General features: G+C 34.3%; 1 protein-coding gene and 2 long non-coding RNA genes across 3 annotated transcripts; all 3 read right to left on the bottom strand.

Annotated features, from left to right (window-relative positions):
• Nucleotides 1-41,593: 41,593 nt before the first annotated feature.
• LOC123302922 lies at nt 41,594-46,839 on the bottom strand. Its single transcript, XM_044886016.1, has 2 exons — nt 42,808-46,839; nt 41,594-41,875 (listed from the first exon to the last, which is right to left on the bottom strand). Exons 1-2 carry the CDS (start codon nt 46,837-46,839, stop codon nt 41,594-41,596), a joined length of 4,314 nt encoding a protein of 1,437 aa, XP_044741951.1.
• Nucleotides 46,840-50,528: 3,689 nt separating this feature from the next.
• On the bottom strand, nt 50,529-51,153 carry LOC123302432. The gene is made up of 2 exons (XR_006535513.1): nt 50,974-51,153; nt 50,529-50,570 (listed from the first exon to the last, which is right to left on the bottom strand). It is a non-coding gene; the product is annotated as an uncharacterized LOC123302432 (long non-coding RNA).
• A 2,070-nt stretch (nt 51,154-53,223) lies between these two features.
• LOC123302431 lies at nt 53,224-53,987 on the bottom strand. Its single transcript, XR_006535512.1, has 2 exons — nt 53,669-53,987; nt 53,224-53,265 (listed from the first exon to the last, which is right to left on the bottom strand). It is a non-coding gene; the product is annotated as an uncharacterized LOC123302431 (long non-coding RNA).
• Nucleotides 53,988-68,005: the final 14,018 nt, after the last annotated feature.

Here is a 68,005-nt window from a genome sequence, read left to right as displayed (position 1 = left end):
AGGTCCTTGAGGATTTTTTCCCACTGTTCGTTGATCCTGCTTTTAATATTTGTCCTAATAAGTTTGTTAAGTTTATTAATGTCTTCCTTGATATATGGCAGGTTTCGCTTTTGATAGAGCTTCCTCATACTATTTCTGTCTAGGAGGTACCTGTTATTCTTTATCATAACCCGCTTACTGTGGAGATTTTTAGCATCTGTTATTGCTCGTGTAAGCACCTCTACTTCGTATTCGACCTCTTGCGCAGTTTTAATTTTGTTGTTTATTTTGATTTTGGCGTTCAGAGTATTTCTGAACTCTGCCCAATTGGTCGTTTTGTACGAGGTAAAGTGCTTTTGTAGATTTTCTTTATGTTGGTAAGTTATGTTAAACAGTACCGGGTTATGATCAGATGGTAGCTCCGGAACGGAAACCGGGTCAGTAAGGTTCGACATATTTTTGTTGATCACAAGATCAATGAAGGTGGGGGTCATGCTATTTGAAGGATAGTGAGTGGGGTCCACAGTATTTTTGATGACAATATCGTTGTCAATGGCGAATTTGTAGAGTGTTCGTCCGTTAGTGTTCGTAATGTGATTGTTCCAGGTTGGGTGCCGGGAGTTTAAATCACCAACTACTAACACTTTATTTCCTACCCTAAAGAGCGTTTCCAGGTCTTTTGTTGTAAATTTATTACTCGGAGGGTTGTACACTGCAATTATGTTTAAGTTATTTTGCAACTGAATGCTAATAACTTCAAATGATACAGGGTCTTTAATTTTGGTTCTTTGGAACGGAATGCTGTTTTTGATTATTATGGCTACACCTCCACCATTGGCTGTGCGGTCTTCACGTATGACCGTGAAGTCTTTAATCTTGATTTTTATTTTTTCAGTGAGTTTTGTTTCATTTATTAACATTAGGTCTAATTTTTTCTCAAGAATGAAGGATCTTCGCCAAGGTTTTGGTGTAGGCCATTTGCGTTCCAAGTACCACATTTTATGGTTGGCATTGGGTGCTACTGAAGTATTTTTTACAAAAGTTATTAAAAGTTATGAACTTTTCGAGTTTATTTTTGCATTGTCTTAAGTGATAGTTCAGTTCTTTTACGTATGCAAACATCCGATCTACATTTATTAATTTGTTTAATTCATCAAACTCACTTACCAGTTTAAACATACCGTCAGCAGCTTGTGTGTGTTGTTGTGTATTAGTGACGTTGTTTGTTAGAGAAGTGTGCTCACCATGAGCGTAGCCCTGGTGTACTTCAGCGTTCTGCATTATGTTTGTTGGTTTTAAAAGGTTGTCCCTAGACCAGGCATTTGTGGCTGGTAGGGGAGCTGCAATGAACTTTTGAGTTTTGTTGCGTAGTGGTACGGCCTGAGATTGTTTCCTTCTTTCAATTTGTTCTATTTTTGCCCTATAAACTGGGCAGTCTGTTGAATTTGCTGTGTGGTTTTCTTTGCAGTTTGCACACTTAATTAATTTTTGATTTTCATCATTTTTTTCGGTGATGGTGCATTCTCTGCTCCAATGTGGACCTGCGCATTTCAAGCAGGTGGGCCTTGCGCGACAGTTACTCGTGGCATGCGACCATTCCTGGCAACGGTGACATTGGATAATTCTCTTGGCGTTGTGATGACGTTCCCAAGAGATTCTTGTATTGTACACATAGCGCACATTTTGCACAATGTGTTTTAATGTTGCTTTTTGGTCCATTATTACTAGAAACAATGTCCTACGGGTGTTTTTCTTTTTATAAACGTTGATGATACGTATGTCGTGTCTAGTTTCGATGTCGTGTTGCGTGATGCTTCTCTTCTTTTCCAGTGAAAGTATGAAACTCCTTACCGCTGTCATCCAGGGCGGTAAGGTACTTTTTGTATTCTGTATTATCATGTATAAAAAGATTTGTTTTCTTTGGTGTGTATTTTATATGGAACCCTTTCTTAATTCCTTAGTTAAGCTCCTGTATGAAGTCTTTATGACTTGTAAGAATTCCGTGTATTACTATCGGTGGAGGTTTCGATTTTTGGCGTTATTGTTGTTTTGGATAGTCACTTCATCATCCTCGTCATGGTCGTATTCGTCTTTGCCGCCTGGGTGTTTGTCCAGAGGGGCAAATCTATTTTTGGTTTGAACTTGTTCTATGTCTTTCGTAAAGTTGGTTTTAATAGTCACTTCACTTTTGTCGGTACTAGGTCCGGCCACTGCACTGCCACAGTCACTCATTGTTTTTGTAGTATCACTGCGCGTGTCGTTGCCTTCATTTGCCGTTTCAGGGTTTTGTTCTTGTTGTTGAGTGTTTTTTAAGTCCTCCAATTGGACTTTCAGTAGTTTGCTTGTGACTGGCGAGCGACCAGGTCGCCCTCTCTTTTTACCCGTTTCAGTACGCTCACTAATTTTGTACACTATTATTTAGAATATTTCAATTGAAAATAAATGCAATAGTATTGTTTGTTTAAGTATTGGTTTATTATTTTATGCGTTAGAGTATATTTATTTAAGTTGTAATAATTTAAATAATAATACGTCTATTCAGCACAGCTAATAGACTAAGAATGGACGAGAACCACTGAACCAGTGTTTTTAACATAGTATGGTCGTTGACAATTTTTTATATGATTTTGTAATGAGTGAGATATATAATGTATGTTTATAAGTAAATGAGAGGGACAGTATATATGTAGTTTTTGTTGTTCTAAAGTGAAATGACTGAGTGAATTTGTGTTTAGTTAATAGAAGAAAGGAGATTGTATCTGTAATGAATATATATACATTATTTAGTCCAGGTGCCAAAGGTAGTTGAGTATGCAAAATGTGAGGACCGGCAACTATGTTCAAATTCTTTTACCTGAGACCCTAAACAATAGAAAGTCACATGTTGCCGGCAGCTGTACTGGTCCCTTTCCCTTTCCCCACTCTTCTCTCGGCTCGGCACGTTGCTGAGTCATAGCACTTGAAATAGTCAGTAGAAAAGAATTCGTAGCCCATAACGGATTATTTTTACGTATCTAAGTAATATTATTTAAGTTGAGTGTTTTATTAGTGTGTTTTATTTAAATAAAAGGGCGGACAATGTCAGTACAAGTGATAAACGTTAAAAAGCGAAAACTAAACGAATTGTCGTGTTTTTTTTGTGATAAAACGGGTGATTTAGTGAAAAATCCAAAATCACAAACGTTTATCAGTATTCAAAGAGCCGCAGATCGCAGAAAAGATGACATTAGTAAGAAAATAGAAAGTGATACAGACTTTATTGCACACAATTGTTCCTGGCATCGAGCTTGTATTGCAAGTTATATTAGTGAAGAGAAAATAAGGCGTCGAGAATTAACATTACTAAAGCAGGAGAATGCCTCTATTTCCATTTCCTCTACAGCAAATGTTTCAGGTAGCCAATGTGTTCGTCGGTCATCAAGAAGTGAATTAAAACTTGATACAATTCAGAAATGTTTAATTTGTGGTAAACAAACAAGAAATAAGAACAAAACTCTTCTTTTATGTTCTGAAATTTCAGCAGCGGAACAAATTTTAAATACTGCTCAAAAAAGCAAGATGATGTTTTCACTAAAATTAGCATTTGCGAACATCCAGCTGATTTATTTGCAATGGAAGTGAGGTATCATAAACATTGTTATCGTGATTATCTGCGGCAATCAAGAAATTCTGAAAATCCAGCAGGCAGACCTTAAAGTAAAATACCACGTGAATTATGGAGGCATTTGAAAAGCTAATTGATGAAATGAAAGAGCAAAAAACATCTCACTCTTTTGAAGTGTCATTCTTGGCCAAGCGACTAGCTGAACTCACTAAAATAGAAGCTGCAATTGTAGAAAATCGCGTTATGAAATCATTGCTCATTGATAAGTATGGTCAAAATGTTTTATTTTCATATCCGAGTGATAGATCAAAATCATCATTGGTGTTTATGGGCAATATACCACTGGATGAAGTCATTGAACGTATTCGTACCGTAAATTCAACAAACTACACTGTTCAAGTAGCTAAACAACTTCGAAAAGAAATACTAAATACCAAAGTAATACCAGATGGTTATTTATGTGATGAAATTTTAATTGAACAGTTTTTACAAAAAGGTCAATTATCGAATAATTGGAAAATGTTTATGCAAGCATTGTTCAGTTCAAAGAATAACAAATTAATTGAGAATTATAATCGACGAGCGTTATCAGTGTTTTATGATATGTATTTCACGATTACAAAGAAACAGACTCCAAAGCATATAGCTTTAGCTCAATCTATACATCATTTGACTCGATCGAAACAATTAATCGTTATATTGAATAAATGTGGACATTGCATTAGTTACAAAGCATTAAAAAACCTCGATGACGAAGTAACAACGTCAATTGTGTGTGAAGATATGGACAAGAAATTGCTTATTCCTAAAAATATAGTTCGAGATTCATCGTTATTTCTTCATGGAGCTATTGATAACAATGATTTCAACGAAGAAACATTAAGTGGGAAAGGCTCGACCCATGTTACAGCTGTGGTGATATATCAAGAAAAAAGGCCCACTGACAATGAAGTTAATTTAATTAAAATGAAACCTACAGCAGAGCTGAACGAGTTGGATTTAAAATTTTTAAACTGTCAAGAAATTCTTCATTTTCAAGAAAATATGCAGCCTTCAATACCGGATTATAAGGACAGTAGTTGCTTATTAAATAATAGTCAAAACAATTTACAATTTGATAATTTGCTCTGGGTCTTGTGTAGACTGCAATATAGTCTATCAAAAAATAATTTCTGCCGCTCATCTACGAATTCGGTACCAGGATGGACTCCATTTCAACAAATACTATCGTCTGAAACCGCACCTGCTTCTACTGTTGGATTTAGTCCGATTATACCTCAGCCACCGACTTCCAAAGACGTTGTGTATACTGTTATGAAAAATTATGTCAACGTAAGTCTTGCACTCGGTAAAAAAATAGCAGTACTCTCGTGTGACATGGCTATATATCTTATCGCTAAAAATATTCAACTAACAAATAAAGAATTTGACAATTTGGTATTGAGAATTGGATCGTTTCATTTGCAAAAAAATTTTTTGCGGTGCTTGGGCCAATATGTAGAAGAGAGTGGACTTGATGGTATTCTTATTGAAACCGATATTTATGGTGTGAATACTTTGGCAACAATTCTGAAAGGTACTCATAACAGAGGTATTAGAGCACATAAGCTCTTGTACGAAGCCTTAAGAAGCATACAAATTGCCGAATTTATAGAATCCATGAATTATTCTCAAGATTTTTTGCAACAGCTAAATATTTGTCTTCATGAGATAAGAGAAAGTACAGTAGATAAAGATCATTCTGGCGTAATAAAAAAATATGATCAATACAAAACAATAATTACAGATTTTTTAATTAATTTTTCAAATTTTTTGCGCACCATGAGCACTGAAAATCAAATATTTAAATATTTAAACAACTACTGCGAAATGGTAGAAATTTTGTTAAATTCAGTTATGGCTGATAGAAATAATAATTACGAATTACATTTGTTAACTACTAGACAAATGTTACCGTACTTTTTCTCCATGAATCACACGAACTACTATTCGTGAAGTCACTCTTTATTTACAAGAAATGATAAAACTACCTTTAGAAGTTGTATATAATATGAAGAGAGGAATGGTGTCCGTCAAACGAACGGAAGGTAAATTTAATGCAGTAAACCCCGACTTAGCATTAGAACAGTCTCAAAACCGATCTTCAGCAGTTACTGGAGGATTGATTGGCATTACTAAAAATGAAGAAGCGATGCAGAGATGGCTGCTTCTTTATCCGTTTAAAAACAGTATTCACGAGGCTTTTTCTTCATATCTTGAAATACAAGCAGACTCTACAAGTGACATCAATTATCATAATGAATGGACGCAATCCAGGATCAATAAAGACGAAAAAGATATTCAAAATATAATAAAGTATATTATTGCCTGCAACCCTTATAATGATAACGCGAATTGCGCGCTTCGAAATATTTACACTGGTGAACTTGCTGAAGAATCTTCTGTGCAATGTTTGCTAAATATACAGGAAAATGGAGAGGTTCTGTTAAGAACGTATGAAAATGAGCGATTCGTACTCAAAAGCAAAAAGTTATCCGATCCTATTAAAAAACATAAATTTAGCAATTTCGTAACTCCTTCAGAAAAACAAAACAAGAGTACTTCTAATAAAAAGTTGCAAGATGCAACAGATAAAAGTCTCATCCAAAAAACATTTTTGTTGGCTAATCAACGTGGATTTGCAGCAAAAATTTTAGCATCTTTCGAAATTTTGAATTACTGCAACTACCTTTTTGACGCTGAAGGGTTTTACAGGAAATCTCCAAAATCACAACTCGCCCTTGAAATTGAAAACAATTATAAGTGTGGTACTAACACGCGGCAGGATATTTTAAATCTACCTATTTCAAAAATTTACATTGTTGATAGTATGGCACTTGTTCATCGAATCCAATTAAAAAATTTCAGCACATTTGGCGATTTTGCTAAGGCTTTTTTCAATAGAATACAGAATCTTTTTTCGCAGCCAAATGTAAAACGAGTTGATATTGTATTTGACAGATATGATGATATTTCAATAAAATACTTAGAATCAACGTTACGGAGTAAAGGTCAAATGATGAAAAATTTCATAATTTCAAATGAGCACACCAAAATTCCAGCTAATTGTAATAATTTCTTTTCAAGCACTGAAAATAAGTTACAACTTGTTCAATTTCTATGTACTACTGCCCCTAGATATGCACAAGTAAATGAAGATTGCGAGTTATATATTTGTGGAGGATTTGAAGATCCAACAAAATGTTTGAAACTACAAGGTTCTTCATTTTTTGAAGTACCTGACTTGAATTCTAACCATTTAGAAGCGGATTCACGGATGTTTGGTCATATATTTCACGCAGTGAAAATCAAACTTGGCCATATCATAATCATTAGCGCTGATACAGATGTTTTCACTTTCGGAATTTACTTCTGGAACAAGCTTGCACGTCTAGGCTGTTTAGGTCTATGGTTCGACGGTTCCTATAAGAAAAAATTCATTTCAGGATGTCATCTGGCTACTCAATCTCTTGGAGAAAATATTTGTGATATTTTGCCAGCATTACACGCTTTGAGTGGTTGCGATTCGACTAGCAGATTGGGCTCGAAAAAAAATGCTTTAAACGCTGCATCGTTGGATTTTGTACAAGAATCTCTAAAGCATTTGGGAAATCCATACCTAAGTATCGAACAGCTAAAAGAATTGGAAAAAATTTGCATCTATCTTTTTTCAAAAAAAAACTCAACGGCTGATGAACTTCGGTATAAATTAATTTCCAAAAACATTGGTTTCGGCTTAAATCTATTAAAAGTTATTTGCACATCAGATGCTCTACATTTACATCTATTAAGAGCTTCAGCACAAACATATGTATGGGTGAATGCTGACCAAACTCTACTACGGCCTATTGATTACACCTTCTTAGGCTACGAAAGGAAAGACGGTAAATTATACCCACGACGAATGACTAAGCAACCACTGTGACTAAGCAACAATAATTTTTAACATTCCGGCAACCACTGCCGGAATTGTTGATTCAACCCTGTAAATGTACATCCAATTGTAAAACAATGGCTTGCTCTTGTAAAAAATTACATATTGCTTGTATTTCGTTATGCAAATGCATAAATAACGATTGTCAAAATAAAAAAGATTGATTATAATATTTTTTTTATGATATGTTCAAATTTGCTTTTTTGTATTCAATAATTTTTTTAAACAATAATTTTTGTTTTCATTGTTAATTTTTCTGTTCTTTTTCCACTTGACTAGCTATAAGTATCTTTAATCATTAAAAAAAATTGATATTGCCACTAAAATAGTTATTATAATGATACCAAAGCATGTGTTCAGTCCATTTACTTGATGTCTAAGGGGGTGGGGTGTAAAAAAAAATTTTACCAATACACCTCCTGGCAACATTCAAAATGATAATTTGCATGCTTTTCTGAGTTCAAAACCATACACCGAATGCGGTCCTCACATTTTTCACACTCAACTCCATCCAGCGCCCGGTCTAATTGGCTACTTGATGTTATTATAAATTATTTCTCCTCAAAAATTAAAAAATACTTTTCAGAAGAAAGGGTAATAAATTTAACTAAAATATTTAAAATACCGTGGCGGGCTCTGGGCGGACAAAGTTTACTTTGTTTTGTGCATTTCACCCTTAAATAGAGACGTTTCTTTTTCCTTATTATTATTATTATTATTCTATTAGATCTCTTCGCGAATCAGTCGTAAAGATAAAGTGCTTCAGTTAACATTTATAATTTTTCTTAGGTTATAGTGTTGATTTTTATACTTTTAAAATGACCGAAGGTGTTAAAACCTACGCAGTAGTTGAGTTTGATGAGGTAATAAATAATAAAAAAGTGGTACGTCAATCAATTAATTTATTTATAATTTTATTATAATCTCGAGGTAATATCTTGTAATTAACCTTTTAATTGATATCAAAATCGAAATTAATATTTTAGAAATTTTAAATACTACAACTCAATTTTTTTTTCACCACTGTTATTGAATTTCAGTCCAACAATCAAAGTAATTCTGCTCAGTGTTGTAATTTAAAATAACATCACCAATTGTTGTTTCAGAGGATTTCGCTCCAGGATTACGCCGATTAAAAAAATCCTTAAAGACAACCGATGTGAATCAAAAACCGATAACACTTCTATGCCTGTGCTATTAAGTTCTGCGAATGTCTCTCGGTTGTTATCTCAACAACAGCCTTTGAATAAAGACAAAAATACTCGAGGCCACACTGAATCAAGCAATGGTTTAAATTTCTTATCGGAACGCGTAGAAGTTAAGGGTAATCCTCCCAACCACAATTTGGAAGCCAAGAACAACGAGGAAGCTGTGATTGATGATTGTACAACGGAACCTAAAGGTATTTCTTATTATTTCCTGAATAAGATGTTATGTGATATAATTAAAATATGATATATTTACTTATTATCTGAAAATATTGTTGATTTTTGATTTTGAAAAGTAATATTACAATGATTATTTATTGTATAATTTCTAGGTATCACAAACTACGATGATCTTGCCAAATATTTGCAAAATGTTATTTGCACTGAAATGGCCAAAGTTAAAAAAAGCGTCAATTATACAATTGGACAACAAGTTAAAAAAATTTTAGAAGTTGTCCAGCAGTCAGGAGATGCGCCAAGTGAACAAAAAGCTTGGACTGTCATTGGTGCCGACTTGCCATACGGAGACAGTGCAGCATTTGTTGCCTTCGATGATTATTAGCTATTAATTGCAAAAATAAATTAAATATTATTTTCGAATGAATTACATCTTACTAAACAAAGTATTAATTATTTATAGACCGAAATATTTCAAATGGTTTCGGCTGGATGTACAAAATATGAAGATGATGTTTATAAAATAATAGAAAAAATGGTAAAAAAGGAGTTCAACTGAAATATAGCGGGTGTGGACGAAAAGTAAAAGGTGTCGGGGAAAAAAGTTTCAAGGAAACAGAAACTTACCAAATTATGGAAAGTAAGTTAATGCGTACTTATGATTATTTCAATATGAAATGTACGTATTAATTATTATTATTATTATTATTATTATTAATGTTCCAGAATTTTTATTGGCGAAATATCAAAAATCAAATGAAAAAATCGGGGTGATAACAGCAGTGAGTAACTATTTGTCCGGAGCAAAAGACAGGGAAGGTGGACGTGCTCAGCGCAATAAATAGAAATAATTATTTTATTTGAAACTTAAGTTAAAGTATGAGAAATAATTAATTTTTAATGATAAATAAATAATTTTTAATAATTTAATTAAATATATGCGTGTAATAAAAAAAGAGTTTCTGCTAATATGTGTGTACCATTATTAATCCCATTGTTTATTTAATAGGCAATATTTAGAATTTAATTTTGGGCCAGTACTGGCAATCAAGGATGGCCCAGTCCGGGCAATCGAGCCTGGCCAATTCCAGGAAATAATATTTTATAGTAATTTAGGTACTTTTATAATTTGAAAAATTAAGTACGTATTCCAACTTAAAATTTAAATATATATCCATGTTTTCGTCTTCATATTAGAAATATTTAATTAAATGGAATTATTAATGTTATTACAAAAAAATGTCTCATTCTAATAATAAACAAATGATCTCATGTTAATTGTATGAATTTGTTGAAAAAAATGACAGCTTTGAAAACAACAAAAAATAAATCTACTTTAACGATGTTCCAGCATGGTATTTGCAGTTTCTATGTTAAAGCAATGGTACAAGTTTTTTTTCGACAGAATTTAACGAAAAATTAAATTTAAGAATTTAATAATGCTTACTATTAATTCCCAAAGTTTCAGAAATTTTGACCGTTTAAAATGGGAAATAATTATGCCAACGTCCCAATTTCGATCAATTTACGTCAAAATTAATATCTCGAAAGTGAAAATTAATTTCTAAATTTTTTTTTTAGAATTGTATTGTATAAACATTTTTTTCTACTTTTTCTTTAATATATAATAATATCATAAAAAATAGTTGGAGAGACCGGACATTTTACATGCTTTAAATGGGACATGACCCTCAAAATCGCGAACTTTGTCTTTAAATATCTCGCGATCTAAACGGTCAAAAATTATGAAATTTTAGGAATTCATAAATAAAGCTATTATAAACCCGAGAAAAAAAATTCGGCCAAATCTGTCGAAAAGTGATTTCATGCTGGTACTACCTTAATTTTGAATTGTCTTATCAAATGACTAAATAATTATTTTTTGTAAATCAAAGTATAACCTCTTACTATCTATAGTGTCTCAATTATGAACTCCCCATTAGTATAGTTATTTTATTTCTAAACACTGTTAATAACCACGAAACCACGAATTTAGATAATGTATAGCAATTTTTGAGGTTTTCATAAAGGAAAAATTCTAAAATTTCATTTGAAGTTAAAACTAACCAACTCATTGGTTTCAAATTAATATATTGATCTATAAATATATTACTATTTGAATTCAATAATTAAATTGTACAAATAATTACATTGCTTTATGTGTTTCGTGTAAAATGAGTTGATAAAAACTTCAAAGATTCGTTATTCTTATCGATTTTAGCGAGTTCATGATGGAGTCTTCCACGTCATTAATATTCTGTGATAGAAATTATAACATCATTCAATTTATTATTGATATTATTAAGTACATAAGTTAAGTTTGAGTTAAGTTCCTATAAAGTAAACTTGGGTCAGTTTTGGTAATTTTGCTTGGGCCAATTTAAAAAATTAAGCGTGAGCAGTCTTGTAAATAATGCATGGCCCAGCCCTGCCAACCAGGCATGGGCCAAGCTTAAAACTTAACTATGGCCCAGCCCTGCCAACCAGGCATGGGCCAGACTTAAAACGTAGCTATGGAACAGCCTTGCCAACCAGTCGGGGTAACCAGTCTTAAATTAGAATTATCATTCCAGACTTTACCCAAGTCTGGACCAAGTCTGGATTACAAGTCTGGCCCAGAGTTCTGCATAGTTGGACCAAGCCTGGGCCCGCCGTACTTTCCTACATGGGTGGTTAAAATTTGGTTAAAAATTTCTTTTCATACTTTAGTTGTATATATTTCAATTTTTTTAATTGTTGTCTATTAAAATATTATTTTTTTTAAATCAATACTTTAAAAAGTTGTTGCATAGATTTGTTGCATTAAGATATTATATCGAATTTTTAAATTTGTAGCTAGCTGGCCTTTCTTATTGTTTGAATCTGTTACCGTTATTTAGTGTATAAAGTAATGTTTTTGTATAAAATTTCAATTATTTGATAATGATCGTACTAGTTAAAAATATTTTCAAAAGATTTATTAAGTTATATAAAATTCACATAAATTTTAAAATAATATTTGATAATTTATGTTTATTCCTTGTATATTACAAATATTTTATTAAAATTTTGAATTTCAATTTGAATTTTCTTTATTTTGTGGAAGTTTAAGAGTCTCTCGGGTATCAAAATCGTTTCAAGAACACCATGTGTTTTGAAGTTTTCACTATCTTTAATTAATTTTTATTAAGATTTTAGTGCAATAAAAGATTTCCTTTTAGTAAAATTAATTTTAAACTTAATATCACATTTAGAATCATCTTAAAATTTTACAAATTATTTTAGATTATAATAGGTGATTCTTGTGTTTATAGCTGTGAAAACGAAAGGGTCTTCCTTAATTTAATTATGATTATGGAAATTAAATACCTAGTCCCTAACACTGTCCCATTTCCGCATGCCATAATTTCAATGCCAGATACAAGTGAAAATTTATTTTATAACCTAGCCTACGCGCTATAAAATAAAAAGTACAAAAAGTGGAAAAAGTTTGCACAACACATTCGAAGAGAAGTAGTAAATTTTATTGGGCAAAAGTGGGATATAATTAATTTTATTATTCGTAACCGCAAAGGAAAAATGTACAAATAGCGTGAAGACTACATGCTGGAAATGGGCAAAAAAAAGACATTAAACCGCTTGCGAAATTCGGGCTGCTGTAAAAATATGTAAATGTCAAGTAGAATTGTATAGATGTGAAAACGCACATCCGTATGAAATATATGGAAATAATCCAGACCTGTTATTACGGTGTTTAGTACGGTAAAGTCTAATGGCCCACATTATGATATCTGTGAACCGTTATATAATAAGGAATTAACTGGAAATCTGAAGGAACAATTTAAAAAAAAATACATTCAAATTATAAAATATACAAGGGAAGATATTCAAGAAACAGACGCAGATGAAGATGAATTAAGGAGGGCAAACAAAAGAAAAGCAAAAGAAAAGAAAAATACGAATTCACAAGGTAACAGCAATATCCTAAGCTTCACAATACAAAGTGGGAATTCTGAAAATGATCATAATTGCGAATCACTTTATCAATACAAAGATAATTTAACTTTTGTATCTATGAAAGTGCATCCAGAGGACAATAGGTACATTGAAAACATTCAGATTTTAGACGAAAATACAGAAGAACTAAATACAAATATATACTATCAACAGAAAAAGAGCAACAAGAGCCAATATAAATTTTCCAATGATATCATAAATTTAAAAGTAGAAGATAGATATATTTCACATATCAAGATTAATATACCTAGAGATGGAAGCTGCTTGTTTCATTCGATTTCTTGCAGCATTTATGGAGAAAAGAATATTTAAACTATACCCAAATTGTACGTAAAGACGTTGTACGATATATTGCAGATAACTGGGATGAATATCAAAACTTTACGTGTAATCAAAATGGTAATCCTTATTCAAACAACCAAGAATATGTTCAAGAAATGTTAAAACATGGTACTTATGGTTCACTTATCGAGGTTAAAATCGCTGCTTTGTTTTATAAACGGCACATCGAAGTTTATTTGAACGAAGACAACGTACAATCATTTGGAGAAAAAAACAAACCCTCTTACAATAATATATTTTTCGGGAGAAAATATTTTGTCTGGCCATTTGACGTTTGCGAGCCTTGTGACTAAAACTGAAATGATACAGAAAATGAAAACGGATTGAACGAAACCAATCAATTAAGAAACAGTAAATTAAGTCAACTGGAAATTTCCAAGAATATTATAAATTTAATGGTAGAAGATAAATACGTCCCACATACAAAAATTATTATGCACTTTAATGGAAATTGCTCGTTTAACGTCATTTCATATATACTTTATGGAAAAACAAAGTTTTTAGAATACACTCAAATCATCCGTAATAATGTTGTAGAATATATTTCAGATAACTGCGATGAATTCAATTTTGCAACGTGTAATGAATATGGCAATCCTTATAAAACCAAAGAAGAATACGCCACAGCTATGTCTTAAGCAGGGACATTTGGTTCAATTATCGAAATTAAAATAGCTGCTTTGATTTATCACCGTCGAAAAGTTTATTGGACCCAGAACCAAGTGTATCAATTTGGAAAAAACACCAACCCTCTTATACGGATTTATTTTTCGGGAGAAAATCCTCTGTTCGACCATTTCGATGTTTTCGAACCACTAAACTGTAACAGTAGTTTAAGTAACGAAGATTATACAATAGAAACTAATGAAGTTGAATTAGAAAAAAATTAAGGTGGTCGACCAAAGAAAAATAAACGTGGTGGACCATTATCAAGAAAATCTTTAAACGAATTACGTGTTGATGCCGATCGACGATATCGTATGAAAAAATCTTAATAGAAAAGTTAGTTGAAAAGCTGTTTAGGTTTATACAAATAAAACTATGTATATTAATAAAAAATCAATGTAATATTATCGGTTAAATAAATTTTATGCAAAAACCGAAAAAATAATTAACGAATTAACGAAAATTATTGGCGATAGAGTTGAAGCTGAGAGAATTATTAAGTGGACCCTTGTAAACCGCAGAAATTTAATAGGCCATTACATAAAAACTTATGAATATTTAAAAAAAAAATCTTGTAGTAGGCAAGGGCGTATTTACGGGGGAGGGGGTAATAGGGGTAACTACCCCCCCCCCAGAAATCAGGAAACAAAAACGAAAATCGGGTCTCAAATAAAATTTGAAGTTTGACAAAAACAATGGAATAGATGAATCTTAAAGAGAAAACAAAATCAAATCTTCGGCAGTAGTTAGTTCCCAGAGTCATAATTCAATTATTGTATCGAAAATCAGATTTAAATATCCTTCCAAGTCTGTTACGAGAATTCCGACTTTCCCATTCCGCGCATTTATTTTCCAAAATTCAGAGAACTTGGTATACCGGAAGCAAGTTTTTTTGACTCAAAAACGTTTTCTCACAAAATTCTTTAGTCATAAAATTTGTCTTAGTTCTCGTTATGAAATATCTGTTTTGGTGCAGGAAATCAAATAAAACAGGTTTATTCTGGACCATTCTAGAGAAAATGGAATTTTAGATTCGTAAATATCGTTGGATCTTGCGGAAAATGTTAGATTTATTTCAATCAATTATTTTTTAACAATAAGAATTATACATTTATTTGAATCTCCGTTTTAAAATGGGAATTTATCACCGAAATTTGAAGAGAACGAACTTTTTGTTTACACTTAACCTTACAGGAGGTTCTACTTTACCGTCGTATTGTGTTATAACCAGGGTAACGGTCAGACAAAACGACCGCGCACGATGGAAACCGACATCGGCCGAAGCTCAACGGAGCGGGGTTCTGCATTACCTAGACACTAGTGTAAAGTAGAGGCAACCTTCATTCCTTTACAAACTTTTCCAGTTGTCGCGTTGTTTATTTCACCACTTCGTTATTGACGCTACGATCTTACTGCGTTTGGTTGCACCGTTGTACCTCGTGCTTTTGGTGTTCTTTTAAGTAAGTACATTTTAAATATTTTAACATATCCTTTTAATATGCATGAATTAATTGTTCATATCTATGTACACATTTTCTCCTTCAGATATGAGTAAACGGCCAAAACAAAACACGCTTGACGCTTTTTTAAAGCGACAGAAGACCGAAGCAAGCAATGGCATCACAATGAAGGCCGAGAAGAAGAGTGAGGACGCTGTACCGGATGTTCAGCCAAGACCATGCAGCAGCTCGAGTACTTCAAGCTCTCTTATCATTTCTTCGAGTGAGAAAAAAGCAGAGAATTCTGTTGTTCCACTTGATTCTGATGACATCGGGTTTTACCTGACAAGAGGCGGTAATTTTTCAGACTTTCAAAAATACCATATTTTGCAACATACCTTTAGACCGAATGCGAAATTTCAGTTTCTATACTCCCTTCATAAGAAAAATAACAAAGAAATTAAATGCTACTTAAATGCCAAACATTTTGAATCATTTGCTTGGTTAACTTATTCGATGTCGTTGCAAGGATTGTTATGTAAATATTGTGCAATATTTGTAAAATATGGAGGAATTAACAATATCCCATTAAAAAAATTAGTTTCTGAGCCACTTAATAGGTATTCAAAATTGTACGGTAAGGACGGCCATTTAACATGTCATGAACAAAATATGTATCACCAAAAAGCTATTTTGTTAGCACAGAACTTTAATGAGTTATACAACCACCCTAATTTGCAAGTTATTAATTTATTAGATTCGAAAAGGAAAAATCAAATCGAGCAGAATAGATTAAAATTGAAGCACATTATTCAATGTATTATATTTCTGGCACGCCAAAATATTCCGCTCCGTGGCCACAGAGTAGAACGTGCAATGAACCAACCATCTGAAGGAACCAACGAAGGAAGGAAATCTCAGAGAATTAATCCGATTCCAAATTGAAAGTGGAAACAAAGAACTAAAAGAGCATTTTGAAGCTCCGGGTCTTAGAAATAAATATGTTAGCAGTGTAATTCAAAATGATTTGATTAAGTGTTGTGGGGATGAAATATTAACAACTATTGTAAATAGAGTAAAAATGGCCAAATATTACAGTATTATTTTCGATGAGACAACTGATATTATGCATATATCACAAATGTCTCTGGTGATCCGCTACGTGAATACACAGGGACAAGTTTTTGAAGACTTCCTTGGATTTATTGATTGTCACGAAAATTACCAAGACGTTGACGTTAATGAGGAAACAACACTTACAGGGGCTGTATTAGCGGAAACAGTTGAATCATACCTAAATTCCTTGAATTTAGATTTTGAAAACTGTGTGGGCATAGGTACAGATACTTGCAGCGTCATGATGTCCGAACAAAAAGGAGCTGTGTCAAATTTACAAAAGAAATTGAAAAACGCTATTAAATGTCCATGTTATAACCATACCCTTTATTTGTCCCTTTCTAAATCCATCAAAATTCAATTTATTAGCAACGCAACGGGAAACACGGTGGGCTGAAAGACACGATTCCGTTTTAAAATTTAAACAATATTTTCTAATAATTATTGAGTCCTTACAAATTGTTTCGAATTGGAAGGACATAGATTCTTCTGCCAAAGCTAACTCATTACTTAACTCCCTTTTAAAAACTGAATTTCTCTTTTCCCTCCATTGCTTATCATATGTTTTAAGTTATACATTTGGTTTGAGCAGAATTTTACAAAAAAAATTTATAGATGTCCAATCTGCCGAACAGCTGATAAATGATATACTGAAAGTTTTAAAATCAAAAAGAGAGACATGTGATGCATCCTTTGTCCCAATTTATCAGGAAGTAAAAGAGATTCACGAATCTCTTGATATCCCCTTTGCTATGCCTCGCATTTCTTCAAAACAAGTTAACCGCCCCAATTATTCAGTTTCAGATCCAGAGCAATTTTATAAAATTTCAATATTCATCCCCCTTCTAGAAAACATAGCCGAAGATCTTTCCTTTAGATTTGATAAGTTACTATTTAATGCAATTTAAATAAATAATTTGGTGCCGAAACATGTAGATGACTTAGATGAATTCAAGATTAATATAATGAAAAATAAAATGATCTCGTTTTTAAGCCCATTCCTTTCAATAAAAGATAATGTTTCAGAAAGCATTGCTTCAGAAATAGATTTGTGGATTCAGCATTGGAGAGATTTGTTGAAAAAAGATTTGCCAGACAATGTTATAAGCACTTATGCAAAATGCGATGCAGATATTTTTCCGCACATCAAACTAGCGCTCCACATAGTTTCTACAATGCCTGTAAGTTTTGCGTCTTCAGAACGTAGCTTCTCAACACTTAAAATAATAAAAAATTGGCTGAGAGCAACAATGGGCCAAGAAAGAATTTCAAGTTTAGCTCTTTTATACATACACCGAAATGTTGAAATTAATATTGATTCGGTAATTAATAAGTTTGCTACTGAAAAAAAAAGAAAATTATATTTTATCTGTTGAAATAATTATTTTATATTTGTGATATTATGTATCATTCTTACGTATTATGTAGTATTTTATTAAATTACAAAAAAAAAATTACGTTTATGTTACTTTATTATTAATAATTTTTAATAACCATTATGTTCCTTAAAACCCTAAAGTTTATTTTTGTAAAGTGTTTTTATTTTACATACAGATTTAAAATTACAAATAATAAAGTGTTATTAAAAAAGTGTTTGTTTTAATTTTTTTCCTTTAACTCTCTCTTACAGTTACAAGGCGACCTCTTGAAGTTATTACCCCCCCCCCTAAGAAAATGTCATAAAGACGCCACTGGTAGTAGGTCTTGAAAAATATCGTTACTTAAGAGCTTACTCAAATACATTCACAAAATTTCAATCGTTACTTGGCCAAAGTTTACATCGTTCTACACAAGAACCATATTGTGCAGAAACATCTTATAAACCATTAGAGCATGATAAAACGATCATTTCAACGATGGTGGAAAAGCTTCTCTTCTATATCATTTTCCACAGGACAACATAAATATTATTGAAGAGAATAAATGCTGCTGCAATTCAAACACTTGTTTACTTACTGAAAATTAATTAAAAATATTAAAATCGAGATTTATGGATATGTCAAATTGGTGTTCCCAAACAATACTCAATTTTATATAAGAAAACGAAGAATCACTTGTCAATAATATTGTCTTCTTTGTGTTCTTAAAATGCGAACATTGGTTCGACAGTTATATGAAATGAAAGCCAATTATAATATAATCCGTATAGTGCTTTAGACATTGTTAATGAAGACAAACTTTCAGTGTTCGGGAACCCGGAAAAATTCCAAATAAATAAGCAGATATGCTTAGTAGACTTTGATGATATAACATCTGACATGAACTTACCAGAGGTCGAAATTATCAAGACATGTAATAATTCATTGAGTGATATGAAGAAAAAATGTCTCGACACACCTAAAAATGAATGTATATCTTGTCAAAAATTACTTTGCTTAGCTCAATTGAGAAAATTATCTTCACTTCGTAAACCTATAGAAAGTAATGTCTGGGAACACTTAAAACGATTTATGGAAAAAAAAAATTAAATGTAGTAATTTTATTTGTCAATTATCATATATATAGGACAGCAGTGCGTTAACCGTAGAATATTTAATGGAAAATCGAAAGTCGAAAATTGAAAGTGCAAAGTATGATGTTTGTGAAATGTGTTTGTTTTTGCTGTGACTATATATACACGACGTAAAATTGCCCTTTTTCACACCCTTCAATTTCCAAGCATTAACGCGTTAAAAAAAGGCCACGCCCCAGAATTTTGTCACTGACTGATATAAATTCACAGCAAAACTGAAAAATGTTATAAAGATGCGGTTTTCGTTGAAATAGATAAGAGAAAAATCCTACCCCAGAAAAAATACCAAATTTCAAAAATTTTCAATGGGAAATTTCTCTAATTAAAGGTGCATTTTTATCCCATTTAAAAACCCATGTTAGAATATAAACCAATCAGATGGCTAGTTTTTCTCCATATATACTTTGTATGGAAAAAGTAAAATACGCTTAGTTGTTATTTGTTATTTATATACTTTTAGTTATTTGTTATTTATACACTTTTCATTAAGTTTTGATTAAATTTCAATAAATATTAAATAAATGATTAAAAATAATTATATATTTCAGTATTTCTAACTGAAAATGTTATAAAAATTAAATCTAATATTTCGAATCACGAAGACCAGGTCTTATTCAAAGTACCATGTAGAAAACATATTAAAATTATTTTATCACATTCATTAGAAAAATTCTAATTTGCCTTTATAGCAAAAACCGTAAGACATAGAACAAATGTTTAAATGTAATGTAAGAAATGTTCCTTGCATAAAATTAAACAACTCTTGCATGAAAAATTTTTTTGTCAAGGTAATTATTTTCCCGTGAAGAGCAAATAAGGTAAAGTATAAGGTAAGAGATAGAACAAAAGTTAAAATGTAAAAAATGTTCCTTACATAAAAATAAACAACTTGGATTTGAAACATTTTTTCGAAAAAGAAATCGTTTTCCTTCGAGAAAGTAAATAACCAGTTCTGTTCTTTCCGTTTATGCATTGCATTTATAACGGCAAAATATTTGTGTCCTTAAATTTAAAAAAACTTTAAATGTAATCGCACAAAAAGTTTTAAACGATTTTGATCAAATCACATGTAGCGTTCACATGTACTGTGTACAACTGCAACAATGGAAACTTGTAATAATGAAAGTGTCGTTGAGCAGAATAATGCTGAACAAATTGTTCAGCAAAATAATGTTCACAATCGACTCTAATGGAGGAACCGGTAGTACAGGAGTTTTTAAAATTAATGATCCAAAGTAAGTAAAATTCTGAAAAAGTTTTATTAAATAATTTGGTGTTCGAGGAGGTCGGGCTGGTTGTGGTCGTGGTCGTGGAGGTTGGAAATCGTGGAAATGGCGTCGGAGTGGATGGCGGCATTTTGCGTTCCGAGGGGGGGTATGTATGTAATCGACTATAATGGAGGAACCGGTAGTACAGGAGTTTTTAAAATTAATGATCCAAAGTAAGTAAAATTCTGAAAAAGTTTTATTAAATAATTTGGTGTTCGAGGAGGTCGGGCTGGTTGTGGTCGTGGTCGTGGAGGTTGGAAATCGTGGAAATGGCGTCGGAGTGGATGGCGGCATTTTGCGTTCCGAGGGGGGGGGTATGTTTCAATTCATTGAAATATATTGTATATATAAGGCCTTTTAAAAGAGGCCGTAAATTAATTTTTGGTAATAGTTAATTAATTTTTGTATGATATATAATGCATGTGATGTATGTTTGTGAGTGGTATGACTATATTGATTATAGTTGGTATGATTGGAGGGATATACACGCCGTAAATAGTCATTTTTCACACTCTTATGAAATGTGTTTAATACATTTTTCCGATATTTATATGTAAACACAAATAGAATTTTTGTATAAAAATTCCTAAATTTATTGCATTAATAATTCATGTCATGGTTACTTTTAAGCAAGGCGAGTTTAAAAATTTCAATTGAATATAAAAATAATATAAATTTATTAAATTTTATGAAATAATTTATCAGAAACTTAAGAATGTTTTATTTTATTTGTCTTAATGTATTATTTCATTTGAAAAAATTATATATAATATTTTTAATAAAAATAAATATTCTCTTATTTAAGAATATATGTTGGTCCTATGAGAATAGGACCCTTGTTTTTACTTTTTGGTGGCATTGTTATGAACACCTAATATACACAGATAGTTACAGAGCGCCAGTCAGTATATTGAGGCGTGGCATTGCAAAAATCACTATATCCATATTTTTCCAATATCAAGGCAAAGGTGGATTTTCAATCTATGCATGTTCCTCACAAAAATTGCAGTGTGTTGCCGTTGCAAAAATGTTTTTGTCCCGATTAAACTCGCACGAGAAAAATGGGTGTCACTCCAAAACTCATATTTTACTGCAGTGACGTTGCATTAATAACTACATCCACTGACCCAATAAGATCGCTTCAAAAGATTGTCGTGACTTATAATGGTGTGGAGCGCAATCTCTACCGTTGTGGATAATAGTAGTTTTGCAATCTCAGTGTGAAGTTTATTATGTAGCAACCTGTTGTTTTCTTAGTTTGTTGTTTTTAAAGTTTTTTGATTTAGTTTGTTGTTTCATAATCAAATCGTGGATATTATTAATTTTAAATCATGGAAATGTGTGTGACCCCTGCTACACCAAAAAAAAGCGAGAAAATCACCAAAAGACTTCCTTCAAAATGGAAACGGTCTGTTCAAAAAGCTGAAAGGTAAGACAGTGGAAAACACAGTGTATAACATAATGATGACATTTCTTCACAGTTATTCCCAAGATTTGTTATTTTCATTGTTTTAGACATACTCCAAAGTCTACCTGATTTTGCTACATGTGGTCATCGTTTTACCAAAAAGAAAAAGACGTCAACATTCAAGTGTATGACGATGAACGACATCAAAGAATTTCATAAACAGTTTTACTCCCACACAGACAAAATCCAGCAGGATACTTTTATATTCAAACTTTTCCTACAAAACGATCCCGCCCTGTAAAGAAAAACGTTCCATCAAAAACGGTGAGTACCCAGTACTTTGTTAGGCAAGTTTGATCTCAAAAATTCCTGATTCGTGTTTGTAAAAATCTTACAAATTTCACCATTTCGAGCCAAACTCTTCTCAAAAAAAATTTTTACTGTCTGGAACTTTACCGGTAAAGCGGATATGAGGACCTAGATTAAATGAGGTCTATCTAAGTAAAGAGGGAACGAGATGTTCAAGAAACAAATAAGTTGATTATCGAACATGCTGTTCACAAAGCGAGGTACAAAGCTTTTTATAAGAATCTTTTAGCTTTTAGCGACTGACTGTCAAAAAAATTTGGTTTTACCAAAGATTCAATGCCAAAGTGCGTATTACAGCAGACAATTGTATAATTACAATTTCACCATTGTGACGGGATCTTCCAAAGGCCCCATGACACTGGATAAGATATTTTGTTATACTTGGATGGAGCATGAACACAGAAAAAGTTCAATCGAAATTGCAGTTTTGAAATCAGTAGTTTTTCACCTTCTGAGATATTTGGACCTGGTCTTGTGAAGAATCAACTATTCTAATATAGCCTATTCAAAATTAATCAAAAATTAATCAAAAATCTTAATTTCTTTTATAAAAACCAATTTATAATGTAATAAATTATGTCAAAATGAAGACAAAAGCATAAAAACTTAATTCAGTAAATTTCAGAAAAAGTAAATTTTCAAATGAAATTATATTAAAAAATGAAAATATCTCTTAATTTCCTTCAGAAAAATGTTTTTCAAATAATCTTAAGTGACATAAAATCAAATTTACTTAATTAAATTATCTAATAGTCAAATTATTGATATTATGAATATATAATAAGTAGACATGTTTTTGTTTATACAATGTTAGTAATTTACGCACACAATATCGTAACAAGTTCTTCATAGCAAAACAACTCTCGAAACCAAAATACATTTGAATAAAAATAAAAATAAGATATTATTTTTATTTTGTTTGTTTGTCTAAATTATGCAAAAATAATTGATTGTCCTTTTTTGGCAATTTTTTAATCTCGTTATCAGACAATGAAAGTAACCACACCAGCTCGCTTGGGTGGCGTAACAGAAGCGAGGCGAAGAAAAAAGGATTGAGTACCTAGCACTTGAAGAGTCAAGACGTATTCTTGACTTAGGAGAATAATATTTTTTAGTTTAACCTAATAAGAATAAACCTAATAAACAAACAATTAACGAAATAATATATATTTTGTCAAGAATTTCAACTTTAAAAAGAAAAATAAAACTGTTATTAAATATAAAGTGTTAGAATATCCATTTCAAATAAATAATTTATCATAAAAAATGAATATTAAAACTAATTAAAGCAAAAAATAAACTTTCTAATAAAGAAAAAATCACTTTAAAATTTCGTTAAGTGAATAAAATATATAATTAGAACGTAATTGATAGAATTTAAAATGGACGTTTACAACATGTGCTTATTTTCAAATTGAAAAATAACACCTACAACGCCATTAAAGTTACAGTGGTTAATACAAATACTAAAAATCAGAGACTTAAACCACACTACTAGCGAAACTATCTGATGAACTGTGTTTTAAAATTTGTTTATGAAAATTATTTGTATCTTCAAATTAAAATTTAAAATTTTTATAAAATAAAATTTCATTCAACAGTAATTCTTTTTTCGTTTTTAAATTTGTGTTTTATTTAATAACAATTTTTCCGATCTACAACAAAAAATTCTATTATCATCATCAAAAATAAAATAAATTTATTTTCAAAAAATCTATCAGTATGGCCCGTTGTGACCTGTACCGTAACAACCTCCTATTCAAGGATAAAGCTCTGTGCTGATGGATGTGTAGGACAGAACCGAAATTCAATAACGACAGCTATACTATGTCATTATATACGATGTCGATTTATTAAAAACGGATGAATTGGAAGGAGATTAAAGTCCATTATTCAGTCGTTTACGAAACACTGAACAATTTTGGCGAAAACCAAGCAATGATGTGGTTTTTATGTCAAAATATTACGAACCACATACTTGGTTCTTAACAGTTAGTTCATCAGAATGGAATTGATCTGATCTCGAACAATATCTTAGAGACATTAATAGCCCTGAAATGGCAAACAAACGTATTGGTCGACTCTAGGCAAACTAGAGCATTATTTCTGGCGGCGTGAATATCAGTCAAGAGGTTTGCAACATTTCCATATTTTACTTAAGGTAAAAGATGCACCTGTACTTGAAAAATTTTCTACGCAAGTGGTAGCTGACTTCATATCGAAATATACAGGGTAAACCAGCATATATGGTACATCAAGAACCATATTGAATTACCAGTATTGAATTTAGTATTTTCATTGGATGTACATATATCCAATAGTAGGAGATTTTTAATAAAAAATAATACAAATTAGTCCTGCAGCCATGGCTTATAAATATTCGGGATCACCTAATCTTTGAGACTGCATGTATGCTCTTTATGTCTAGTTGACTACTTCTGATATGAGAAAATTTTTGGTTTTTGCCTGGAAAAGTTATTACGTTTGAAAGTTTACCTAGTCACAGTAGAATTTTGCAAAAATATCAAAATAATAATACTTGTTTCAAAAGTTTTTGAATCAAAACATTAAAAGTGGAAGAAAAAAACTAGACTCGTACTTTTTTGTAAATAAAGGTATTTCATCTTGTATAATTTTTATTTTAAGTATAATTTTAAGAGCAACAAAAATAATAACACTTTCAGGTCTATTGATTTCATGGAACATTGAAATAATGTATGCGTTTTAAAAAAGCTCACTACTTTTATCCAAACAGGCTATCAGACATATTACACGCTTGCATTTATATCGAAGATATAAGATATAGAAGTCGACTTCTATATGTATTAAGAAATTATTAAATAAAAGTTAGTTACTTTTGGTTACAAACCAACAAAAATTACTATAACTAAATTCACATATAAATAAACTAAATGTGTCAAATACCTAATATAAAAATAATTTAATAATAAAAATTTAATAATTTTTAAAATATACTATTTTTATTTTTAATAATCATTTAATTTCGTGTTTTTGTGCGTATGTGTGTTTTGTTTTATTAGTTTTAGTTAAGTTTTGAAATTAATTAGAAAAAAGAACATAATTTTCACCTACTCATCGAGGAAGAAATAGTTTAGGAAAGAATTAGATAAAAAAGAATGTTGAATTAATATATATTGAAATGTACATATTTTTATTAATAAAGTTTTGAAATGAAATGAATTTTTTTAATTTAGTTGTAACCTAAATACCGGTATTATTATCGTCATTTCAAAAACCTAATTTTACGAATCGATTATTTATATCTATCAATTAGATTAAAACATAATCGTCTGTGATATGGGTGCTTTCGAAGGTATCAAAATTTATGGCCTTGACCTTCAATAACGAACATTAAAGAATTTTTCGCAATCGGCATTTGAAAATCATAAAATTTGGAAATTTAAATCTATCTTCACACATTTAAACCGTAACGGATGGAAAAAATTTCAAATACAAAATAATGTTTGTTCTTATAACAACAAACAACTGTTATTTGAAACATTTTTTCGTAAAACTATTAGATTTTTCAGTTTGCTTTTGAAAAACAAGTTTGTATTTGAATTTTTCTTCTCTCCTCGTTACGGTTAAAAACATGCCATTTATAGATTTCAAGACCTTGTGGTTTTTAAATTCCGATTACGAAAAATATGTTATTGTAGGTTTCGGATCTAACGACTTTTCACAATAGAACTGATTTGACAGGCGGTCAGAATACTATGCATTGTGTACAGAGACAAGTACGTGATGCACTTTCTCATAAACAGAACAATAACTTTGTTAGTCGGATTTGTGTCCTTAATTTATCTTAAAACCTGTAACTACTTCTATAATGATCGATACAATTCTATCCTACATATTCTGTGGAACCATTTTCGAAGAATGATAATCCGCGACATTTAAAACATTTCAATTAATTAAAGTAAGAATATTTTGAAAATGAAATATAATTTATTAACCACGAGTTAAACTTAGACATCCGAAAACTTTTAACATTTAGGACAATTTGAGTTTTTAGCTCGATGTATCTGTAAGTATTCTATAATTATCAAAACTGAGGTAATCTAATTGGTTGTGGGTTGATTAAAAAAAAAGTTGGAAAAATATGAATATTTATTTAATTAAAAAATATTTTAAATATAATGCATCCTACATCTCTCCCATAATCAAACGATTTTGAACTGACACTGCCGCATCATGAGGGTTGTTATATTATACCATCATCTTCGTCATTATCAATTAAATTGTACCCCGACTCTTATTATGGAAATCGAGGAGGTCCGCTGCAGCTTCTGTGTATGCCATTGCTATAAAGATTAAAAAATTTATATCAAAGAAACTTTAAATATCAAAACTTTAAATGCATTTCATAAAAATTTGTAATTTTATTTCGTGCCTCTAATTTGAATTGTAACAAAAACTTGGTTGACTCAGAACTAAAATATATAGCAATTTAAATAAAAAAATTAGTCTGTGATCGAAACAAAACCTTCTTGCAAATATCAGTAACATTTTTTATAAACAATGCTTGAAATAACTTTCAAGAAATTTTTTTGTTAATTCTTAGATAACAATATACATTGTTACTGAAATAACAATATCTTTGCAATAATCAAAATAAAATCATTTTAAGAATACGAATAGAATATAACGAAACAAAATTACTTACCTAAAACCTAACTATCAAATAAGAACACCACTCAGCACAGAAATAAATAAAGAAATTTTTTATTATTTTTTACCTATTGCTAAACTAATTAATTAAAGTACCTTTTTAATATTAATTAAACTAAATATTTAAATTTGACAAAATTTATATGCACTTTGCAATTTTAATAGAAAAAAAAAAATGAATTAGTATGGTTATGACATTTATTTTGTATTCATATTTGACATTTGTTTACTTAAAATCTTGTCATTGCGCAAGCGTCAGAGACGTTACATACTTACCACGAGAATAAAATTTGTTGTTAAGTTAACGACTATAGACGATAAGTATCACACCGCCACCGTCGGTAAAAAATGTTTGTGAATCGCATTTGACGATAAGTACCGCTTTTTGTGATAATTATCACGAAAACGATAGATATGAATGTTTGTGAATCGCCCTACAGGACCAAGATCTAGCTAAGGTATATGTAACAAGTCGTGGTTTGTCAGTCTTTAACCAAGACCCAGCCCATATTCAACTGACAAGTCTTGGTTTGCTACTCCTGGACCAAGACGTAGCAAATATCCAATTAACAAGTCTTGGTTGATCAGTCTTGAGCTAAGATCTAGCCAATATCTATCTAACGAGTGTTGGTTGATCAGTCTTGAGCCAAGATCCACCCCAGTTTATCAGCCTTGAATCAAGAGTCAACCAATATTTAATTAAAAAGGCTTCACAAAAAAAAATAAAAATAAACTTGAATCAAGTGAAAAATTCTTGAATCAGGAAAATAATTTTGAAAAATTCCATTGTCTTGAATCAAGACCGAAAATTCTTGAATCAAGTAAAATTTATCTAAACCAAGAAAAATTTCTCAGTTTAAAAATTTTTCTATTTAAATCAGGGAGATGAAGTTCTTCTAAATTATTTACTTGATTCAGGTTGATTCTTTTTTTCTGTGTTGGCTTATTATCCTTGGCCCAAGGCCCAACCAATATTCAACTGATAAGTCTTAGGTTTACTAGACTTCTAGGAAAACCAGATCACGGAAAGGCGTACTCCTGTACAAATCTAAGGGAAGCGAGCAACCACTTCCTGCTGAAAGGTCGGTACACTCGATTTTGTGACTACCGCTTTATCCACCGAGCCCGACTCGGCGTCGTTCCATTAAGTGGAGCACGGCGATTCGAGAACGGGGATAAACGGTGCCGACGTTGTGGTTATATCAATGAGACATTACCACACGTACTGAATCATTGTACCGTCCATTCAGCGGCGTGGCAACGGCGACATAATGCCGTCCAAGACCGTCTTGCTCGCGGATCGCGTTTACCCCCGGGTGCTGTCTTAAACATCAATAGACAAGTACCCGGCGTACGGAGTACTCTTCGTCCTGACCTAGTGGTCCTGGATGAGGCTAGTAGGGAAGTTAAAATCATAGACATCTGCATTCCATTTGAGGGTGCCCCGGATGCTCTAGAGGTGGCTCGGCAGCAAAAGCTCGATAAATATAACCAACTTGCTGCTGAGTTATCCTCGAAAGGCTATAGGGTCTCTTTGGATGCTTTTGTCGTTGGTTCGCTCGGGTCCTGGCTAGCACAGAACTACAGGGTTGCGAAGTCTTTGGGAATATCTCCAAAATATTCGCAGACCATGGCACGTTTGATGGCGTCAGACACGATCCGCTGGTCACGTGATATTTACATTGAACACCTAACCGGACAGAGACAGTATCATGATCAGCCTCTGTGACCTCGCACACAGGTATGGTTGGCCCGAACATCTGAGCCATCCCCCCCACCAACAACTGTGATAAAGTGCTTGTGATATGTGTGTGCTGAGCTATTCTTTTTTTAAAATTGTTTGACTGTGATATGTGACACTTCTTATTTTTATACTGTATATTTTAATTTTTGTATCTTTTAAAGATTATGAAAATAAACGCTTTTATCTGTTCTTATCAGCTTAATTTTTATACGTATCGACAGTTAAAAGTGAAAGTGGAAATCATCTTCAATATACTATGAATTAAAGCAACTTATGGACTGAGCAACAATATAGGCCAGTGAACCAGGCCGGGAAGAGGAGAAGCAGACGATTAAAGTAAGTGGTACATTTTACACAAACATCAAACAACCCACCACCACCTTTGGGTCGTGACACGGATCACTTATAGGAGTGTGCACTCTCCTGATGAGAGTGTACACTCCCATCTACTATGGATGCCGTCAGTAGCAGCACCAGCCGTGAGGTTCAGGATGACTATTTAGTCTCCTGACCTCACCTTCGATAATTCAAAAATTATATCATCTAATTCACAAGTGCCAGGACTTTAACCACTCCATAAATGTCCTCGGCTGAAGACGTGGCAGTTGAGCCTGCAGGGACGGTTAACACGACCATCATGTTTCCGTTCCCTGCAGAGTTTCGCTGCGAGATGTGCTGGGCAGATGTCCCGGATACGCATCCGGCAGGTCGGGGTGGTGCTCTTCGTTCCATCTTTAAATATAAAAGCCACTCCGACCTTAAAAAACATATAAAATTACACCACGGCACACCGATCTTTACCTTTGAATGCGCGGAATGTGGATTCCGGTCTGAGTCTCTGAAAATCTTGAAAAAACACCACCAGACTCATCAACCGAGTGCGGCCACTGCACCACCTAAGACAGCCGCAGCCCGGAAACAACCAGCAAGGGCCGCCCGTAGTCAACCACCACCAACTAGGTTGGCTACGTAAGCTGCACAGAGCTCACCGGAATCCCAAACTACAGTAACCCCGCCAAGGCGCATTACTCGCGCAAGATCGGTGTCCCAGGCAGGAGCTTCAACTACCAACATCGCTCCACCATCTGGGCCTCAACCCAGCACACATCCACCGGATTTGACATCACCGAAAGGATCCTGCATCGATTACTAGAAGACAGCAGTGACGAAGAACCACCACCTACCGTCAACCGAACAAGTGCCACTCAACAGCCCCCGCCCCCTAAAACCGATAATGGCACAAGGGCTGCTCTTGGTACTGTAACTGAAAGGTTGTGTCACGATGTATCGATGGATCCCCACACTGATTTAGACCCACCGCATTCAGATCGCTTGGTTGGCATAAACTCGTATCCACTAGAATCACTACCCCAACCACTCAGCCGAACTAGATCACCCGCTGAGCTGAACGGTGTCACCAACACTCCTCGAGAAACAGAGATTGAACTTCCACCGGTTGCTACAGCCGCCCAAAACCAACCAGACCTTGTCACCATTGATCCCGCCGCTACCCCGGTAGTTGCCGGAACCAATGTAGACGAGTTATTAACACCAACTCCACCCACCGACTTGGCCGACAGTCAACTGACCAAAAACCAAGTTCGGTGGCTCGAACTATTAAATAACGCCGCCAGCTGGGAGGAATTTGAGGCGGCAGTAGCAACCATCACAGCAGACCTTGCGAGAGGCACTCCAGGCCATGTGGCCGAAAGACCACCACCAAACGTGCAGCGTTTTCAAAATAGGCCTCGGCCTATGAGAAACCGCCCCCGCCGTGCACAATATAACCCTGCGGACGCGGCGAAGATTCAGAAATTATACAAGATCAATAAGAAAAAAGCCATGAACAGCATACTGAGTGATCCAGGTAGCTCACCATTTTGTCAAGTCAACACGGAAACGGTCCATGAACATTTCCGTGGAATATTTGCTCATAAGGATCAGGAAATAACACCAACTCCTGAACAAATCCGGCAAATATTCAGACCTGACCAAAATGATGGCGGAGATGGAGACGAACGCTTCACGTTCCTACTGGACTCCATCTCAAAAGAATCAGTATGTGCGCGATTGGCTTAAACCTCTAATACCGCTCCGGGGAAGGACAATGCCAATATGGCCGATAAGACACGTAGTGCGAGTGCTAAGCGTAAAGATAAAGATTGTGATTACGATGGTAATATTACGGAATTTCGTGATGCTTTGTTATCATCTGAAGTGTTTTTAAAGTTGCAAGAATGTTTTCAAAAAACTATTGAAGAGGCAACCGCAGGAATTTCAAGAAAACTTCAAGAAGTTGAATCTCAAAATGTAAGGTTATTGAGTGAAATAGCAGATTTGAAGAATTATATTCAATTAAATTTTCGTTCTGAAGCGACACCTAACGGTGAATTTATCAACGTAATACCTCAAATCCCGGAGTCGGCAATTCAGAATATTAGTTTAAATAATATTCAACCTTCTGGAACAACTATGAACTGTAATATTGAAACAAGTTCTTGCAGTGAAGCTAATAAACAACAATTGAATCAACAAGCTGATAAACAAAAATTAATTCAAATAATAAACAAACAAACAGGTGCACAACACAATAAAAAACAAAATTCAATTCAACAAATAAACATAGCCACAGGTGAACAATTGTACAATCAACCAAAATCTTATGCAGCTTTGGTTAAACAAGGAATCAATTCCGAACATCCAAATGATGCTCATATTGTGCCTGATGAATCTGATTTCATTACTGTTATAAGTGAAAAGAAAAGAAGACAAAATATTGTAAAGGGATCATCGCAAAGTACTTCTGTTTTAAAAGTAGCTGAAACCAAGCTTTGGTTATATCTGGGCAGAACACTTCCCGATACAACGCCGGACATTGTTTTGGAACATTTAAATACCGTTTTTCCGGATTGTAACTTCAAATGTGAACCTCTCAATAGCCAAGGCTACTACAAAAGCTTCCGTATAGAAGCTGATATTGCCATGAAAGAAAAACTCTACGATCCGAATGTTTGGCCAAGAGGCGCAATAGTGAAACAATATTTTTTTCGTAAAGCAGTTGCCAATTTCAAGAACTGACTACACTGTAAATTCAACAAACATTCAGCTGAAAGAACACTTTAAAATACTGCACCTTAATATTCAATGCTTAAGAAATAAAATAGAAGACCTTGAACTACTTTTAAGCGATTCAGATCCTCACTTTGTTTCCATTTGCGAACATTGGCTGACAAAAAACGAAATTACTCACACACAAATCTGTAACTATAACCTGATTTCATCTTGCTGTAGAGTGCAATTTCGCCATGGTGGTGTAGCTATTTATGCTAAATCCGAGTTAGAATGTGAAGACATGAAAATAAATGTACCCTACGTAGAGAAGATCTTCGAATATTGTGCTACAAAATCTCAATCACTTCATATCATTGTTGTGTCCATCTATAGAACTCCTGACAGTGACTTTACACTTTTCTTAGAAAACTTTGAAAATTTGTTAAGTGTTCTATCAAAATATAAGAAGCATCAAGTGTTTATTTGTGGGGATTTCAATTTGAACTTCCTAATAAATGATTCAAGGTATAAACAAATAATGAATTTGATAAATAGTTTTAATTTAATGGCTTCAGTTACTGAGCCCACTAGAATTACTCTCTCTAGTTCAACGCTTATTGATAATGTTATCACAAATGCCGACACAAAGATTGTGTTTACAAGATGCCTCGATAGTTTAATATCCGACCATCGCGCAATCGAAATCTGTTTCATATTGAAAAATCATAGCAGTATGTTAAAAACTTTCAAAAAATATTCACGAATCTTTTCTCATGAAAATTATTGCTTATTTGAACAATTACTTGCGAATGAAACTTGGGAATCTGTCTATAACTGTTGCGACGCGGAGGAGATCTGTGGTAATTTTTTTTGACATAATTTTACACTATTTTCGCTGGGCTTTCCCGGAAAAATTGATAACCATTAAAAAATTAAATACTAAAAAATCAAACTGGATCACTCCTGAAGTTAAAGCACTTTCTAAACATAAGCGTGAATTTTATTTAGAGTATATTAAATCAAACGCTCTACAAGCTGAATTTTCATGGGCTGCATCCCAGTATAAACGAATTAATAAAAATTTAAAAGCATTAACAAAAACTGCAAAACTAAATTACCATGCCGAAATTATTAGTTCTTCAAATAATAAATCCTCTGCCATATGGAACATAATAAACACCAGGAACTGCTCCAAGTCGAAAGTTATAGATAATTTTCCTGATTGTTTTGTTATCAATAATGAAACAGTATCAGATATCACCACAATCGCAAATGAATTTAATAGGTACTATGTTAATATAACGGATACTTTGAAATTAGTAACTCCAACTGCTAGTTCTCATGATGTAATAAAAAGTAACATTAATAGCTTTTTCTTGTGTCCAACATACGAAGAGGAAGTTTTTCAAACGATTCAGTCGTTAAAAAATACTCGATCTACAGGTTGGGATGAAATTCCAGTGAACATTTTAAAAAAATTTTCACATTTTTTGTCGACGCCCCTAAGTAACATTATTAATATATGCTTTCAACAAGGGATTTTTCCTGATTTACTGAAAATGGCTGTGGTTAAACCTTTGTATAAAAAGGGAGACAAAAAGTCGATTGATAATTATCGTCCAATATCTTTGTTGAGCAACATCTCAACAATTTTTGAAAAGATTTTACACAAAAGAGTTGGTGTATATTTAGGTAAATTCAATTTTGTATCTGAAAACCAACATGGCTTTATCCCGGGACGTTCGATAAATTTGGCTATTTACAAAGTAATAAATCAAATTTTGAACTCTTGGAATGAAGGCCATCTTAACGCATTGGCACTGTTCGACCTTTCAAAAGCGTTCGATTGTGTGGATCACGACCTTCTATGTGAGAAACTATACCACTTTGGCTTTCGCGGAGTGACATTAAAATTATTCTATTCTTATTTAACAAATCGCTCACAGTCTGTGCAACTTAGCCATTTTGATAACAATCACCTTAAAGTGATTTTTTCTGATAGAGAAACCATAAGAAAGGGTGTCCCACAAGGGTCAATTCTCGGGCCGTTGCTTTTTATTCTTTATATTAATGATCTTACACTGACTGAGCCTAACTCAATTTTGTTCGCTGATGACACCGCTGTTGCTTTCGATCAGTTGAGTGAGGAGAGTTTGAAGGCCTCTATATCTAAATCCTTAGCATCGTTGTCTCAATGGTGCATCAAAAATAGCTTGAAGCTGAATATAGGAAAAACTCAATATATAAAGTTCGGTGAGTACGGGCCTCTTACAACTAATTTAAAAATTTCTGATTTTGGTAATATTTCTTTCTGCGATCAGGTAAAATTTTTGGGCATCCACCTTGATAAAAGTTTATCTTGGAATAACCATATAGATCAGGTGACAGCAAAAATTAGTAAATACACTTACCTTTTGCGTACGATCAGAGATACTGTACCAAAATCAATTTTATTTAACATATACTATGCCTATATTGAAAGCAATATGCGATATGGAATTGTCTTCTGGGGAAATTCTCCTCGTGTTAAAAATTTATTTATAGCCCAAAAAAGATGTTTAAGGGCGATGTTTGGCATTAGCCAACGATCGTCTTGTAAACCGGTTTTTAAGGAAAATAAGATTCTTACTTTATATGATTTATATGTGTACGAATGTTCAGTATTTTTTAAACAATATTCCTACCTTTTCGTGAGTAACTACATGGATCATCAACACGATATTCGTAATAAAAATAAATTAAAAATAAATTCTTGTACTTTAACTAAATCGTTAAAAGGGCCGCCCAATTCTATAATTCGAATTTTTAACAATATACCACATAATATCAAACATCTACCACTCCAACTCTTTAAGAAGCAATTGAAACAGTTTCTTTATACCTTGAATCTTTATTCTTCAAATGAATGTATCTTAAACTCAACATAGATTGATTGATTATAACATTTATTTTTTTTCTTTTATGACGTCTTGTATACCTGCTGCATTGGTCAAACACAAATAAATAAATATTATTATTATTATTATTATTATAAGGTACTCGTGCCTTAAACGTTCCGACCCCGGCTGCGTAGTACTTTCTGCAATCTTCGACCGTTGCTTCCGTGAGGAAAAAACACCACTGGCTTGGAATGACTCCCGCACCGAACTGCTATATAAGAAAGGTAACCGTGATGAGCTGTCGAACTGGAGGCCTCTTACTTTGGGGGCACGATCGCCAAGTTGTATGCCGGCGTTATCGCCGACCGTGTCACCTGTTGGGCGAAGCTCTCAGACAATATCTCACCAATGCAGAAAGGATTTCTGGAGTATGAAGGCTGTTATGAACACAACTTCATAGTCCAAAGTGCATTGGATGACGCGCGCCGAGATGGCAGACAGATCGCATTGGCATGGCTTGACCTAGCCAATGCTTTCGGCTCTGTACCACACGACCATATTCGGCGGGTATTGGAAGAGATGCGGCTACCCAACAAGATACGCAGTGTGATAGCCGAGCTTTACGCTAATACCACCACCACAATTCGCACTAAGGACGGGGAAACCCGTCCAATCCACATTCGTGCGGGCGTAAAGCAAGGTTGTCCACTTAGTCCAATTATTTTCAACTTGGCTATCGAGCCGCTCATAAGGGTGGCGTCTGGATTGGCAACTCAGCATGGTTACAAGCTCCACAACCATAGCTTCTCTATTCTCGCGTATGCTGATGACATCGTTCTTCTCGGAAAAAATGCTGAATCCTTGAGAATTCTCTTGGATGCAGTAGGATCAACTGCTGAGTGGATGGGTCTAAAGTTCCTACCTCCGAAATGCGCCTCACTGCACGTTGATTGCAGGCGAAGACGGGAAGTCTTTCCTACGGAATTTACCATCCAAGGAGGAGGACTAACGGTTTTAAAAGACGGAGAAGAGTACCAACACCTAGGTGTACCAACGGGCTTCCGTGTGACCCAAACCCCCCTTGATGCCATTCGGGCCATCAAGGAGGACGTTCAGAAGGTACACGATTCTCTTCTCGCACCCTGCAAAAATTGGAAGCCACAAACATGTTCATCCTTTCTCGGCTAGACTTTATTCTGCGAGGCGGCAATGTCGCCAAAGGACCTTTGACTGACGCAGACAAGACCATCAAAAGGCTAGCCAAGAAATGGATGAACCGACCTCAACGTGGCTCTCCGGAAATTCTTTACATTCCATCTTACCAGGGTGGCGCAAATCTTTTACCGTTGGCCGATTCCGCGGACGTAAGCACCGTAGTGCACGCTTTTAGACTGCTGACCTGCAAAGGCACCATTGTCAGGGAAACGGCCTGGTCCTGCCTTAAACATGTAGTGAGACGTCGTATCGGAGAAGATCTAACCGAGGATATGCTCGCCAAGTATCTGTCTGGCTCACTAGAGGGTCGATTAGCACGCGACGGCGGAGACATTTCTAGTTTGTGGTCACAAGCTAGAAATGCGTGCCGTCGCCTCAACAGCAAAATTAGTGTGAGTTTCCATTGGTGCAGAGAAAAGCGCGATCTGTCTGTCACTATCAACCGTCCTGGGCAAACAGCGGAGCGTATAATTGTCCCGGAGACGGCGCGATCCGTTGTTGTTCGAATGCTACGTTCAGCACTTCGAGCATTCTACCTTGCTAGACTTCTAGGAAAACCAGATCAGGGAAAGGCGTACTCCTGTACAAATCTAAGGGAAGCGAGCAACCACTTCCTGCTGAATGGTCGGTACACTCGATTTTGTGACTACCGCTTTATCCACCGAGCACGACTCGGCGTCGTTCCATTAAATGGAGCACGGCGATTCGGGAACGGGGATAAACGGTGCCGACGTTGTGGTTATGTCAATGAGACATTACCACACGTACTGAATCATTGTACCGTCCATTCAGCGGCGTGGCAACGGCGACATAATGCCGTCCAAGACCGCCTTGCTCGCGGATCGCGTTTACCCCCGGGTGCTGTCTTAAACATCAATAGGCAAGTACCCGGCGTGCGGAGTACTCTTCGTCCTGACCTGGTGGTCCTGGATGAGGCTAGTAGGGAAGTCAAAATCATAGACATCTGCATTCCATTTGAGGGTGCCCCGGATGCTCTAGAGGTGGCTCGGCAGCAAAAGCTCGATAAATATAACCAACTTGCTGCTGAGTTATCCTCGAAAGGCTATAGGGTCTCTTTGGATGCTTTTGTCGTTGGTTCGCTCGGGTCCTGGCTAGCACAGAACTACAGGGTTGCGAAGTCTTTGGGAATATCTCCAAAATATACGCAGACCATGGTACGGTACATGGCGTCAGACACGATCCGCTGGTCACGTGATATTTACATTGAACACCTAACCGGACAGAGACAGTATCATGATCAGCCTCTGTGACCTTGCACACAGGTATGGATGGCCCGAACATCTGAGCCATCCCCCCCACCAACAACTGTGATAAAGTGCTTGTGATATGTGTGTGCTGTGCTATTCTTTTTTTAAAATTGTTTGACTGTGATATGTGACACTATTTTATTCTTCTGTTTTTTAAACTTTTTAAATTATTTATTGTGTTTTTTATTTTAAATGTGTAGTCTGATTTTAATTATTTGTTTTTATCAATTTTAACCTGTTTTTTTATTAATTCTTTGTATATACTACACGATGTTGCGACTAAGTAAGTTTTATATTGTACATTTTAACTTTTGTATTTTTTAAAGATTATCAAAATAAACGCTTTAATCTGTTCTTATCAGCTTAATTTTTATACGTATCGACAGTTAAAAGTGAAAGTGGAAATCATCTTCAATATACTTTGAATTAAAGCAACTTATGGACTGAGCAACAATATAGGCCAGTGAACCAGGCCGGGAAGAGGAGAAGCAGACGATTAAAGTAAGTGGTACATTTTACACAAACATCGAACAACCCACCACCACCTTTGGATAGTGACACGAATCACTTATAGGAGTGTGCACTCTCCTGGTGAGAGTGTACACTCCCATCTACTATGGATGCCGTCAGTAGCAGCACCAGCCGTGAGGTTCAGGATGACTCTTTAGTCTCCTGACCTCACCTTCGATAATTCAAAAATTATATCATCTAATTCACAAGTGCCAGGACTTCAACCACTCCATAAATGTCCTCGGCTGAAGACGTGGCAGTTGAGCCTGCAGGGACGGTTAACACGACCATCATGTTTCCGTTCCCTGCAGAGTTTCGCTGCGAGATGTGCTGGGCAGATGTCCCGGATACTCATCCGGCAGGTCGCGGTGGTGCTCTTCGTTCCATCTTTAAATATAAGAGCCACTCCGACCTTAAAAAACGTATAAAATTACACCACGGCACACCGATCTTTACCTTTGAATGCGCGGAATGTGGATTCCGGTCTGAGTCTCTGAAAATCAAAAAAAACACCACCAGACTCACCAACCGGGTGCGGCCACTGCACCACCTAAGACAACCGCACCCCGGAAACAACCAGCAAGGGCCGCCCGTAGTCAACCACCACCAACTAGATTGGCTACGCAAGCTGCACAGAGCACACCCCCAAACTACAGTAACCCCGCCAAGGCGCATTACTCGCGCAAGATCGGTGTCCCAGGCAGGAGCCTCAGCTACTAACATCGCTCCACCATCGGGGCCTCAACCCAGCACATCCACCGGAATTGAGATAACCACAAGGATCCTGCATCGATTACTGGAAGACAGCAATTACGACGAACCACCACCTACCGTCAACCGAACAAGTGCCACTCAACAGCCCCCGCCCCCTAAAACCGATAATGGCACAGGGGCTGCTCTTGGTACTGTAACTGAAAGGTTGTGTCACGATGTATCGATGGATCCCCACACTGATTTAGACCCACCGCATTCAGATCACTTGGTTGGCATAAACTCTTATCCACTAGGATCACTACCCCAACCACTCAGCCGAACTAGATCACCCGCTGAGCTGAACGGTGTCATCAGCACTACTCGAGAACCAGGGACTGAACTTCCACCGGTTGCTGCAGCCACCCAAAACCAACCAGACCTTGTCACCATTGATCACGCCGCTACCCCGGTAGTTGCCGGAACCAATGTTGACGAGCTGCCAATACCAACTCCACCCACCGACTTGGCCGACAGTCAACTGATCAAAAACCAAGTTCGGTGGCTCGAACTATTAAATAACGCCGCCAGCTGGGAGGAATTTGAGGCGGCAGTAGCAACCATCACAGCAGACCTTGCGAGAGGAACTCCAGGCCATGTGGCCGAAAGACCACCACCAAACGTGCAGCGTTTTCAAAATAGGCCTTGCCTAAGAGAAACCGCCCCCGCCGTGCACAATATAACCCTGCGGACGCGACGAAGATTCAGAAATTATACAAGATCAATAAGAAAAAAGCCATGACCAGCATACTGAGTGATCCAGGTAGCTCACCATTTTGTCAGGTCAACACGGAAACGGTCCATGAACATTTCCGTGGAATATTTGCTCATAAGGATCAGGAAATAACACCAACTCCTGAACAAATCCGGCAAATATTCAGACTTGACCAAAATGATGGCGGAGATGGAGACGAACGCTTCACGTTCCTACTGAACTCCATCTCAAAAGAATCAGTATGTGCGCGATTGGCTAAAACCTCTAATACCGCTCCGGGGAAGGACGGTATAAGTTACTCGTGCCTTAAACGTTCCGACCCCGGCTGCGTAGTACTTTCTGCAATCTTCGACCGTTGCTTCCGTGAGGAAAAAACACCACTGGCTTGGAATGACTCCCGCACCGTACTACTATATAAGAAAGGTAACCGTGATGAGCTGTCGAACTGGTGGCCTCTTACTTTGGGGGGCACGATCGCCAAGTTGTATGCCGGCGTTATCGCCGACCGTGTCACCTGTTGGGCGAAGCTCTCAGAAAATATCTCACCAATGCAGAAAGGATTTCTGGAGTATGAAGGCTGTATTGAACACAACTTCATAGTCCAAAGTGCATTGGATGACAAAATTAGTGTGGGTTTCCATTGGTGCAGAGAAAAGCGCGATCTGTCTGTCACTATAAACCGTCCTGGGCAAACACTGGAGCGTATAATTGTCCCGGAGACGGCACGATCCGTTGTTGTTCGAATGCTACGTTCAGCACTTCGCGCATTCTACCTTGCTAGACTTCTAGGAAAACCATATCAGGGAAAGGCGTACAAATCTAAGGGAAGCGAGCAACCACTTCCTGCTGAATCGGTACACTCGATTTTGTGACTACCGCTTTATCCACCGAGAACGGGGATAAACGGTGCCGACGTTGTGGTTATGTCAATGAGACATTACCACACGTACTGATTCATTGTACCGTCCATTCAGCGGCGTGGCAACGGCGACATAATGCCGCCCAAGACCGTCTTGCTCGCGGATCGCGTTTACCCTCGGGTGCTGTCTTAAACATCAATAGACAAGTACCCGGCGTACGGAGTACTCTTCGTCCTGACCTGGTGGTCCTGGATGAGGCTAGTAGGGAAGTTTAAATCATGGACATCTGCATTCCATTTGAGGGTGCCCCGGATGCTCTAGAGGTGGCTCGGCAGCAAAAGCTCGATAAATATAACCAACTTGCTGCTGAGTTATCCTCGAAAGGCTATAGGGTCTCTTTGGATGCTTTTGTCGTTGGTTCGCTCGGGTCCTGGCTAGCACAGAACTACAGGGTTGCGAAGTCTTTGGGAATATCTCCAAAATATACGCAGACCATGGCACGGTTGATGGCGTCAGACACGATCCGCTGGTCACGTGATATTTACATTGAACATCTAACCGGACAGAGACAGTACCACGATCAGCCTCTGTGACCTTGCACACAGGTATGGATGGCCCGAACTTCTGAGCCATACCCCCCCCCCACCACCAACTGTGAATCAAGTGCTTGTGATATGTGTGTGCTGTGCTATTTTTTTTAAATAATTGTTTGACTGTGATATGTGACACTTTTTTATTCTTCTGTTTTTTAAACTTTTTAAATTATTTATTGTGTTTTTCTATTTTAAATGTGTAGTCTAATTTTATCTATCTGTTTTTATCCATTTTAACTCGTTTTTTATTGTTAATATATTTTATACTACACGATGTTGCGATTAAGTAAGTTTTATATTGTACATTTTAATTTTTGTATCTTTTTAAGATTATCAAAATAAACGATTTAATATATATATATATATATATATATATATATAGGAGGGGGAAGGGGATGTATATATGTATATATATATATTTGTGTGTGTGTGTGTGTGTACCTGAAAAAAATTCAAATTTTAAGTTATATTTTAGCATTATGAAGTAAACTATTTTACCGGCCAATTTGTAACTAACTACAAGTTATCCATTAGCTTTAACCTATAAAATGTCCATACGTTTATAGTTTACAAATTCATAATATTTATATTGATACATGTAAATTCAAAACTTTCTGTAATAATGTCGCAAAATTATAGTAGATTGAAAAAACATAGAGCTCTAAAAAAAACAAATAATGTGAACTCTCAACGAACCGACAAAGACGTGGGTGAAAATATAGTGAATAATAATGAAGTGGTTATTAATGATTGTGATCCTGGACAGGTATCAGTCAACAATACAATTGATGACATACCTACTGTGCGATGGTCCAAACTTATACACCGCACTTGTGAGTTCATAACTTCTCGAAGGACCGTTGAAATAAAAATTAAAGCAAACACAATGTTAAGAATTTTGAAAACTTATATTATATTCTTAACTCATCTGATAACTCTGGTTAACAACTTTATAAAACTTTATACAGCTTTTATTTCTAACAACTTTTTATTACTAACAACTCAAAACCAAAAGGAAAAACTCAAAGAGAACATGGTTTTTAAACTTAAAATTAAACAACTTATATAACTTTTTTGAATAACAAAATTTGCAAAAACAAGGCTGAAGCGGGGGTATCATAGCGTTGAACCTTGCTTTTGCAAACTTATAAATATTGACATAATTCATTGAGATGGCAGTAGTGACATGATTTTGTCCATCTCAATGATTATGCTACAGAGTGACCCAACATACTCCCCCCATTGAAATGTTTAACATTTCAATCAACGGGAAGAGGACACACCTTTGTAATTGGACGAACATATGAATTGCCGTCTTTAGTTTTAAGCCGTATGGAGCGAACAAGCCCGTCACGACTTTTTATAACCTCCATTACTTTAGCTAAAGGCCAGTGTGATGGAGGAGCATTATCGTCCTTAATTAATACCAAAGTGTCCTCTTTTATATTTGAGGTCTTCTGGAGCCACTTGGACCTCTGTTGTAGAGTATTTAGGTATTCACTACCCCATCTCTTCCAGAATGTTTGCCTTATATGGATGATCTGATTCCAAAACGTTAATTTATCGATTGGGGTATCAGAAACATCATTTTCTGGTAAGGAGGTGAAGGAATCATTTATTAAAAAGTGTCCTGGGGTTAAACAATCAAAATTGCTAGGATCACTTGACAGTGGACAGAGTGGTCTGGAATTTATAATACCTTCAATTTCACACAGGATTGTATTTAATTCTTCGTAGGTAAGATTAGTTTTACCAACTAGCCGTTTTAAGTGAAATTTGACCATCCTAATGCCCGATTCCCATAAACCCCCCAGTTTGGGGAGAAGGGTGGTATAAAGTTCCAGTCCACTCCCTCCTTTAACATAGTTTCATGAATGGTTGAGACACTTGCCTTTTCATTAAACAATCTATATAATTCATTGAGCTCGTTATTTGCTCCACGAAAATTTGTCCCAATGTCACTAAATATTTTTTGACATCTACCTCTTCGTGCAATGAATCTCTTCAAAGCATTAAAAAAAGTTTTAGTAGACATATCAGAAACTAGCTCTAATTGTAAAGCCTTAGTTACCATGCACACAAACAAACATATGTAACCTTTCGTTATTAACGGTTTCCTAACGCGACTCTGCTTGACCGCTAAAGGTCCTCCATTATCGAGTCCTACATGTAAAAACGGTCGTACCGGAGATACACGTACTGAAGGAAGATCAGCCATAATTTGAGTAGAGGAAGATGCTGCGAATCGAAAGCATCGAACACATTTATGTATGACTTGCCGCACTACACTACGCCCATTTATTAACCACACTCTATTTCGAAGTGACGCCAATGTCAATTGAGCACCTGCATGCAACAATTTTTCATGCTCCCAGACTATTAACAGCTTAGTAATGTGACTATTAGGCGGAATAATCATAGGAAACTTTTGGCTTGTGTTAATAATGGAGCAGTAGTTTAATCTACCACCTACCCTTAAAATACCCTCTTTATCAATAAAGGGATTTAAAAATTTTAATTTACTTGATTTTAAATTAGGTACATAATTAAGATCGTCTTTTACTTTATTTAACAACATTATTTCATTTGAGAAATATTCTTGTTGAACGATTCTAAAAATACCGTTAAAAGATTCGGTTAATTCCGAAACTTTAAGAAATTCAGATCGCCTACAACCTTTATTGACGAGTTTTACATTAAAACAAAAACGTAAAACGTACGCAAAACTTCTTTGTAGACGATAGAAACAAGAGAATGTTTCAAACCACATCAAAATATCATTGTCTTTGCATTGACTGATGTGAGATGAGCATGCTTTTGGTTTCGCCTCTGGCGGGTCCGGAATGTCATTTATATTTCCACCAGTGGGCCAACATTTTTTATCTAATGCCAACCACGTAGGTCCATTCCACCAAAGTTCGTGGGCACCTAACAAACTAGGATCTATGCCCCTAGAAACAACATCAGCAGGATTTTCGGATGAAATAACGTGATTCCAATGATCCTCTGGACATAACTCTTGGATTTCAGAGACTCTGTTGGCTACGAACACATTCCAACGAGAAGCTTCTGAACGAATCCATGCCAAAGCAATCATAGAATCAGTCCAAAAGTATGCCTGCTCTATTTTAACAGTTAATGCTTGACGAACAGTTTTCATGAATCGAGCTGAAAGTACGCACGCGCACAGCTCAAGTCGTGGCAGTGAAATAGGTTTAATCGGAGCTACGCGAGACTTTGCACAAATCAATCTCACGAGAAAGTACCCGTTACTGTCCACAGATTTCAAGTAAATAGCGCAACCGTAAGCTTTGGTAGAGCTATCACTAAAACCATGTAGTTCAAACCTGACTGCATGTGAAATCAAAATTAAACGAGGAATAGTGAGTTTCCGTAGTTCGAACAATTTACCCTTAAGAGGGATCCACAATTCAAGAATATCATTTGGAACTTTATCGTCCCATTCCACTTTTGAACGCCAAATCATTTGCATTATAATTTTGGCGGATACACAAGCTGGAGCCATTAATCCGAGAGGATCGAATAGTTTGGCTATACTTGATAAGATTTCACGCTTTGTGACCTTTGATTCCATTAAATCATCCGGTACCAATATTTGAAACGCGTCAATACCAGGGTTCCAAACCAATCCGAGAGTCTTGATTGACGAACATCCATCAGAAAATTGGAATGAACACTTTTCACGGTTCTCTTCCGGAATTCTGTCAAGCACATTTTCATAATTCGAGTACCACTTATGGAGCTTGAATTGTCTTTTTTCTAATAACGAAATCAGTTCGTCTTGTAACCGAAAGGCTTTATCGAAGTCCTCAGCACCCGTTAAAATGTCATCAACATATGAATTTAGCTCAATAGCCCGAGATGCCAGACGGAAAGAACTTCCTTCATCTTCAACTAATTTTAAGAGGCATCTTGTTGCTAAGAAACTAGCAGACGCAGTGCCGTATGTAACTCTACTCAGTTGTAAACATCGGATATTTTCTTCCGGGGAATCTCGCCATAATATACGTTGAAGGCTCTGAAAATTATCTTTTACCTTTATTTGCCTATACATCATAGCTATGTCTGATATAATCGCAACGATAAAACAACGAAATCGTATAAGAACGGTTAGTAAGTCAGACTGAACCACGGGTCCAACTAACATAATATCATTTAGGCTTACACCTGTTGATGAAGGAGCAGACGCGTTAAAAACTACACGCAGTTTCGTGGTTGAGCTGCTATCTTTCAAGACAGCATGATGCGGCATGTAGTATTCATGTTTGTCAGATAAATGTTCCGGAAAACGCTTTATTTCCGTTCCATGCCCAAGAGACAAAAATTCATTTATAAAAGTTTTATATTTTTCGAAAAACTCAGGGTTTTTGGCGAACTTTCTCTCTAATGACAAGAAGCAACGACAGGCAAAATTATAAGAATCACCCAAAGTGTTAATTCTATCCATAAAAATTGGTAAATCTACTTCGTATCTACCATCTGAATCACGAGATACAGATTCAAGAAATAATTTTTCACAAAGTTTTTCCTCAGCCGAACGTATTGGCTTTGAGGAATATTCTTCCAGCTTCCAAAAACCGGTCATTATTTCATTTATATTATTTGTAGTAGTCACCAATGAAGTGAAAGTGTTTTCATTTACAGAATTGAATTCTTTCTGTAGATTTATATTACCGCCTAGAATCCAACCAAGGCTAGTATTTTGTAAAGTAGGGCTATTTTGGCCCAAATCAATTTTACCTTTTTTCAAAAATTTGTAAAATAAGCTGGTACCGATTAACATGTCTATAGGCCCAGACAAATTAAAGTTTGGATCGGCCAAATTAATAAAAGACGGCCACTTAATAAGCTGCTTTTTGAAGCTACGTTTCGGCAAATTATCCGTAGTATTTTCCAAAACACCAAATTCTGCTTTAAATTGAAAGTTGGTGGTTCTATATTCTATGTTCAAAGAAACAACAGAATTAACAGGAGTATTACTACCTCCTACACCCATAACCAACCAATTTGTATGCCTTACTGGAATATCCAATTTTTTCAAAACTATAGCAGACACAAAATTACGCTCACTCGCGCTATCGAGTAAAGCGCGACATGCTAATTTGCTACCATTATCGGCAACAACGTTTACTATTGCAGTAGAAAGCAATATTGTATGTTGCTGATAGTTATTAACTTTGCTAATAAACGAAAGCGAAGAGCATGATGCAATACCTTCTTGCGGTTCAGGACGACTGATCGTATTTGTAGACAATACATCCGAAGAAGTATCTACTTGACCCCGAGATTCTTTTCGCTCATTAAGTTGATTCGGTACACCATGCAGTGACCAATGATGATTTTGAAGACAACGTTTACAGACACTTTGGGGACATTTTTCCGTTTGGTGATTGCTGTTCAAACAGTTGAAACATAATTGTTTGCTTTTGACAAATTGTCGCCGACGCTTCACGTCAAGCTTTAAATATTTGTAGCATTTCACCAAAGAATGTGGTCGTGAGCAATATGGGCAACGGTTTAAATTCGAGTTGCTTTGAGGTTCTATGGTAGTACAAGAAATACTTTTCTTTTCATGTTTAGATGCATTATGTAATTTTGGTGAATAATCCTGTGATAATATTTCCCATGCTTGACAACGTTGATTCAAAAATTCGATAAATGAATCAATAGTAGGAAATTCATCATGTTTTCTTTTCAATTCAAGTTCACGATGAGATTCAAAGTCAAGTTTTTGGGACAACAAATACACCAAAAATACGTCAAAAAGGCTAGACAACTCCAGAGACTTTAACGCATTGTAATGCTGTGTAAAATCATTTACAAAAGCACGCAATCCAATGCCTGACGTTTTATTCACCTTTTGCAAATCGAATATGCCTTTTAAATGACTATTCGCGATAAGCACCTTGTTATCAAATCGCTTAACCATAGTATCCCAAGCTTTTGAATAATTAGCATCCGAACATTCGATGCTTGCTATTAGTTTAGCTGCATCACTCTTAACAGCACCTTTCAAATAATAAAATTTTCTAATGTTTGGCAGTTCAGAATTATTATGAATCAAGTTTGTGAATAGATCCTTAAAATTTAACCACCCGGTGTATTCTCCAGAAAACGTTGGCAAATTTATTTTGGGTAATGATAAGGCTTGATTATCTGACCTACTAAAGCTGTCATTGAGGCTAGCAGTACGTCGCCTATCCTTTAATTTTTCCATGGCTCTACGTATTTTCTTCGACAAGTCATAATACCTAGTTTCAATGGACAAATTTTCGGCCTTGTATTTAGCCTCATCAACAGATTCCAAATTTATTTCAATATCTTCAAACTTTTTAAAGAAATCATTGAGTCTATCCAAAACTAATTCTAAATCTGAAATGCTGTTTATTGCATCAATATTTTCCACAGACTTTTCTAAGTTTGTGATTCGACCTTTTAGAAATTTTCGTTTGTTTACCCAACCCTTTATTTCTTCTTCCGTCATGATTAATTATTAATAAAATTAAAAATATGAAAGAATAAAAAAGGCAAGTGTCCAATTGTTTCAAATAAAATTAAATTGATATAACAATGTTATGCAAACAAAGTTTCAAAAATAATTGTGAATAATTGTAGTATTATATAAATATAAACAAACAAATGCTTGTGTTAAGTTGTAATTGACTAATAATTTTTATTAATAGAAATAAATTATTTTCTTAAAAACAATTACAAACAACAGTAGCTAAACTGGCTATTTTATCAAAATAATATCAAAAGTAAATAAATAATTTAGTATCTTTTGAGCTAAGTATTGAAATATTATTTGTTTACTATTATTGAAATAACTAATCAAATAATGAAATTAATTTTGTTGAAATAATCAAACAATTCTACAACTTTTAGCAAATGAATAATTGTAATTTGTAGATATCTTAACAATGATAATATCAACAATAAGAATCGGCTAATATGCCATTTGATGTACCCAAGATAAAAGAAAATAACTATTTTCATTTATTTACATGAACCCAAAAAAAAAAAAAAATTCACAAAATTAAAGCGCTTCAAAAAACCTTCAATCAATAGAAATATAAACAATTAATTATGATTTGTTGATATCGGATAAAATCATAATATCAACAAAGAAAAGGTACGCAATAAATTTGTATGAATCAAACAAAAATTCACAAAAATTTAAGCGCTTCAAAGAACCTTCAATTAATACAAGTATAAACTATTAATTATGATTTGTTGACATCGAATAAAATCATAATGTCAACAAAGAAAAGGTACGCAATAAATTTGTTTATTGTATAATGTTATTAGCTTGTGTACATCAAAATTAATTTTTATTTTATTTAAATTAAAAAACCTTTAATTGAAAAATTAAATTAATGTCATTTATCTAATTCACTTAAGGGGGTAACTCACTGAAGGTAACACACTAAAACTATCAAACTGAATGGATCTGACCTTTTTAATTGTTGTACTTAATTTCAACATAAATGCCAGGCTGATCCAATGTTGAGTGCGCATAAAATACCAAATTACCCACCGTAGCTGCGCATCCAGGAACTTTCACTGACATGCGCACAAAGATGCTGACACAATTCGCACTTCCGGCAAGGACAAGCACATGGAACCATTTTTGGACGCCATTTTTTACCGCTTTCGAAATTATTAATTTCCACAATCCTGTACCATATTTGCACGAATCCCATATGAAATTTACACCATTCACATATGATATTTAAACGTTTTTTAATAATAAAGCACGAACGTTCTATATTTATGCTGTACTTTATTCTTACGCCTTTAGATCGCTTGCAGGATCAATTTATGGATGTAATTTTTTAATAAATTTATATTTATACTGTACTTTATTCTTACGCCTTTAGATCGCTTGCAGGATCAATTTATGGATGTAATTTTTTAATAAATTTTTTAGGTCGCTAGAGATCCGGCTCGTAGCGGACCAAATTGTGCGATGGTCCAAACTTATACACCGCACTTGTGAGTTCATAACTTCTCGAAGGACCGTTGAAATAAAAATTAAAGCAAACACAATGTTAAGAATTTTGAAAACTTATATTATATTCTTAACTCATCTGATAACTCTGGTTAACAACTTTATAAAACTTTATACAGCTTTTATTTCTAACAACTTTTTATTACTAACAACTCAAAACCAAAAGGAAAAAACTCAAAGTGAACATGGTTTTTAAACTTAAAATTAAACAACTTATATAACTTTTTTGAATAACAAAATTTGCAAAAACAAGGCTGAAGCGGGGGTATCATAGCGTTGAACCTTGCTTTTGCAAACTTATAAATATTTACATAATTCATTGAGATGGCAGTAGTGACATGATTTTGCCCATCTCAATGATTATGCTACAGAGTGACCCAACACCTACTATTTCTAGTTCTTATTATAAAAATAGTAATAAAAATACTAGTACGACTGATATTTGTCATCTTAATAATCGCAGTGATGATCGTGATAATGATAGTATTTATAACAATAACATTAATACTGATCATGTAAGTGTAAGTGATACATTTCGTTCGAAGAAAAAAATACAACGATCAATTCTGGAATCAACGAAAAAATCCGGCAGTGGACATTAGATAATTTAGATACACTACGATTGAACGTAGTAACGGATTTATTGTTATTACTCCGGAGTGAAGGATTTACAACATTGCCAAAAACGGCGCAAACTTTATTAGGAACAGCTCATCGTCGAGTTGTACATATTATGCCATCTTTACAAGAAACCACCGGTGAATATGCTTACCTAGGAATTCAACATGGTTTAGAAAAAATAATTCCAATTAATTATAATAAAAAGAAATTAAAATATTTATTCATATTGATGGAATGCAATTATACAATAGCTCAAAAATTCAAGCATGGCCAATAGCTGCTAAAGTATATGACGAAGATCATATATCTAAGCCTTTTACTGTTGGTATTTATTGTGGAGACTCGAAGCCCGCTAACGTTAATGATTTTTTGAAAGATTTTATTGATGAAGCCACAAATTTAACAAAAAACAAAATAATTATCAACCAACAAACATACGGTTTCAAGGTTATGTGTTTAATTGCAGATGCTCAAGCTAGAGTTTTTTTAAAATGTATTTAACCACCAGGATCTTTTTATGGATGTGAGAGATGTGAAATAAAAGGAAAATCTGTCGGGCAGCATAAGAAGAAAAAAAGAATTTATCCAGAAATTAATTGTAAAGAACGGACGAAACAATCTTTTAAAGAAAAAACACAACCAGAACATCATAAAGATAATATTACGTGTCTATTAAATAAATTGCCGGGTTTCAATCCCGTGATGTCTGTAGTTCTTGATTCCATGCATCTTTTATTTTTAGGAGTGATGAAATCTTTACTTAATAGTTGGATAGTGAATAGATCAAATGTTGCCCGTCTAAAATTATCTCAAATTAAAATTCTTCGAGTAAGGATGTTATCTTTAAGATCTTGAACCGTTCAATAAGGTTCACAGTATTTTGATTGTAGGTTTGGTTGACAGTAATTAAAAATCAGTCAAATTATAGTAATAAGCGCGATCAAAATCATTATACGGATTGGGACAGAAAAACCCTATCTAAATCTAAACACACACACAAAATAAAAAAAAATAAAGAAAAATCATTCAATTAAAAAAAAAAAAAAGTTGAATTAAAATCACGCTAGCGTGTGAACGGACGTTAGTACACGCTAACGTGTGAATGACCACCACGCGCAACAATTATTAAAAGTTAACAAACAATAACAACGTAGTTCGGCGCAGGAATACAAAACCGAGCAAAAAAGCCAAAAACAATTTAAAAAGGAGGTCTCTTGAACAAATCACCATTGAAGGGTACACATCGAATAGAAAATTTATTAAAAATTAATAATATACACGTTCGTGCCCGCAACGCGAGCACGTTTTAATATTACATCGATAATTATACTATCGTGGAGAAACTGGAAATCTTGCAGTCAATAATGTACTCTGGAAATAAAGATAATTGGTATAAATTCAAAGAAATGGACGTACATGAACGATTAATTAATTATACCTGGACATTTCACCAACGGCTGGTGTTGTTTGTTTTTGGTCGTGTATCGGTTATCCTGTGGTGGTTTTGCCTGGATTTTTAAGGTACGGTTTTATTTTTTATATTTCTCCACCCCATCCGTATAATATCGTTGTTGGAGATTTACCTTATAGAAATTCCAAAAATTTAATATACGTATTTTTTTGAACTATCCAATTGAACATTTCCGATTTGATTTTAATCAAGAATGGTAAAGAGTGTTTTGTGAAGTGAACCAATACCGCGTTTAGAGGTGTAGCCGACAACGAGTTCAGACTGCCCATGGAAGGGTGTCAAAAGTCCTCGATTGTGTTGCACCTCGCGGTTCGTCATCTTCACCGTATTCGGCCCTGTGTTAATGCTTGACTACGTCGAGTCACGGGCCGGATACAGAAGATAAATTATTTGGTTCACTACGCAGAATTAAATTTACGTCATTTCGAGAACGTTTTGTTTTGTTTCACACCTAGATCGGAAATGTTCAATTCAAATTAGTATCATTTTATAATAATGTAACAAAAAACACTTACTTAATTAACAAAAAACATTGCACAGAAGAGGTTATGTAGCCTGATGTAGTTGACTGTGATATTTTTAGTTTATATTTTTTTTAAATTCATTTAATGGTTTATTTAAAGCCATGTTTTAGAATTCTAAACCAAAGAATATTTATATTTTAATGAAATAAAGTAACTTAAGTGTAAAAATATATGTAAATGCGTTTTGTTGTTGTCAAATAATTTTGACATTTCACTGACTAATCCATAGAGTGGTAGTCGTTTTATAGACTACTACTCAAATCCTAGACCGTCCTTTTTGTCAACTTATTCTCTTTCAGATTCGATCACAATTACTAAGATCGCGGTTAAAAAACGCTTCCACTTTGTCAACAAAGCCACAGTTGGTAATTTAATAGAAGATTTTAATATAAAGTTATTTTAAAAATGCCACAGTTGGTAGCATATAGCGTAGGGTAGTTTGATCGAGTCTGGATTAGAAAAAAAAAAAAAAAAAAAAAAAAAAAAAAAGATTATTTGGTCATAATTTAAAATAAATTTTGCAAAAAAAAAAAAACACATACTACTAAAATTTTTTTTCATTGTTCGTACGAGCGCAAACGTCTAGGTGAACTGCCGGAGGATGCCGACTACACGGTCCAACAAACACACGACATCATCAGCAGATGTTCCAATGGTTGTTACAACAATCGTCGTCAACACAACAAATAACACTGCTGGATTGGGTACCATTGTCGACGCAACTTCACCAAGTTACGCTACTACGCCAGATATTCCGGGTGCTCATGGTATTACGACAATAGCACCATCAGTGTCGAAAGCCAATTCCACCCTACCCACGACAGTATTGGTTGGAAAGGTACCACAAACAAATATTGGTACGAGTCCTGGAAACGTACCGATATTGAATCCTGCGCCTGGTATGGTCCCACCTGCGTCGTCTGCACAACCTCAGCAGTATTTTGGTTATGGGATGTGGAGTGTTCCACAGTACGAACAATCTCTTTTAATGTGTCCAAATCATGTGAATCATGCGCCAACTACGCAATCGAATACAACTCCAACACATCATCCTGTTCTTGCGCCACCAGCACAGGCAGGTCCGACTGGTCAACCTGCGCCAACAACAGCAGTAGGAGAAGAGGACGCCACACCATCAAGAGTCATACAGTTTATGCGTTCCCAAACACGACTCAACGCATCACACAAGCATGATATTCATGAGGTAGATCTCCAAAAAAATATTTATGTGAATCTATAAGTAAGTTATCATGTAGCCAATCCTGCAATCAAAGTGCGAATATGACAGACGGACATACAGGAAAAAAATTCAGTCTAGACGAGGTACCACAAACCTTTACCTCTCTGCAACGTCAGCGGGAGGAAGATCCTGAGCTACGGCTCATCATCCAGCGCCTACGGGCCGGAGATGATGTGATAGGCTATGAGTTACGGGACTCCCTCCTTCTAAAATTGTAGGGACGAATAGGTTGCGACGTATCCCTGTACCTAAAACTAGTAGACAATAATAAATTCCGAAATACAACAGTAGTTCTCCCTAAAGTGGGGGAGACTGAACCGTTCAATAAGGTTCACAGTATTTTGATTGTAGGTTTGGTTGACAGTAATTAAAAATCAGTCAAATTATAGTAATAAGCGCGATCAAAATCATTATACGGATTGGGACAGAAAAACCCTATCTAAATCTAAACACACACACAAAATAAAAAAAAATAAAGAAAAATCATTCAATTAAAAAAAAAAAAAGTTGAATTAAAATCACGCTAGCGTGTGAACGGACGTTAGTACACGCTAACGTGTGAATGACCACCACGCGCAACAATTATTAAAAGTTAACAAACAATAACAACGTAGTTCGGCGCAGGAATACAAAACCGAGCAAAAAAGCCAAAAACAATTTAAAAAGGAGGTCTCTTGAACAAATCACCATTGAAGGGTACACATCGAATAGAAAATTTATTAAAAATTAATAATATACACGTTCGTGCCCGCAACGCGAGCACGTTTTAATATTACATCGATAATTATACTATCGTGGAGAAACTGGAAATCTTGCAGTCAATAATGTACTCTGGAAATAAAGATAATTGGTATAAATTCAAAGAAATGGACGTACATGAACGATTAATTAATTATACCTGGACATTTCACCAACGGCTGGTGTTGTTTGTTTTTGGTCGTGTATCGGTTATCCTGTGGTGGTTTTGCCTGGATTTTTAAGGTACGGTTTTATTTTTTATATTTCTCCACCCCATCCGTATAATATCGTTGTTGGAGATTTACCTTATAGAAATTCCAAAAATTTAATATACGTATTTTTTTGAACTATCCAATTGAACATTTCCGATTTGATTTTAATCAAGAATGGTAAAGAGTGTTTTGTGAAGTGAACCAATACCGCGTTTAGAGGTGTAGCCGACAACGAGTTCAGACTGCCCATGGAAGGGTGTCAAAAGTCCTCGATTGTGTTGCACCTCGCGGTTCGTCATCTTCACCGTATTCGGCCCTGTGTTAATGCTTGACTACGTCGAGTCACGGGCCGGATACAGAAGATAAATTATTTGGTTCACTACGCAGAATTAAATTTACGTCATTTCGAGAACGTTTTGTTTTGTTTCACACCTAGATCGGAAATGTTCAATTCAAATTAGTATCATTTTATAATAATGTAACAAAAAACACTTACTTAATTAACAAAAAACATTGCACAGAAGAGGTTATGTAGCCTGATGTAGTTGACTGTGATATTTTTAGTTTATATTTTTTTTAAATTCATTTAATGGTTTATTTAAAGCCATGTTTTAGAATTCTAAACCAAAGAATATTTATATTTTAATGAAATAAAGTAACTTAAGTGTAAAAATATATGTAAATGCGTTTTGTTGTTGTCAAATAATTTTGACATTTCACTGACTAATCCATAGAGTGGTAGTCGTTTTATAGACTACTACTCAAATCCTAGACCGTCCTTTTTGTCAACTTATTCTCTTTCAGATTCGATCACAATTACTAAGATCGCGGTTAAAAAACGCTTCCACTTTGTCAACAAAGCCACAGTTGGTAATTTAGTAGAAGATTTTAATATAAAGTTCTTTTAAAAATGCCACAATCTAATATTCCATTAGAGTTTCAAAGGAAAGTATTTGACGTAAAAAACGTTCAAACCTGGAAAGCAACGCAGTTTCGATTTTTTTTGTTGTACTGTGGGCCAATTGTTTTAAAAGACATTTTATCTTCTAATTATAATTCTCATTTACTTCTTTTATGTGTAGCATGTCGTATTTTGCATAATGAAGAGTGGATTAATGATGTATATATTAACTATGCAAAAGATTGACTCAGAAAATTTTATATATAATTGCCGTCGCTTTATGGTATAGGCTCTCAAGTGTTAAATATGCACAATTTGATTCATCTATCTGACGATGTAGAGCATTTCGGTACTTCTTTAAGCAATTTGTCAGCTTTTTGGGGAGAAAATTTCATTGGCTCATTTCGGAATTATGTAAAGTCTCCTCGTAAACCACTGACACAAATTGTAAATCGCTTACATGAACTTGATAATCGGCAACAAGTAAAAATGGTAAAAAAACGAAGTGTTAAAAATTGTGTAATGGATGACGGTTCCGGTCTGTATCAATATGAAGAAAATAATTATAAAGTTATTCGTTCTATTACTGTAAATAATTTTAAATTAACATATTCTCAACCTAACAATGTAGTGCAACTGAAAAACAATAGTTTCTTTAAAATAAAAAAAATTTTGAAATTTAATAACATTAACAATGAAAAAATATTGAAAGTTAAAGATATATATTTTTTAGAAAGTGTAATAATAGGAGGTGAAGTATTTAAAACCCCTACGTCATCAATTGATGTAGGAATCATAACTGTTGAAAAATCTGCATGCAATGAAAAAATGATATCTGTTAAAGATATAAAACGCAAATGTATTTTGTTCGTTTTTGGTAATAGGCAATATATTATTTCTTTACTGCAGGAGTGAGTTAAGAGAATCATGTTTAATTAATAGTTTATAGTGTATTTACATGATACTAAAATAAGCAGACGTTAGACAATTTTTAATTTTTTTCATCAATTAAATTAAAAGTAAAAAAAAATATTTCTAAAAAATTGCACTTGAAATTTTCCAAATTTTCTACATGTGGAATTAAAAAAAAATTTTTTTTTACTTCTAATTTAATTAATAAAAAAATTCTAGAATTTTCAGATGTCGGCTGATGTAATTTTCATTGTATTTACAGTCTACTATAGTGTTTAAATAAGATTTATAGTGTATTCCAATTTTGGCAGTATTTAATATGTACGATGAGTGTTAATATAAACATGCCTGTACAATGTAAGTGTGTGAGATCTAAGAATACATACTTATATATGTATATCGTAAAATAAACTTCGCAATGCGCGTCGTAGTTCAGTTGAACGTGTTCAAGCCGGCATTGTTTTGGTCTAAGACAATAAAGAAGACGCTGATTTTGTGCTACGTTGATTGATAGTCAATAAATATTTAGAAAAAAAAAAAAAAAAACTTTTACAAACAAAATAATTAAAAATTCATTCGTGAACTGTTAAAAGTGAACTATATCCAGTTTTTTTTATTGTGTCTTGAACTGGAACGCATTATTGAATTGTAAGTATGCATCGAAGTCTGTTTAACCTAAAAATGTAGACTTGTATTAATTCAACCAGTGGGTGTTTCTTAACAAAAAATAATATTACGAAGTTTTTTTAATATTATGTTAAAATATAATTGGAATAGTTAAAAATATTATGTTAAAAAATCAAAATTATCTCTTGCTGTGTAATGTGATTCTGCGTTGCCCAATGTTGCGAATTTATTGAAAAATTTCTATTAGTATATATATATCTTAATATATATAAATCTCGTGTCACAATGTTTGTCCTCAATGGACTCCTAAACCACTTAACCGATTATAATAAAATTCGCACACCATGTGCAGTTCGATCCAACTTGAGAGATAGGATAGTTTAAATCTCAAATTATAGTCGCAATTTTAATTTATTGCTAATTATTTGTCTGTTATTATTTGACAGTCACAATTATCTGCTAACTCCAAATGATTCTAACAGATGTCGATACCTTTCGACTGGGTTGAGTAAGTAATCAATAGATGGCGCTGCTATGGTAAGTATGCATCGAAGTCTGTTTAACCTAAAAATGTAGACTTGTATTAATTCAACCAGTGGGTGTTTCTTAACAAAAAATAATATTACGAAGTTTTTTTAATATTATGTTAAAATATAATTGGAATAGTTAAAAATATTATGTTAAAAAATCAAAATTATCTCTTGCTGTGTCATGTGATTCTGCGTTGCCCAATGTTGCGAATTTATTGAAAAATTTCTATTAGTATATATATATATCTTAATATATATAAATCTCGTGTCACAATGTTTGTCCTCAATGGACTCCTAAACCACTTAACCGATTATAATAAAATTCGCACACCATGTGCAGTTCGATCCAACTTGAGAGATAGGATAGTTTAAATCTCAAATTATAGTCGCAATTTTAATTTATTGCTAATTATTTGTCTGTTATTATTTGACAGTCACAATTATCTGCTAACTCCAAATGATTCTAACAGATGTCGATACCTTTCGTCTGGGTTGAGTAAGTAATCAATAGATGGCGCTGCTATGGTAAATCTACGAACGTGTCACATAAGCTACATTTTAACAGCATAATTACCACGTGTTGTTGACGCTATAAAATTAATTAAATTTATTTTGTAGTGAACGAAATACCGTATAATTCAGTTATTATTTGTCTGTTATTATTTGACAGTCACAATTATCTGTTAACTCCAAATGATTCTAACAGATATCGATACCTTTCGACTGGGTTGAGTAAGTAATCAATAGATGGCGCTGCTATGGTAAATCTACGAACGTGTCATATAAGCTACATTTTAACAGCATAATTACCACGTGTTGTTGACGCTATAAAATTAATTAAATTTATTTTGTAGTGAACGAAATACCGTATAATTCAATTATTTCCACTTTTTAAATTTTTGGTGTTAGCATAGCCGGCCACGTGTTACTTAGACTGAAGTGTAAATTGAATTCATATTATAATGAAGATAATACAGTGAAATTAATCCTGTTTTTTACTTATTTGTGCTACATTGATCAAAACTTTATAATTTAATTTGAATATATGTATGTAAGTATTATCACATAATTATAAAATTTAATTAAAATGTCAATGCAAAAATGATACACAATTTCCTACACTTTTTCAATAGTGTGAACAAGAGCAGCAGGAGAACGAGACATAGCCACAGTAGGAGCACAGGAACAATAATTTCAATTTATACATGTAAGTAATATCACATAGTTTTATAAAAGTTAATTAATATATCAATGAGAAAATGGCACAAAGCTCCCCACACTCTTTCAATAATTGTACAAAAATTTTTATATTATTTTTATTTAACCTCCATTGAAAATTATTTTGCACTTATTATTTCAATGTGCTATGATAACATGTTTTTCAGTTCCTCTTTCTAATATTTAAACGATTAAATTATTATTTTCAGTCAAATGCCACCGAAAAAATCTAACCTCAACAACGCGAGCAGCAAAGGGTCACGACGAAAACGTGTTGAAAGAGCTCAGCAATTACCGGAACAAATCGAAACAAGAAATACAGCTCAAAGAATCAGGACTGCAGAAAGCCGTGCACAAGAATCTCAAGAACAGCGTGGCGAACGTCTGCAACAGAATATTACAAGAACAAGAGCGGCACGAGAACGAAACATAGCTACAGTACGAGTACTAGATCGACAAAGGCAACGGATCAGCCGCTCATTAACACGTGCATCATTCGTTCGGCTTGCCTTTGAATATGCACCAGATATTAACTACTCAGCGCATTCAAAAATTGCTATCGGTGGAATGGATAAAGTATGTCACCTCTACCCGCTCCTCCGGAGCCTTTATTATCCCTTCTTACTGGCAATTCGGATGATTCCAAATTATTTTTGCGTAAGATACGCAAATTTAATTCTTGCTTCCAAATGACGTCATTTGGGGCAACTAAAATTTGCGATCGTGCATCCGATGGACGTAATTTTGAAACTACATTCAAAATTCAATGCCAGGTGTACCATAAAATCGGATCACTGATGCCAATGCCTGATAACAATCCGAAATTTCTTCAAATTTATTTTATGGGCGATTGTGAAGAGCGCGTGACGAAGATCACAATCAACTAATTCAATTGATCAAAAGAGTTTCGCCACGACTGCAAAATGACAATTATCAAATCGTCATAAAAGCCGACAAAGTACCATTAGGTGAACATGCTGGTAGATTAACCCTCCAACTGTTGATGAGGTTGCTGTTATCATGGTTGGTGATCCAGTTGACAAAAGATCTATAAAAATTACACGGCGAGACAACACTGTCAGTACGATTTCGGATCTACACCGTTCATATGACGCACTACAATATCCATTGATATTTTGGCAAGGACAAGATGAATATCACCTTAATATCAAACAGTATGATCCAAATACCGGTAAATTTGACAATTATCTATTTACTTTCTTACTGTATGTATAGATTTTAATTTCGTATTGCATTTTATTTTTTATTTTTTTAGGTGATTACAGAAATAATAAAGTTAGCTCAATGAACTACTACGCACACCGAATAATGGTTAGACAACATCAAGACAATTATATCCTTCGACATCGTCAGCTGTTCCATCAATACATTGTTTATATGTATGCTAAGGTCGAAAGCGAACGCTTGCGATTCCTTCGATTCAACCAGGCAAAACTACGATCGGAAAAATAAATTCACTTACGAGATGCTGTTGCTGGAAACATCGATGGAAATTTAAATCCCAATGACATCGGTAATGCTTTCATTTTACCTTCAAGCTACATCGGCAGTCCACGGAACATGCAGGAATACATACAAGATGCGATGACTTACGTACGTCATTACGGCCGACCGGATTTATTTATTACATTCACATGTAATCCGAATTGGGAAGAGATACAAACTTTACTATTGCCAGGACAACAAGCCATTCATCGTCATGATTTAACTGCACGTGTGTTTAAACAAAAATTGAAATCCTTAATTGATTTTATTGTTAAATATTCAATTTTTGGTATCACACGTTGTTGGCTGTATACGATAGAGTGGCAAAAGCGAGGTTTGCCTCATGCCCACATTTTGGTTTGGCTTAAAGATTGAATCCGTCCTGAAGAAATCGATCAAATAATTTCAGCCGAAATTCCAGACCCATTAATTGATCAAGAATTATTTGATATTGTCACCAAACACATGATCCATGGGCCATGCGGTGCTTTCAACATGACGTCACTGTGCATGGAAAATGGAAAATGGAAAAAAAACTTCCCAAAGCCGCATACGAATGACACGATCACGGATATTGATGGTTATCCAATGTATCGCCGCAGAAGTACTGAGAATGGTGGCCACACATTTACAATGGGACTGCCGAACTTTCCAAATCAAGTTGAGTTTGATAATCAGTGGGTGGTACTATACTCACCACTACTTTCAAAAACTTACAAAGCTCATATCAATGTTGAGCTTTGCAGTTCTGTTAAATCAATTAAGTATATTTGTAAATATGCAAAGGCAGTAATTTGGCCATATTTGAAGTACAAAACATAAATAAAAATGACGAAATAGCACGATACCAAATGGGCAGATACATTAGCAGCAATGAAGCTATTTGGCATATTCTCAGCTTTCCCATCCACGAAAGAGATCCTGCTGTCCAACATCTGGCAATACATCTTGAAAACGGTCAACGTGTATACTTCACTGAAGAAAATGTTCTCCAAAAAGCGTTCGAAGCTCCGAAAACGACTCTAACTGAATTTTTTACATTGTGTCAAAAACCTGATGTTTTTGGCCAATTCGCGAAGACATTGGTGTATGGTGATGTTACACGTTATTTCACATGGAACAAATCCAGTAAAAATGGGAGCCACGGAAACAAGGAAAACCACATCCTTCCATTACAGGCATATTCAAAGCTAAGACATTGGGGAGACTTTACACGGTACATCCAAAGCAACGTGAGTGCTTCTATTTACGTTTGTTATTGGTGAATGTTCCCGGACCAACGTCTTTTGAATTTTTACGAACAGTTAATGGTCGAGTATTCAATACATATAATAGTTTAGCAACAATTATCATGAACAGTGAACCATTACTGACATCAGAACAAAAAATTATTTATGATCGGATTATGCTGGCTGTTGCTGCTGAACAAGGCGGTTTTTTTTTTCTTGGATGCACCCGGTGGAACCGGTAAGACATTTTTAATATCGTTGATTCTTGCCAAAATACGGTTGCAACAAAAAATCGCATTAGCAGTAGCATCGTTAGGCATTGCGGCTACTTTACTGGATGGTGGGCGAACAGCACATTCAACATTCAAGCTGCCATTGGACGTTCATAATAAACCAGATGCAATGTGTAACATCAAAAAGAATAGTGGATTAGCTGCAGTGTTGCGGAAGAATTCTATAATAACTTGGGATAAGTGCACAATGGCACACATTCACTTGAAGCATTAAACAGAACTATGCAAGATTTAAACAGCAATAATAAACTTTTCGGTGGTGCTATCTTTTGTCTGGTGACTTCCGGCAGACCTTACCAGTTATACCTCGCTCTACTTTCGCGGATGAGATTAATGCATGTTTGAAACAATCATTCTTATGCCGAAGTGTTGAAACACTTCGATTGACCATAACTATGCGAGTACAATTGCAAAATGATCCATCAGCACAAATATTTTCCGAACAACTACTAGATATTGGGAACGGTAAAATAGAACTGCAACCAAATACGCAATGCATTAAACTACCAGACAATTTTTGCACTGTTGTTCGGGATAAAAATGAATTGATTCAGAGTATTTTCCCGGATATACAGAATAATTATTTGAATCATGAATGGCTTAGTCAACGGGCGATTTTGGTAGCCAAAAACGTTGATGTTGACGAAATTAACTTCCAGATACAACAGTTGTTACTAGGCGATCTGATGTCTTTTAAATCAATCGATACTGTTGTTGATGAACATGAAAGTGTAAATTTTCCGATTGAATTTTTAAATTCATTAGATATCCCTGGAATGCCACCACATAATCTTCGATTAAAGATTGGTTCCCCTATTATTCTCCTCCGTAATTTGAATCCACCTCAATTATGTAACGGTACGCGTTTGGTCATCAAAAAGATCACCGGAAACATTCTTGAAGCAACCATTTTGGCTGGGAAGTTTAAAGGAAAAGTGGTCCTGCTGCCACGTATTCCGATGATACCATCAGATTCTACCATACCCTTCAAAAGGCTACAGTTTCCAATTCGTTTAGCTTTCGCCATGTCTATAAATAAATCTCAAGGTCAAACAATGTCCATTTGTGGTTTAGATTTGGAAAATCCATGTTTTTCTCATGGGCAACTATATGTTGCGTGTTCACGTGTTGGGAAACCGTCGAATCTATTTGTGTTAGCTAAAGACAGGTTAACCAAAAACATTGTGCACCGATTGGTGTTAAATTAAATTGAAATTGAAAGTATTTATAATTCAAAAAAATAGATATTAATGTTTAAAAGTTTAAGACTGCCTGCCTTGCCTATCTCATTCATGAGTTTAAGCGTCACATGTTATTTACTGTATTATACTGTAATATACTTATATTTGTTATAAAATTAAATGGAAATAATAAATCTGATAAATTTTTATTTTGTACCTATTGATTTCTGCTTAATATCAAGTGTAAGAACATTTTAATTAATTGTGTTCAACGTACTTCCCCTTCAAATCTCAATCCAGTGAATTTGTATACCAACATCAACATTTTCGTCTTTGTTCGTAAATAATTTCATTGTACTAAAGGGTTATAGTAGTAGAAAGTCAAATAAGGAGATCACCATATTTTTTTACAAATACCATCTGTGTGAAAAAGCATAGTGGACTCCGTGACTGATGTTCTCTTATTGTTCCTCTTAGATTGTTTACTATAATGTAATATAACAAAAACTTTAGCCACAGCAACGCGTGGCCGGATCAGCTAGTATATATATATTATTTTATTTGTTACACAAGCATATTTTATCAATTTTTTATTATTTTTTGTTTTAATAACAGTAACTTTAATTTGAAAAATTCATGAATGAATTTTATAAATTTTTATATTTATAAAAGAATAAATTAATTTTGTTCTAGTTTTGCGCAATTAAAACGTAAAAAAAATGTCATCATTTGAAGAACTAGAGGACCAATTTGCGATTGTACAATTTTTAGAACAAAAAAAATTAAAATCTGTAGACTTGATTCTACAGTCGTGGACATTTCGTCAGGACAGAAAGTTAATGTGTCGATATCCTCCTATGAAAGATGCTTCAAAAGTGCGAAATTGGGTGATGAAGAAAAAGGATTTCCAAGACAGTTGGCCAACTTATCCGATAAAATTAATTGCAACGGCTGGTAATTTTTTGTGTTTTTTATTAATTTTTTTTTTACAATATTAATTTTTATCTTCGATTAATCAAACAATTTAATTGTATTTTTAGAAAATTTTGAACAAGGAGAGAGACGGCTCAAAAGATCTTTTACGACTATAAATGTCGAAAGTTCTGAACCTGAGAGAACAACGCAAGAAGATTCTTCTTTATTAAGTCAGGTAGATGTAAGTAACACTCTTTCCCAGGTACAACCGTTATAGAATATTTTATCGAACAACTTACCTACAAAAGATCAATCATCTAACGGCAAAAATACGAACACTAAAAATATTTCAATAGAAGAGAGTGAATTTGAAGCTAGTGATTCATTATCAGACAAGACTCAATCATCAGAAAAAACAAATAAAGATGATAATTTACAATTATTTAAAGAAGAATTAAAAGAGTTTATAAAATTAGAGCTGAATAAAATAAAAAGAAGTATTCTCTTCGATTTGAAAAAGAATACTGATGAAATAAAAGAAGCTATTAGCATACAAGGTGCAAAAAAATCTGTTGAAGATAGTCCATGGAAAATATTAAACTTTACATTGCCTCGAGAAACTGACGATGCATTTTTGGAATTTGAGGATGGTTTATTAGCTGATCAGACTAAACAAAATGCCTTGGTATGTTTTCATCAAATTAATTAATTAAAATAATTATCAATAATTAGTCTAAGTATTTATTTTTTTGCAGAAAGAGATATTTCATCTGGTGACTATTGGTTCAACTAATTGTGTACACGATATACAAGTTATTCACCTTGCTATAGAGAGTACAATGGTTATTACTTTATGCCTAATCAGCTGAATAAGCAGTTACAACTGACAAACATCCGTTCACGACATTTGGACAATCCACGTGAATCAATCAATATAAATTGAAACACCTGCAATGCCATCAATCAATTACGTTTTGACATAGTTCGCGTTGTTCCTCTGAACAAGAGTATTGTTCGATTTAAATAATTAATTGTAATTAATATTTTTATTGTATTTTCAATTTAATATTTCAAAGTTGTATTTTTTGTGTTAATTTTAAATAAATAAATTTTTTTAATAATAAACTCCTGCAGAGTTTATAATTGGCGCAGCCGGGTCGGATAGTGCGAAAATTTTCCCACTAAATACGTTCATCGTAATTTACGCGATAAAATTTTGCAACAAGTTACGAGTTTCTTTTAAGAATTTGGAACAATACCTACGAAACAAATAAATTTATTATAACACTCTGGTTATTGGAAATTAATTATTGGAATTAACCTGGAAATTTTGGAAATATTGGTTCAAGCAACACACTTCGACGGTTTATTGGAGCAAGTGAATTGGATTGGAAATTTCAAAAACAAATTTTTGAAGCAACAATACTAATTTGGTGACGCTTGAAATTCAACGGTTTATTGGATGACTAATATGTGGATTTTGTTCATAATTCAACTGTAAGTGTTTACTTTTTCAAATTATTCACTAAATCCTTATCCAAAATACAAATTTAAAAATACAAACCAAGAAATTCGTTTTTTAACGACGGTTTATCGTTACAAAAAGATTTTGTTAAGGTCGAAGGTTTATCGACCGTGAACAAAAATTAAATGAAATACAGATTCGGATATTGAAAATACACAACCATACGATTTAGATATTCAAGCTTTAGAAAATCAATTAAACCAAATAAATTTAAACGAAAATAATAATAATTTTAATTATAGTAATTCAAACAATTTAAATACTAATAATTCAAATATGACTACTATTAGCGTATTAGATTTAATTAAACTAACAGATCCATTTGAGGGTACTCCTGGTACACTCAACAGATTCATTCGCAATGTAGATCGAATTTTACATGGTCAACAACAGGCCGAAATGCTTACAGATCTAATTCGAAGTAAAATTAAAGGCAAAGCTAATGAAATGCTAATATCTGTTGGTGATCCTAGTGATTGGACAACAATTAAATCTCATTTGCAAACGCAATTTTCGGACAGACGTACTCAAGAAACTATATTACACAAACTTAACACAATTTGCCAAGCCGGTAAAACACTTGAAACATACTATGCTGAAATCGCGGACTTGCAAACAGCATTACTTAACTCAATCGATCACGATAAAAGTAACGAATACAAACTCGGACAAACGGAAGTTTATTTGAATATCGTACTTAAATCTTTCATAGCAGGACTTGATAGTAATTTAGGATACATCATTAGAGCAAACAAACCAACTAATATTAAAGAAGCATACGATATTTGTTTAAATGAAATCAGTATGCAAAACAGTTCACGGGACAGAAATAGATTAGCAAATAATTTTAAACAACCTATTCAAAAGCAGAAAACAAATTATCAACCGATGCATCAGCCTATGCACCAGTTAGTTCCTAGACAGCCCATAATCAACCCACATATGTATCAATCCAGACCACAACTACAATTGCAACCACCAAAACTAAATCCCTTCCAAAGTCAAAATCATTACCGACCTATTCAATACAATAGACCAACATTCGCTCAGACGCAACCACAATATCCTAGACCACAACCCCAATTTCAACCACAACAACAAGGAACATTTCAAAAACCTACACCCATGGATACATCAGGAAACTCACGACAAACACTAAACAGACCAAACAATTTATTCAAACTAACCGCTCCTCCTAACTTTAAATCCAAAGAATTATTTAATGTTGACGTTAGCCACCAAGAATACGACGAACCACCACAGGACTACGATTATCAAGATTATGACCATAGTTATTACGATTTAGTACAACCAGACGAACACGTAGAATTAATTGACTCTAACGAAGTTGAAAACGGAAATTTTCAAGAACAAGCCTTGAAACCTCCGGACTATTAGAATTAAATTATCATAAAACAAATGGTACTCTACCATTCATAAAAATATTTAACTTGAAATTTTTAATCGATACTGGGGCCGATAATAATTTTATTGATCCCAAACATACAAACAATTTTCAACTAATCCCTACTAAAACCGAAGTTAAAACAGCACTCCAAACTCATACTATTTCTCATAAAATATCAATTGACTATTTAGAACAACTTGACAATATACATCCTCTAGAATTTTTGGTATTCAAATTCCACCACTTTTTTGATGGAATCATTGGAAACCAAACATTACAACAATTAAATGCAACCATAGACTACCAAAATAGTCAAATTACTTTCGGAACTGTTATAAACAAATTGCATTATAAACCATTTCTAAAACCTCAAATCTACAATTTAGAGCCATACGAACAAAAAAATATTAATTTACCAACTAACGTAAAACTGGGTGATATTTACGCACCATCAATAAAATTCAACGAAAATGTTCATTCATTAAGTGGAATTTATTCTTCAAATAATTATCAATCGCAGATATTTATTACAAATAATAGTAACTCAAAGCAATCGATAATTATTTCACAACCTTTACGCGTGGAATCCTTAAACAATTACGCAGAAATACATAACTTCAATACCATAGCGAAAGAAACCGACTATTACGAAAACTATCAATTTGCTTTAGAAAACTTGCGAATGAAACATTTGAATAATGAAGAACGTGATGCTTTAATCAACGTGTGTTCAGAATATCGCGACGTTTTCTATACACCTGACCAAAACATGACCTTCACATCCGACATTAAACACAGAATAGAAACAACAGACGACATACCGATCTACACAAAATCTTACCGATACCCCTTTGTTCATAAAGAAGAGGTGACAAAACAAATTAATGAAATGCTCGAAAAAAATATTATCAGACCATCTAACTCACCTTGGTCGTCGCCCATTTGGATAGTAGCCAAGAAAGCCTCCGGTAAGAAAAAATGGCGATTGGTTATCGATTACAGAAAACTTAACGAAAAGACTATTGACGATCGATATCCTTTACCAAACATCTCCGACATTCTGGATAAACTCGGAAAATGTCAATATTTTACGACATTAGATTTGGCCTCGGGGTTCCACCAAATCGAAATGGACAAACGCGATATCCCTAAAACCGCTTTTTTGGTAGACAACGGTCATTACGAGTTTACACGCATGACCTTTGGACTCAAGAACGCCCCGGCAACGTTTCAGCGAGTCATGGACAATATGCTACGGGAATACATCGGGAAAAACGTATTGGTATATATGTACGATATAATAATTTTTTCATCATCACTTCAAGAACACATACAAACGCTAACCAAAGTATTTAACAAACTTAGACAATTCAATTTTAAAACTCAACTAGATAAGTGTGAATTTTTACACAAAGAAATAGAGTTTCTTGGACACATTGTTACCACTGACGGAATCAGACCTAATCCGAAAAAAATAGAAACTATCAAAAAATTCCCACTACCAAAAACTACCACCGAAATAAAATCGTTTCTGGGACTTTTAGGATATTACAGGAAATTTATTAAGGACTTTGCGAAAATAACCAGGCCTATGACAAGATTACTACGAAAAGACACAAAAATTAATATACGCGACCCTGATTACATTAAATGCTTTGAATATTGTAAAACATTACTTACTGGAGAACCAATACTACAATATCCTGACTTCACAAAACCTTTTATACTTACGACGGACGCAAGCAATTACGCCATTGGAGCCATTTTATCACAAGGGCCTATAGGTAACGATCGACCCATATGTTATGCCTCACGGACATTAACAAAAACTGAACAAAATTACAGCACCATCGAAAAAGAGCTACTAGCTATAGTATGGGCTTGTAAACAATACAGACCCTACTTATACGGACAAAAATTCAACATACTTACGGACCACAAGCCATTAAAATGGGTTTTTTCTCTAAAAGAACCCAATTCCAAACTTGTCAGATGGAAAATCAAATTGTTAGACTATAACTTTAACATTGACTATAAACCTGGAAAAGCAAATACTAATGCAGACGCATTATCACGAATCACTCTCAACAATTTAGAAAATACCTCTCAAAACACTGAAATCTCCACTCAACATTCTGCAGACGAAAATATTTCGGACGGAATTAGAATATCAGAGCAAGCTTTGAACGAATTTAACACTCAGTTCATAATAGACTCAGGACTCAGAAATAACACAACAATTGAAACACTATTCAAAACCCGAAAACGAACTACCATAGAATTAAAAGAAATCAAAGAACAAGACGTGATTGACTTGTTTAAAGAAAGATTTTCTCCTAATAAACTTAATGCAATAATGACTGGTGGTGATACATTCAAATTAATTGAAAACGTCTTCAAAAACTTTTTCCAAAAATATAAATTAATTAGATGTATGAAACTTCTTACTGATATACAAGACATAGACGAACAGACTAAAATTATTCAGAGTTACCATGACCTATCAATCCATCGAGGAATCGATGAAACTCTTAACCATTTAAAACGGACATACTATTTTGATAACATGAAATCAAAAATCACGACAT

The sequence above is a fragment of the Chrysoperla carnea genome, chromosome X, assembly GCF_905475395.1.
Source record: "Chrysoperla carnea chromosome X, inChrCarn1.1, whole genome shotgun sequence".
In the NCBI taxonomy this organism is placed as follows: Eukaryota; Metazoa; Arthropoda; class Insecta; order Neuroptera; family Chrysopidae; genus Chrysoperla; species Chrysoperla carnea.
The sequence above is the reverse complement of the archived record's forward strand: the minus strand, read 5'-3'. Positions and strand labels throughout refer to the sequence as shown.

What these genes read in the sequence shown, in the direction of transcription:
- LOC123302922 (XM_044886016.1), bottom strand. Translation starts at nt 46,839, where the DNA reads ATGACGGAAGAAGAAATAAAGGGTTGGGTAAACAAACGAAAATTTCTA. An exon ending in ATAAAGAGGGTATTTTAAGG is followed by an intron (nt 41,876 to 42,807) that starts GTAGGTGGTAGA and finishes TTTTGGAATCAG; the next exon opens with ATCATCCATATAAGGCAAAC.